At 30.9% G+C, this 72,089-nt stretch overlaps 1 protein-coding gene across 1 annotated transcript; it reads right to left on the bottom strand.

Annotated features, from left to right (window-relative positions):
- Positions 1-39,435: 39,435 nt before the first annotated feature.
- Positions 39,436-47,176, bottom strand: LOC121114370 (uncharacterized). The gene is made up of 14 exons (XM_040708319.2): positions 47,016-47,176; positions 46,792-46,965; positions 46,704-46,724; positions 46,467-46,634; positions 46,378-46,401; positions 46,144-46,311; positions 45,827-46,075; positions 45,740-45,760; positions 45,503-45,670; positions 45,413-45,436; positions 44,520-44,687; positions 43,672-44,445; positions 43,479-43,562; positions 39,436-39,642 (listed from the first exon to the last, which is right to left on the bottom strand). Exons 1-14 carry the CDS (start codon positions 47,077-47,079, stop codon positions 39,569-39,571), a joined length of 2,181 nt encoding a protein of 726 aa, XP_040564253.1. The 5' UTR covers positions 47,080-47,176; the 3' UTR covers positions 39,436-39,568.
- Positions 47,177-72,089: the final 24,913 nt, after the last annotated feature.

The following is a 72,089-nucleotide window of genomic DNA, read 5'->3' as shown; positions in this document are numbered from 1 at the left end:
AAATGTAAATGTATTTGTATTTCCTGAACTTTTTGTCCTATTTAAAAAAATCAAATTCAATAAATGCGTTGACTAAAAAAAATAATTTGAATATCATAACAAGACTAAATAAGGCAAGTACTACTACAAATAAAATGTCATCTAGAATCTCGTACCTTGACAATTTTCCCTTTTCATTTACAGGTTGAGTGAGTTCATCAAGGACCAAACTTTATAAGTTTTTAAGACGGATATGCTGATTCGTCGAGGTTCCAAGATTTAAAATGGTTCTTGTATGGAAAGATAAAATATCCTGAAAAATTAAACTTTGGATGCGCGAATACTTCTAACGTTTTATTTTCTCTACCCAAACAAGTAATGTTCTAAACCACTAAACCTCTACATTTTGAAAGGAAGAATTTGAGATTGTAGATGGCATTTAATTTGTAGTAGGACTTGCCTTATTTAGTTTTGTTATGATATTAAATTTAATCATACATGTTGCAATTGTATTTACACACATGATAGATGTGCCTACCTACCTTATTGCACCGAGGTACACAGTTTGATAATGACTGACTCAGTAATGTTATCGTCCCTGGGAGGGCCTTGGGCTCATAAGTTTCATTTTTAGATATATATTGTATATTTTACGAAGCTAATCTAGTATTATCTTATGTATTTAGAGTAGAATGCAGGCTCTATATGATTTAAACAAAAGGATAAAGACCAATGTTAAATTGCTCCCTGTTTTCAATAAAATAAGGTTATAAAAATATTCAATGACCTGATCGTTTCTAGTTAATTTTGCTGTGAACATTTTTATCTCCTGTAATTTTGCCGCAATACATATTTGTCCCCTTTTTATGGTTTTATTTAATAAATTCGAATTTTACTTTTAGTCTGTACTGTTGAAACACTCCTTTTTCTCTGGATGGAGTTTCTTACATTTTTTAAGACTTGACTAAGATGATGACTATGAATAACGTGCCACTAGTCAATGAGTCCTTTACAAATCGAGAAATGATCCCATATCTGTTACTCCTTAGTTATTCGTCCTTATATTCCTATTCCTTTATTATTTCCCTACTATTTTTCTTTTCTCATCTTAACATCGTTTCCTTAATTGTATCACCCAACTTTTCAAACGAAAAAATAAAAAAAAGGCCCAAAATCAGCTGGCAGTTAGCCAGTTCTTCCCAACCATGGAATTATCATTTTTACATTTTTTGATAATCGTTCACAGCTGAACAAGAGCTCATTTGAACTCAACGAAACAACGTTTAAAACACTGGTCGTTCAAAGGAAGCAAAAACATTTACAGCTGGCAACAAAATACAGTATATATTTTTGTGTTGGTGAGGTAACACAATGTCTTCTTCGGATCTAGGTTAAGGTAAAGTTCGAACCTATAATAAATTAGGCGTAGTAAAAAATTATTTCCATTATTTTTAGTGTTTAAAAAACCCCTTGATGTTTATCATTGGCAATCAAAATAGTGGTTCCATGACAATCTGACACGCCCATTTTCTTTATTTTATCCATATTTTCGATTATAGGACTTCCAGACCATGGTGTATCCCTGAATTCAAAATTAACAGAAGGGAATCGACGAAACTAAAATTTTGTGTTATTGGTTGCTACAAACACTCTTTCTATTTTCAACCGTCTGACTAGTGTTTTTGCATTTATTAAAAAAAAACTATAAATATGGCGTATTTTCTCTTTATGGTTGTTCATCTTTGACGTGCACTCAAATAATGCCGAGGCAAATAATCATAAACTCTATTTCAAGTTTTTTAGTCAAAAACCTAATCTTTCTAACACCATCTAGCATAAACTGTGTGCACTAGTTAAACACGAAATACACATTACTTAAGCCATCTATTGGAACAAAAAATTGAGTTTTTTTATTACACCTATTATAAATATAAAAAAGCGGCAAATTTGCCATGAGGCAAAAAACCAAGTGGTGAAATTAATTCAGGCAAAAATGTTCGCGTCAAAATTACTGATCATGGGCCTGAGCCCTATTTGGTATATTATATTAAATCTTACACAAGATGACTAGCCATACTCTTTGTTCTTGACATTTTATATTTATATATAATTTTCATTTTTTTATAATTAATACCTACATATCTAACTTTATTTAAAACAAATCAAATTTTTTAAAAGGACGATTGAGTCTTTAAAAAATATATTGAATGATTGTCAAAATCAATTACTCAGACTGTTCATTCTTTTGTAGTACTCTTTTACAAGGAAACAAAATCACTTTGATTGCCATCTTTTAATAATTGTCCATACATTAGCATATTCAGAGTAATTTATTACTCTGACACAGGTGTGGCAAGCAGATCATTTCTAAATCTTTAAGGTGTGGTCAAATATTACTAATAAATAATAATATGTATGTTTATAAATATGATTAAAGATCTTGAAATCGTTCCTTGAACTATTAATTAATGATGAAGGAAATGGATTTTGTTTCATAGTCAGAAATCAAACGGTCTTTTGAGAGAAAATATGAACACTTGTTTTGTCCATATGATAGATGAGTAGAAATTCTATAAAAAGTATTTATCAAAATATCACATTTTTATAGATTAATTATTACTCGCAGTAGAATACGGCATTCCTAGGAGTAATTCGGCGTTGGCTACAATACAAATTTTGCTTTTTTTTAAATGATTCCCCCAAGGAATTCTTAGTTTTACTTTCTTTTTTAATGAACACACGTAACTACTCAATAGTTATATCAATTTATATGATGTGTTCTCCTCTCAAAATACAAGAATAATAATCATAGTGGGATCTCAATGTTAGGTTACTTATCTCCGGAAATTTCGTCAATTTTACTTACGTTTTTATAACTTAAACTTATTTTATGATTTATATAGACTGAAAAAAGAAAACTGAAGTAGATTCATTAAAATTATTAATCCGAAGTTAACAAATTAAAAAAAATTATGAGTAGTTTATAGTATATCATTTGAAAAAAAAGTTGAACATAACTTTCAAATAGATTATTCTTTCTTTTTTGATACTTGGAACTGTCCTACATTTGCTCTTGATGCTATTGTTATCACATTGGCGTCGATAACCCCTTTTTAGGGGCTTAAAGCATCCAAGTGTATTTAAATAACCTCCTCCGCCCTCTCTCCCCCTAAAAAAATAATATACAATCTATTTATTAATAAACTTTTTTTATATACGTAATTATATTACTGTGCTCATAATTTTTCGAGTTAAGCCTTAAAAGATGGAAGCTAGCATCACTCCTGATCATGCATATAATATGGATATTGGGACCCCAACAAACATCATATCTAGGATGTGAAATAAGAATGAGATGGAATTTAATGATGAAAAAACTTAATACTTATGTTTTTGCTTTCGTCATCTTCGTCTGTAACCCCGACATCCATACCATATTAACGTAAGTCTAATCAGCAAATTGGGATATTTTTACATAGTGTCTTGCTAGCACATATTGCCTGAAAATGTTTAAAGTTCCTTGTACCTAGAATAATTGTTGAATCTTCATACTGCTTCTGCATGTTTTTTCAAAATTGTTCCTTATCACTTTTATCAAAATAATCGACATGATACATGCTGTAACATCTCGATAGAAGTTAAAGAAATAAATTGGGACAAGTATTCGATTTTCTAATAGTCGCTGCAGAATAGCTCATGCTACCAATCTTTTCATATTTCTAATAATGACAAGGTGATTTAGAGTGACTTATCGGAAATATTCACCAGGAACATCTAACACCGAAGTCATCAAAATGGTGGCAATGGTTCAAAAAAGAGTTTTCAGTTTTTATACTTAACTGCGCCACCATCAGAAATATAATGTACTTACAATAGGGGTTTCAAAGATAAAGAACCATTTGGGGTCTTTAAACCCCCTAAAAAGGGACTATCTACGCCATTGTAATAACAGCAGCAGCAAGTGCGAAAAGACAACAGTTCCAAGTCTAAAAAAAGAATAAACAAACTAATTTAACGATATGACCAATTTTATAAATAAGTGATAACCTATAAAATTCTCATAGATTAAAAAAAAATTGTCAACCTCTAATTAATAATATGAATTACTGTAGTTCACTTTTCTTTTTTTATAGTCTATATAACTCATAAAATAAGTTTAAAATATAAAAACGTAATTCAATTTGATCAAATTTCCGGAGAAAAGCAATCTACACTTTGAGATCCAAATCTAGAAGCTATGAGAAAAAAAAACAACACGATTTTTGGCGCAGTGATACCCCTATTTATGTAAAAGATATTGCCAAAGTTTCATATTTATATGAGTTGGGCATTTTATTTTATTGTTGATCAAGTACTTGCTACTTTATTACAGTTTAAAAAAAAATCAAAATTGATGTCATAAAAAATTAAATATTCTAATTTTGACTTCATTTTTGGAATCTTCACACTTCAAAATAGTTAAGTACCAAATTTCAAGAGATTAGCTCCTGCGAATAAAAAAAAATATACAAGAAAAAGTAGCGTCCTGTAAAAAGACATTAAAGCGACGTTGAAAATTTCGATCTGAGACGAGTATCTATATCTTAGAAACGACTCAGAACTATGTACCGAAATTTGGTACACTTCATCTACTTATGAATTTTGTGTGCTAAAAATGATCAAAATCTGAGGGAGTTGGCTGTCATTTTTTTACTTTCGTTGATTCGACATGGAAAGACCCTACCAGCGTTTATACTTTAATCAAATCTTAACATATAAAGAATATATATTTAGATTCTGATACACATAAGAAAACAATCACAAAAACAAACAAAAAAAATACTACATATTCAATTCTACATTCACACACCTGCACTATTTCATTAAAACGACTAGAGTGTTATTTGTTAAACCAAAAATATGTATATGATAACCCTAAGGGAACACTGTATACAGTACACATTTTCCATATAGACAGACGGACAAACTCTGTTTTATTAATATAACATATTTCATTAAAAGTTGTTTTTTTATGAAACATGTGCTATAAATAGTGTTGTATAATGATTTGTCATCATTGGGAGTGCTATAAATAGTGTTGTAAATCGTGTATATTTTTTTGCCAGCCCGTTTTTTAGAATTGGTAATCTGATGAATTAACTTTCTTTTCCTTATCATTGTTATTTGATTCCTGAGTAGTAAACTTACTTTCCTCATCATTGTTATTTGATTCCTGAGTAGTAAACTTCTTTTCCTACTAGATTCAATTATATTCAAAACCTGATTGAACATTCGGGTCTGCTCATACAAGACGGGGAGAGTAATCCTGAGGATTTGTTGCAGAGTTGTAATGGTAAGTCCTTGTTGGACTCCGAGTAGAATTGAATATCGACATGGGAGTAATTCTTGCCAATGTCCTTGATCCTTTCCTTCTCTTCCTCGTCCCTTGTCACATCTGATTGAAACTGCTATCCTCTAAAATATTCTTTAAATTGTCAGCGTTTCTATTTTGAATTTCGTTTTCTTTCTTTTTTTTAACATGTCCAAAATACAATCGATTTTCATTGCTAGCAATAGACAAATTAGAAAGTATATTTCAAATAATGATTTCAAAATTTTTTTTTGGAAGGGGGTTGCTATGATGGGACTTTGTGGATTACCTTACTTAACCAGATTGATATAGTTTGAAGAATCAAAATGAATTAGAATTATCAGGATCTTTTTTGACAACAACGAAACATTCGAATTAGTACTAGGATGCACTCTAGGGTAATGCAGTTACCCCAACATTATAAGAATCAGCAAAACCTAATTTTGGTACTGCAACTAGTTAAATATAACAAAAGTAAAAATTATAGCAAATTGAGTTATTGTTTATCAATAGCACAATTGTAATTTCTAAACGCGTATGAAGCAAGAATTTTTTTTTGTGTTTTATTTTAAAAAGACGTATTTTAATAAAATATTTCTATGAACAATAAATTAATATTGGTTTTTAAAGTTTTTTTTGTGACTCTAGTTTCCTTGATTGAAGAGAGTAATAAGTTGTCGCGCATGGGCCGTTTATTTAATAAAAGACATTATTAAATTTCAGTTGAGAAAAGAAGAAAAAAAAAGTATTTCCTTTTATGTCATTTTTTTCTAACTATTTATCATTTTAAAATGATAATATAAATTTATCATTAAATTAGTAACTACTTTACAAATATAAATACATAATTCGTCAATTTTTAAATACCAACTACTTGTTTCTTTCTTTCTATCTGTTTCTTTGATTTGGAAGATAATATCTATCTTTCTCAACCCCTTGAACAATGTTTTGTAAGTTTTTCTTTTTCCTAACTTGGTAAATAAGTCTGGGACTATCTTCCCCCCTCTTTCTGCTCTATCGTTAACCACAGACAAGTTATCGATTTTCTCTTTGCTTATACAAAAGTCAAGAGATCATTCCCATTTTTTAACTGTTTTCTGCAAGAAGCTTTTGTCTAGCCTCATGATGTAAAAAAAAGATCATTCCAGCTCCATCTTTTAGAACCTGTGGGAACGTCGGTTTTCCATATTTTGAGTCATGGTTTTTGATACAGAGTCTTTGTTCTAAAGTCAGTAATTTTGAAACCATATTTGTTTTGATATCGTTTTCAACTTGATCAGAAAACAATGCTAATGATACTAGTTCTTCTGTTAGGTATCACGATTTTTAGGCAGTTAATTTTCCTATTGATGTTTAATTTTCTTATATGAACATATTCTTGGTACAGAGCTTCAACCTTTAAGCCATTTTCATCTTGGTGATTGTAATAATTGAATCCCTTTCAGTAATGTAACATCACTTCTTCGACAACAAGGTTTGCAGCCATTCGTGATATTTTGGGAGATTTTCTTAAATCCTCCATCCTTAATTTCTCCAAGTTTCTAATATAAGATAGCAGAACTTGATTCCACATGTTCGAGTCCTGGCGTCTCAAGTAAAATATACAAACGAGAATCAGAACCTATAGTGCACATATTAAGTAACTAATACAATACACAACCAAATAATGAGGAAAGCTAAAGACTAGTTTAACTCAATACTCAAATATATAAATATAGAATAATGCTATTAATGAACAATCCATGCACTCGGTATACAAATTTGTCACTCAGTAATACCTATTTGGAACAAAGGAATACATTTTTATGAACTACGCAAAGGAATTGGACGGATTTACTTTCAACTGTGTCAGCTTATGTGTATGATAGAATATAAATAAAATATATAGATTATAAATTTATAATAATATTGTTTTAATAGGATAATTAGTACGAAAAAAAGGATGACAGGTTGTCCTTTTTTTTATTTTCTATACTAAAGTTTTTTATTTAATAAATCGTCTAAGCGCGATTACTTATTACTCTCTACAATCAAGGAAACTAGAATCACAAAAAAAAAAAAATTTATATATATAAAAACTAATAATCTTTTATTGTTCATAGAAATATTTTATTAGAATACATCTCTTCAAAATTAAGCAAAACAAAAAGTTTTAGTTTCATATATGTTTAGAAATTGGAATTGTGCTAGAGGTAAACAGTAACCAAATTTGCTAAAATTTTGTATTGTGTTCTACTTACCTAGCCACAGGATTTCTAATTTCAGGTGTAACTGCATCACTCTAATGTACCCATATTATATATTTTATTATGCACATCATACAAACAATACTAACAGAAACTCGCTAATCCACGTATATATAAATATACATACACGTACTATAACATTCTATTATAGTAGACTAGGATCTACCCGTACTATATATTTTATTACGAATTATTTTATTATACATATACTAAGAATACTAAGACAAACTTGTTAATCTACGGACAGACTGATGCTTACTATAATATTATATTATACAAGGACACTCTTAATTCATGTGGACTGCTCACTTAGAATAAGAAACGCACGCCTGTATCAGAAGGTGGCCTAGATATTGAGCTCGTTTCCTTAAGTATTGATAAAAAGTGCTTACTTCAAAGCTTTGTATCTTGATTTGGTTATCGAATAATCGTTACTTCGAAGAAGATGGGGTGCTGACCCCGTGGATGCCAGCTGGGATATGTCGGCCCTCCCAAAACCCTGGCATTAATTTTGACAGATTCCCAGGCTTCAATGCCCCCCCTAATCAAGAGCTTAATCTTGCTGGTACTTGCTGGATGGAGCTGATGAAGACTTCGTCTACAAAAGGTTTGTTATGTTCCAGTGCGACAACATTGAAAAAAGATTCAATTGGTAAAGACAACTCAGCAGAGGCAAGATCATCATCAGTATCAGGCAAATCCTGGAAGCAGAAAAGAAGATCAGAATAAAGTCCTTTGTGACATTCCGTGACATGAACATCTCAGAGATTGGAGATGTTAAGATTGAAAATGTTGAAAACATCTTCACTGATTGGCAGCCTTTGGATCTGGAGACAATGACCACTATACGTGAAAGCAATACTCTGTATTTTGTTGCGGTATACATTGCCTTTTCTCTCAAGAATAGACTAAAATGCGCATCTTGCAAATCATTTCTGTCTTTTGGTGACTCTCCACTTGACACTAGGATTAGGCTTGTGGCAGTCTCGAAAGAGGAACAAGTTGACATGAGCAAGTTCACTAACATAATGAGCAGAGGAGGGTTGTCAACTCCATCAGACATGCTGTTCCTCACGTGTCTCTGCTCTTATTCTTCATTTACTAACATTACCAGCATACAAGAAGAAAAGGACTGCCTAATCAGTACACCAAATCCAAGACTTCCTTTGTCGTTACCTTCTGTGAAAAAATACAGGAGAGCTCTGAAATAGCAATTGAAGTCATTGTTGGCAAAGAGTGTGTGAATAGGGTCACAAATGGTACAGCATTCTTGTCAAAATTTCGCAAATCCTTTTCAATATTGTGGGCAAGAACTTGGTTACTGAACTCCATAATGGAATAGGACAAGAGAACGAAAGAGAGTATCTATTAAGCAAATAGCAACTGAAATCAAGGCAGGAAAGATTGTGAAGCTGCAATCAAATTCAATATAAAGTGACTTATATTTACTATTCAGTTTCATATGATTTTTATTTTTGAATTTTTACTTATTGTCTACTTGAAGTATTCTTTTTTTTATAGTTCCTATTTAATAAATTTATCTTTTTTATTAAGAAAAATGTTTATAATAGCTTATTTAATAAATTAAATCAGGTAAAAGTAGAACTAGAGTTTATATTCTTGAATGCACTGTAGGCCACACTCTGAGCTGTGCATTTTGAAGTCCACTATCCATATAGTAGAGACATCCTTGATATTATAGTAGATGTGTAGTATACTGGGTGTGGCGAAAAACTTTTACACTTTCAGTCTAGAACTTCCTTAAAATGTATTTCAGTACCCAGTTGTAATAGGGTTTGTCAATAAACTCAAAATAACTAATATGATTTCATGGCTAGCCTTATCATCGATGTAGCCCCGTTGGCAGCAATTATGGATTCCAAGTGGCCACAGAAGGGCTTGTACCCATTTCTGATATAGTCCTTAGATATGGCATCCCAGTGCTTGTTGATGGCTTTGGGTGACGGACAGTGCAGACCTTGGACTCAACATGCACCCAAAATTGAAGTCCAATGGTTGGAATCTGGTGAGTATGGAGCCACATTTTCTTTGGCCAGATAATGAAATTGTTCTCCAACCACTTCTGCTCCTTATTGGACGTATGTGCTGGCGCACCATCCTAATGGAACACCACGTTCATGTCCGGGTTCATGTTGGATAACTGTTTTGCAGTCTTGGTTGGTTTCATGTCAGCGTCCATAATTGTGCAGACCAAAATTCGTTGGTCGCGTTCAGATGGCATTTTCTTAGCTTTTAATACACTTAGAAAGATCGGAATGACTCTAGGCAAAGAGTGAATACTCAAGGCAAGGAAGGTATGATTTAGTAGTTCTCAATTCTGATTAGGGTAAAATTAGAAGCTGCTAAATATTCCTACGGGGACATAGCCAGTTTGAACAGGCCGTCTCCGCCCTTAGTGAAAAGCAAAGAACAAGGGCGACTACATCACAACAATAACACGATATTACAGCCTATAATATTGTGTTTGTGTTTTTAACTTATAGGTCGGTGTTAGGAAAATAGTCTTCCTTGTTTTTAAATTAAATTGTTTATTTTTCCCTTAACCGCTCTTTCGCTAGAGTCCTTTACGAAGATCAAAGGTTTATAGAAATACAAGGTTATACCATAACGCATGTACGACTGATATTTGACTTCCACCACACTTTTAATATTGACGTCATAGGAGATGAGTGGTTGTGTGTTTTGTCAAATTCTGTTTTTCTTGTCCAGCTGTCGGTACGATACATTAAATTGAAAATTATATCAAAAGTGACGACGTAGACTATGAGTAGTTACTTTTTTTGTCACAATCTACCTGTCTTGCTGTTATGTATTTAATATGTCCTTTCTGGTTTTTATCTTCTTGTATATTCGTCTATGTATTATAAGTACTGAGTTTTACGTATTATAAATAGTGTGGTCTTTTTTAAATATATCAGAGTATATTTAGAAGACACATAAACAGTGTAGTTTTATTCCTCCACGCCATTTCTTCCTCTCATCTCTCCCGGTCATCCTGGATTTCTCCCACTATAAAGAAGTTTGACTCTCTCGTTCGTCAAGACGCAACATTGGCGACGAGGATGGGATCAGGATCACGTGACCTCCCTGCTGTGGGATCGTCGGCGAAGCTAGCCCTGTTGGAGTTGGGTAGCCCTTTTTCGTCGATGGGGAGAACGCTCGTTCGTCTACGGAAGGCGGAGCAATATGGACTGTGCCTATGTTTGGGCCTCGTGGAGGAAGGAAGAGAACCTTGGTCACTTTCAAGAAGTGAAGTGTGTGTCCGGGTCAGGGACCACATAATTAACAATGGATTTATTCCTACGCACTTTTGGTTCTCTACTGTTCCTACTCTCCCGTTCACATCATTGGTTGATGGATGTGGAACGGTCTCTCTTGTGGATCATCCCGAGTTGGATGAGGGTACATCGAGCAAGATGTCTCCCAGGGACGAGCAGGGTGCTCGGGTCCTTAAAACCTCAACAAGGGTGAGTGTTGTTTCTCCCAGGGACGAGCAGGGTGCTCGGGTCCTTAAAACCTCAACAAGGGTGAAGGTTATTTCTCCCAGGGACGAGCAAGGTGCTCGGGTCCTTAAAACCTTTATGAGGAGTATTGTCCTCCTTTCTCCGGTGCGCGTGCTGAGAGCACGGCACGTCTATGGAGATAAACTTTTGCGGTTCAAGGAAGAATGTTTTGTCCTCGCCTGGACATGGATGGAGCGGATCTATAGGCTGCTGTTCATGGAGAGGAACCTGTTTAAGCACCGCCATGGATTTGGTGCTTGGGGGGTGATGTTATGTATTTAATATGTCCTTTCTGGATTTTATCTTCTTGTATATTCCCCGTAGAAGCGGATTTCATATAACGTGGATATTCATTGTGTATGTAAATATACTTATATATATAAATGTTTATTTATATATTAATACTTTTTATAATTATAGTGATTCATGAGATGTTTAAAAATACTTAATTATATCATTTAGAATCAATATTTATGAGAGATTGTAGATACTTCAGAAAAATTATAATTATAATTTAAATAAAATTTATTGATTTTTTTAATAGTTAAATAAATTTTAAAAAGCAAAACTAAATCATCCATAATAAAGATGATTTTTTCCAAATAACTGATGGGAGATGGTCAATGCCTTTTATACTAAGTGATCAGACAGTCATTACAAAAATTTAACCATTGAAATCTCTAGAAACAGCAGATAGTTGTGACTAGGGTTGCAAAAGAGTAAAAAGTGTCCAGAAAAATTCCATAGAAACCTTAGGATTTTTCATATAATTAGGGTTTGCCATTTTTCAAATGAATAGGTTACGTGATTTTGAAAGGTTCCGTATACATTTAAAGCACAAAAGTTAATAATTTTTCCTTTTCATATAACTAACCATGCTACTAACTACACTAATCATTAGAAATTGAGCTTCTAAAGTACAATACAACTCCCTCCCCCCATTTCTCTCATCACAAATATATTTTAATAGTGATAATTCTAGAAAGAGATTAGTTTTCTTACTATAGTTACTTATTTTAGTTATAACTTCAGCCCATAAATCTTTGTTTTTTTACTCTTCCTCTGATTAAAGACGTTAGAGCCCACGGAAGAGCGGAGAATGGGTCTTATTTTTTCCAATTAATTACCTGAATAATATCGAACCAACAGGGACCAGTACTTTTAAATGAATTACATATATATTTTATAATATTAAAATCCTACATAATATTTAATATAATATATATAACTGTATTTCATAACCAAAATTTCTAAATATATATAATAAGATGGCCAATATATATATGATGAGTACCAGATACAATCTTTGGTCAATTTGCAACTTGTATAAGCAATTGTACAAGTAACAATATTTTGTTTTAAAATGCATTATTTAATTAGTTACAACATTTGTCATTCCAATTACCGACTATAAAGTGATACTATCATTCCATTTTGATCTATTAAAATTGCATGGTTAATGAGTAATATATTAGTGGGCATTTAAACTTTATAGTTTGCTAAAGAATATAGACATATTAGTAATTTTTATTCAAATAGTCAAAAATTATACCATTAATCAGGCTTGTAAGCGTTCCACTATATTGGCCTCCCGTTCATTTTTTTTCTTTGTTCAGCGTTCATCGTTCAGCCATTATTTCCGTTCTGTTCAGCTTTCCAATCATAAAGAAGAACCATATACCCTGTATGACAGCAAATCGCAACTCCCACTGTAATAGTATCGGGGAGGCTGCATTTGAGAACCACGTTTTAGGATTTTTTAACACAATAACGTAGTAAATATTAGCGTTCAAATAAACTACAACTCACTAAAATTGGTTGATATTGCTTGATATGAGGTTGTTTAGAATATTGAGATAAGGCGTAAGCTAGTTCTATTTCAATTATAAATATATAGAAAATGTCAACTAAATTTTCTTTTAACAATACATAATATCCTAATTAACCCCATAGTTAATTAATTTTTGTTAAATTTATTATTTTAAATAACAAATATGCAAAGGAAAATAATATTAACTAATGAATATCGAAGAATATAAATATATATTTTATATTATGAATTATTTATTTACTTAAATCCGTTGTGAGGTTAATATATTCAGGAAATCGTAGTAATTCGGGACATGATTTTTTAGGTGAAGGAGTTAAACTGTGTTAGACGAATTCTACAATTATTTCTTCCAATGTTATTTTTGTTGTGATGCAACCATACAAAACTTTTAGTACATATTTGTATTTTATCATATTAAATATTATATTTAGTTGTAATTAATAATAAACCAAACATTAATTTATTTTTGTTTTGTTTTTAATTTTATTAGTATTTTTTTAATAATCCAAGAATTTACCTATAAAGAAATGTGAATAAGTAATGTGCATGGAGTAATTCACATAGGTAAATTGATTTTTATACCTAAAGGGTGGTTAAACTTCAATTATATTGTCATACTAAAAAATATATATATGTTAATTAAGGTAATCATTTCATACATATGTTTTCTAGTAGTTCATAATATATAATTTGTAAATCTAAAACTAATATACCAACTATTTAATTAACATCATGACTCATGTTATAGTTGGGTCTAATGGTGTAAAATTAATTGCTAACTTATGAATCATTATCAGTAATAACCACCATCTTTTACTAGAAAACATTAAGATGAATTATAACTGAATTAAAGTATAACATCACTAAAAGTTGATCAGAATAAATTATATTAATATTTTTATTATGAAGTATAAAACGATTTATTCCAGATATTCCAAAAGTTTTAAATAAAATATGTTTTGATTTCATAATGCATGTTTAAGTAACAATGTAACTTCAGCAGGTCAGTATTTTTTTTTTTAAACTAAAGCAATATAACATGAAATATACGCAACTCATGCCCATCTTTACGATATAAGATGAGGGATAATTCATATTCTGCAATAGGCAGCATTCATACCTGTTTGTTAATTATATAACTAAATGTTTTTTTAATGAACGGATAACATTAATGTCAATTCATTGAACTCGGAAAGCTAAGTTTATATTTCACTTGTCACATAAAATGATATAATTTAAAAAATCTAAACATTTTAAATTGAATAGGAGTAGTTACAACTGTTAGCTCATATCCATTTGATACATTATAGGAATTCAAAAATTTCTTCAAAAATTATCTAAAGGTAAAAATAAAAATAATATATCATAATTTTGGGAGACGACGATATACATAAGATCTTAGCAGTTCGGAGTACGGATTATTTTTAGTCACAAGCATACAATCCTGGAAGGAACGGTAATAACTAATACTGATAAGCAAAATCCATTAGCCATATCAAATATCTCTAAACAACTTGGAAACAAATTTTGGACAAGATAAAAGATACTCCCTGAGAAAGGCATATCCATATTCCATTAATTATAAACAAAATGACTAGGCTCAAATTTAATTGACAAATTTTGAAATTTTGGAGAAGTTTGAGATTTTTTGCAATTCAATTCAACTCAGATCTAACAAAACTTGTTGACGTTGTTATTCCTCGCATTATTAATAAAGACACTTCCAGTGTTGGATCGGTCTAACAAAAACTAAAAAGACTGCAGTCCAGTCCTAATAAATTTGTCGGTACTAGGGCCTGTCCTTTTCAGTCTTTTGCAGAAACTACTACATCTATATTTACGTAGTTACTACTAACTACGTCATTTGAGTCGTTGAAGTTGCATCATAGTTCATAACCTCTTTCAAGGAGACAAGATCACCGACCTATATGCAATATACCTGATTGAAATGTGTTACTAGAACGTTCTAGCTATGATTAATTATTTTCTTAGTTCGTATATTCTTCAATCCTAGCTATGTGTGAAGAAAATAAAAAGATAGATGGGACCGTAGGACTGAAAGACCGATGAATCAGTCCTTAGGACCTTTGAATGTTAAAAAGATCGGGCTGTTTAAAAGAAAAAAGACTGATAAGGCTATCACTGATAGGACTAATCCAACACTTGACACCTCCCATTATGTTCAGTTGTACCAACTATTATAGCTACATTATTTTTTAGTAGGATAATTTGATGAAAATTAGCTCTAATTTGCGCACTCAATATAATGCCTCCCTTTTTTTTTTCCTACATATAAAGGGGTGAAAAAGGAGAGAAAAGAAAAAGTTTTGCTTTTCTTCCGTTGAAAGGCGCAACATTTTCACATTTTACACCCATCTCAATTCGTTACATTTATAATGAAACAATAAGTATATTTGTATTTTGAACCTCTTAAGAAATTTTACCTATTTCTAATTAATATTATGGGTGAAATTTATATTTGAAGAATATAATTAAATGTGTGAGGTTTAGATGTTTTATGATAAATTTGATGACAATACTAATATCTTTTTATATTTTTATAAACAAAATTCCTTTTTTTTGCCTATTTTTAATTTATTCATTCATTCCATAATTGTAATATAAGTTAGATCTATGTGTATTAATTTAACATAAGGTCTACAGGTTCCTTAAAATATTTATATAACGGAAATCAGGAACATTGTAGTAAGATTAGTAAACGAGCACCGACTTAAAATAAGTATAAATAATCATATGCTATTTACTTGAAATATGCCTCTCATATGTTCCTTAATTTTTGAGTTATCGTCAACTTTTTGCTGTTCAAAATCATTATGTTACCTATGTGTTACATTCTACAGATGTACACGTCATATATGTGGTGTGACCAATCATTAATAATTATTATTTTTTGGAATGTTCTTGTTGTATGTGTAAGTCTTTTCCCTGCTCTTCTTTATTATTAATTTATCTGTGTACTATTGAAAATTAAGGAGTTGTATTTTTGTCTTAAAAGAGTAAAGAAGTTATTTATTTTATATTACGTTCAAAAGTGAAATATTGGTAGAGTCTCGAAGTAACTCATAATATGATCGTCAAGGAAAAGAAAAGAGTTATTTAAAAACGTTTGAATCTATATATGGGTTGGGAAATATTTTTGAGTATGTGAGTACATCTTCGGACGTTTTAAAATCTAAAACAAGGAATTTCTTCCTTACCAAATATGCCAGGGAACCCATAATTTTGGTTTAAGTATAGTTTTCTTGCAGATACTTGAAAGAGGTATGGCTTTTAACGTTATGTAGCAAGGGGTTAAAGACAATAAATCTTTGTATTATGCAGCTCAATCCGTTTTTTATTTATTTTTGATAAGTAAGAAGGTTGTTGGTGTGGCATCTGCGATCTCGCTCCACAATTGTCTAATTTATGAAAGTCATGGTGTCAAAGAATTTATCTCTACTGTTTAATCCATGGCTGAAGTTCAGTGGCTCGTCTACACCAAGCAAATGAAACACAGAAGCCACAGTTGATTTGCATGATTTTTTTCATTTGCTTCCAGAATACAAAACCAATATCTGAAGACTTAAACAGTTCTGCAGGATCCAGGAAAATTCTTTCGTTGAATGGAAACCTCTTATTCCATTTAAAATTATTTTTCAAGCATTTTTTTTGCACAGTTTTTATATTTTTTAGACCTATGCCCCACAACATTAGTGAATAACGAGTCTCGATCCATTTTGTTGCTCCTTATTTTTGACCTTCCAATCATTTATTCTTACTGACTTGTAGGACAAAACTGCAGTTTTTGCCAAAAAATCTAATGCCATTGATTTCGAAACCAATGCATCCGTTTTCCATCTTTTAGAGTTGAATCCTTTGGTTTTAAAAAATCATCTCTGAGATTATCGTCTGCCACACCTCTAACCAATTACAGTAAAATAATTTCTTCTTCAATTATTTTATTTAGTTTACATTCTCTGGCCTTTAATAACTCTACGGTCCAACACCAATCTTTTTTTCGTCCAAAGTCCTGTGTATAGCGTTGAAAATGATAACGACGATAAAAAAAGAGGGTTATCTTGGAAAGATATTTCTCGAAGCTTCTCTGAGCATCCAACATTTCCAAAAATTGATGATTCATCAGTGATATCATCTCTTGTTTAAAGATCACTAATCAAATAAGGCTCCATCTAATTGGTAAAAAGCTGTCGCTTCACTAAAGTGTTTGTCCAGAAAAATGATTCTCATTATGATTATAATAAGCAACAAATTTATCTGTCCACGAATTAAATTCTTCCAGAGTGAACTAACTACCTCTGAAGAATCTCCTTTGGCTTTAATGATGTCCGTAGAAGATACATTAACAGATTTGTGAATACTTTTATCTAGTGTTGCTTCTTCGTCAGGTATTGAATAACCTTTTTTAGGTGTGTTAAAAAGACTACAATCCCCTCCCATTTAATCTCAGTCGGAGAAGATGAAAAAAGAATGACTTTTTGAAAATAATTTTAAGATTGAAAATACTAATAGGCATTAAACTCTCTTTTTTTTAATGTATTTTATATTGAATTATTCTTAAAGGTTTCATCTATTACCTGAAGAAAATTACATAAAGCTGGGATAATTCATATTTGCGGTATTTTAGAGGTAAACCAAATATCTGGTAAAAACATCAAATTACCACGTTTCCATTGAATAAATATTGGAAAAATTTGGATCACTGAAGTTAAGAGAAGAAGTTGCATCAAATACAGTTAATCAGCGCCTTCAAATCTAAATTTTTTTGAATCCTTTAACTTACCAACCTCTTTTAATGTGAAATCCGTCTATTTTGAGTAATGCATTGCGGAACTCTATTTCTGCATTTTGGTAAAGCAAATCCAACTTATCGATGACCTTTTTTATAATATCCTCCATCAATAATCTGTCCCTTTATATAGTATTCAACCACTTCCACTGAACCCTGAATTTTTTTTGTCTTCTTCTTGAATTGTATTTCTTCTTTTAGAGACATTGCAATTAGTGTGATAGAATCCATAAACTTGACAACATCCCCAACCTTGTCATCGATGTAAGACCTGAACATATTCATCGATTTGCTTGGATCAGAAGACATTAGGTTCAGTTTCAGAGTATGAGTAAAAAAGCCAAGATATGTATGATAATTATTAACAATAGTTTGCAAGAAAGCTATTTCAAAAAGTTGCATTGAAAAATATAGCAGAGTGCTCCATAATTAAATCTTTTTACTCCAGGGATCCTTGTGACGTCAACTAGCGACATCAAATCCGTCACAGATCTAACCAACCCACTTGATTGTTGACTACACCATAAACTATTCCGTGGTTAATGAAATGGACTGAATGAGCAGTCAATTTGAAGTTTTATTATATAAGACAAATGTGTACGTGTGAGTCTCTGGAACAGTGTTTCGCAAAGTGGTCTGTACAGCCCCTAAGGGGCCTTGAGGAGACAAATGGGGTCGGTTAGAAAATTTTCCCTTAAAAAGGGGGGTGTTGAGGAGATAAATGGGGGTAGTAAGAAATTTCCCCTTGAATGGGGGCGTTGAACACAAAGTACTATCGATATCTTTAAAATTATGTAATTTCATATTTAATACCTGGTCATTGAGACAGCTCTTTAATTGTAACAAATATGTTTTCCACCTCTATTAATCACGTATCGTTTGAGCTAGTCAGTTGAACATTGTTGCCGGACGCCGAATGTGTTCCCGTGTTATGACTTATGGGGTTAAAAAAAATGCGTATTTTTTGCTTCTTTTTCTTTTCAAAGACATTTTCTACTCCAATGCATGGAAGAAAATTTAAAGTAAATTTAAATCGCCTACAAATTGTAAAAATGGGAGATTTGAGACTACTTCTCAGCAGCATCGATCTTAAAGTAAGTGAACTAACCAGAAAATACTTGCCCCATCCATTGCATTATAAATTTTAAATAAAAGCTGATTTTCTTAAGCACTTTTTTATTACACCATTAAAATTCATTTATATGTATATATCTTGTAATTTATAAAATACAGTTGTATAATGTTTAGGGGGTTTGAAAAATCCTTCAATTATTCTGCCTTTTTTTTGGCTACAAAAAGAATCTTTGACGTCTATCCAGTATTATCAAATGAGGTGAAAATATATTTTATTCCAATTCCAACATCATGTTTGGTAAAACGGGCCATTAATGCAGTTGTCTTGATTCTCTTCAAAGCAAAGGAACAAATTTAGAATTATCGAACGTAGCTATATACGTCTTCTTTTTAGTGAGTTTCAACCTGCTGTGGACAAACTAATATCCCTTTACCAAATATACCAATCACCAAAGCAGGAATTGTGAAGACCTAAGGTTAATTTATTTTTCAAAAATATATTTTTAAATGTGTTGATTTCATTTTGGAAGAAATGTTGTTTATGGGGGGGTCATTAGAAGTTTATATGGAAGCCAGGGGACGCTACCCTGAAAAAGTTTAAGAACCCCTGCTTTAGAAGACAACTAATTCATAAGAACTTAGCGTGTAAATAAAACAATAATAAAATAGGGAGATCCCATCATAAAGTAACTAAAATCCAATTTTTCTCTATTTCGTAACAGCCTAGAAAAAGAAGAAATTTTCAAAAAAAAAAAAGGCAAAATGAGCAATTTTTTTGATGAATGAATGATAAAAAATATGTGGGATATCTATTATAATGGGAGGCTCATAATTATAGCCGTTTTATTAAGTTTAAATTACGAGTTATTGGTACCACTGAATGTCTAAGCCTCTCAGCTTTCAAATGATGTGAAGATGTCGATGCACATATATCCAGGGCAACAGATAGTTGATTTGATCTTAGCACAACAGTCAAATTAGAAGATAAACGATATCGTAACATGAATTTTTCCAGGCCGTCACGCTGATCAAAAAACCCATCACATGTTGAGAGGAAACTGAAAAGATTGTCCGTTATTCAAGGTAAATTTAAGTAAAATTGGTATTGATGTCCGGACCAGTGTCAACTTTATCGAGCCTGGAGGGACGAAATCATTTCGTTAACGAAACTTTTTTTCATGATGAAGACTAGACGAAGACGAAAATCTGACAAAAATCCTGACGAAGACCAGACGAATACGAAACTGACAAAGGCAAAATTCTGACGAAGACGAGATGAAGATGAAATAAAAGATAACTACGACCAAACAATGACAATATCTGACGAAGATTATATTATGGCACTGACGAAACTCTGACAAAAACTTAGGACTTACAATTACGAACCCCAAAAAAATATTAATGCATTTACTGATGCTGATGGTTCTTGCAAAATGCAACAAACTCATAACTCAAAACTTTTCTTAAAGCGTATTAAATTTAATTAATAATTAAGTATCTTTGTAATGTGTATGTATGTGTTACCGGCTATATGCAAAATGCACGTCAGAGTGGACAATGGGCAAAATTCCCATCAAGCATGCATTGTGCAAAATGCCCGATCAAATTATAAAATTTCCAATAGAGTGGTCAATGGTCATTTTAACTTCATTTACATTGTCAGGTGAAATGATTGTGGGTAATTTGATTATTAAGCAATTCAATGCTAAACAATTTGGTGGTTTAGTGTTTGATTATGTTACAATTAAATTGCTATCAATTTGATACTCTGGTATATTTTCATTGAAATATATATATTGTTCACATAATCAAACTATTGTATGATAAGAAATTGTCACAAGAGACTCAACTCCCTTTTGCAAAATATACTTAGGTTAACATTTTGTGCAGATGGACAGCAGGTCCCTAGAGGGATCAAAAAATATCTCCATCACCATCTTTAGTATCAAGAACCCCTTCTAATATATTATAAAACAACCTAGTTGTACAAGTGAACCACTGGTCCAAAAAGTGGATAATTACCCACCACTTCCCTGAGCATGAAGGACCTCTTTTGATATTGCGACATTTTACTAAAAAAAATACAACTTGTGGTGAGAATGACTAGTGGGCCACAACTTAACATTAGGCGGGCTGCAATCCAGATGTTGGACATCCCTGTGCTGGATTATCAAATTGGTTGCAATGAAATTGTACCTTAATAAAATCCTTAATGATGAAATAGCTTTCAATGAATTGTTTAACAATCAAATTACCCACAATCATTTTATCTGACAATGACGATGAACGTAAAATGACCGCACTATTCGAAATTTTATAGATTGTTCGGGCATTTTGTAAAATGCCCAATTTTCCACATTACCCGTAGCTTATGTACTTCATTAGCCCAAAAATTGTGCAATATATCAGTATGGCCCGGAGTAGATTCACGTAGTGGGCTCATAACACAACGCTTATTCACTGTTTTTTTAAATGACTTCTATAATGTAACTAAATTTTTTACTTATATGATTCATTTACTTTCTACTGTGTTTGTAAAGACGCTCAACATCAAGAATGGGGGGCTCAGATAACTATAAATTGCAAAATAGCATTGTTGTATTTGTAAATTAAAATATACAAAATCTGATAATCTTGTGAATCATTCATAAATCTGTGAGAATTTTTTTAATATTAACTTCCCAAAAACTCTCTATAACGTTGTCAATTTGAAATAAGACCGCAGCTAGAAGAGATAGAAACAAAAAGAGAGAAAAAGAAAAAGGATTTACTCCGAGGATTCCCTTGAATGTACGTCTTTCGGAATTCCTTACTCAATAGGGGTATGCAACGAGTCATTTTGTATGCATGGAGCTTGAAATAATTTATTTATACAGGTTGAGACATATGTTGTAACAAATTTAAAAATATATACTTTCTTTTTCCCCTTTTTCTTCTTCTCTATCTTTGTTTCTATTTAAAGACTTCTTCTCTGTCTTCTTCTACCTGGGGCATACCAATAAATATGGACTTTTATTATAAGATCAATTCAAAAATGAGGTTTATCCTTGAAATATTGTTGTGGCCTTATCTCAAATTGACAACAATATAGAGCATTTTTGGGGAGGTTCTTTTTTTCATTGTTTATATTTTCAGCTATCCAATGAGATACTTTTTGAATATATTCGTCTTGAAGCTATGAACTTCTGAATAAAAAGTATCTATTTTCCACTTTAAACAATGATAACTTGAGTTCTAAGTATGATGCAGATAATTTAAAAATGGTTTTATAATTTTTTAACATTCGGTTTTAAAATATATTATACAACTTATACTTATCTTACACGCCGAGGTATTAAAACAGCTTTGAACCTTAAAAATAAAAAAATAAATTGCCTTTTTCCGAAGGCTACGAGGCATGGAGAGAAAAAATAAGACCATATTTGGAAGCAGAGTTATTTCTTCAGGCGTTGCCCTACCATCAAATCAACTATCAGATGTCATAGCATTGGTATCATTACTCCAATCGGAATTTGTGATGCATAATTTCTAAACTGAAAGCAAAGAAAATTTTATTTGTCTCAACAACTTCTATAAATTTTTAAAATATGCGAGGAATTTAATCTTAAAAAAAAAAAATTTCAAAAAATTTGTGTCCCTCTTTATACCTATGTAATATTCTTTTTTATTCACAAAATTTTTCTATCCTTTTACTAGGTCCGATTTTTTAATTTTTTTTTAGATTGTACTTTAAACTTCGGAAGTAAAAGTTTATTTATTATTTTCCTTTGTCATGGAGAAGTCAAGTAAAGTTGTCACTCGCATATTTTAAAGTGAGTGATAAAGTTCAAGGAATATAATCGGATACAGATGACAATACAATATCTTCTCTGCTCAATTGATAGAATAATAAATTTGTCAATATGGAGTGGCTTATCTTTCTGCTATTTATAATTTTAAACATTCTCGTAGATAAAATAATGTCGCTATGAGAAGATAAATTTTATCTTTCGAATAGTATCATTAACTTGTACAATTTACAGATGATCCAATAAAATGAAAATTTAGCTCAAAATAAAATTGCGCCCTTGGTGCGCCTGCGGGCTCAAACCCCTTTAAAAAAAAAATTAAGATGTGGCATGCGAAAATGAGCATTTAAACCCTCAACCAACATTGGTTTGTCCTAAAGAGTAGTTAAAATCACGTTTTTAGAGTATAATTTGGATTTTGAGCCATATTTCGGCATAAAGAACAGAATCTAAAATCAACTAAATGAAGGATCTTATGAGGAAGCTAATATTTTTTTTCAATTGATTGATATAATAGCTAAAGTTAAAGAAAAAATCTTACATTACAATTCAAAATGTATTTTTTTTTTTTTTGATTTAATTTGTTTTTTCCCAAGGTATGCGACTCACTCTCTCGTTCTCCCATTGATGATCCTGTTAAAGGAGATAACTCAACCGACTCCATCACTCTATATAGATCCAATGAGGTGAAACTTCTTCAAACTAGTAAAGAGGATGATTTAATTTGCAAAGTCACTGATGCCTCGAGGTTTGGAGATTAGTCAAACGTAGAAGAAAGAGCGTAGGTAAGAAAGAAAAAATCATTTATCGATTCATGATGGTGTTCTGTATGGGGAATCCGAGTTGTTGTACTTTCGTCATTACATAATTTTTTTTTAGACGAACTTCATCGTTCTCATTAGGGGGTTGTCAAAATCAAAATGAGAGCCAGAGGCATAATGTGGTGGCATAACATTCACAAGGATATAGAAAATGTCGTATCATCATTTAGGGTTTCTCAAGAAAGTACAGTGTCTCCTCCATCCCAGTTTAATTCTTTTATTCCCTGTACTGAGTATGAAAGAGTACATATCGATTATGCAAAGGTTAACGGCCGAGATCTCCTCATACTCCTTCATTCGCGTCCAAAATGGATTGAAGCTTCGTACATGTCAAATACATCAACAAATTCTACTCTAAATCATATTTTCAAATGGTTTTCCTATTTTGGGTTCCCTAATATTTTACATTCTGATAATGGGCCCCAATTTACAAGTGATGCTTTCCGTAGTAAATTAATGGAGTGGGGGGCACATACTCTATCTTCCACTTATCACCCGCAGTCGAATGGACAGGCTTTGTATATAGAAAGAATTGATTTAAAAGAATCGAGGCCATACACTTTTTCTATTGTCATATCGTTCTAGACCTTTAATTGGAGGAAAGTTACCTGGTGAGCTCTTGTTTGCTCGACCTCTCCCGACAACACTATATTGTCGTCTTTTACCTTAATCCCACAGACCTAATTTTTATAAGCCCAGTTTGTCAAAGTTTACTTGTGACATGGATGTGTGGTGCCGAAATTTTAATAAACGGTATCCTAAATGGATCCCAGGAAAAACTGTGGGGAAAATTGGGAATTCCTTATGGTCAGTGAAAATTGTCAATCATTGTTATATATTAGTTATTTTTGTGTGCCTTTTAATATTTAATGTATTCAAGTTTATACATTTTTATATTCTTAAATCCTTTTTACCCGTGGGTAGGGTCACTTCCCTGGATTTTACCTTTTATGTATTTTAGGCGCGTATTTAAGTGCATCCGTATAATAAACTCTTTTTTATCTTTACCTCATCTGGAGTCACCTCTTTTATATTCCTTTTACCCGTCGGGTTGGCGCCGAGACTGAATATTAATATATTGATTGTATCTTTAGGTAAGAACACAACATTTACAATACTTTTTTTATTTGATAATAACTTGCTTACGATTGATTATTCCTATATTTAGCAATTTTTAAGCGAGTCTTAGTAAGTTTAATTAACTGGGTTGCTTACAAATCTTTCGTTTGTTTTTCATTTCAGATTACACTCCAAATATTCTATAATATCTTAAAATACCCTGTAACTAAGCTGAAAGTCTTGGTCTGTTCTTATTCTATTAAAATATATTGTGTTTATAGGATATATCTTATTATTTACAAAATTTTAGAACAACACAATGACTTAAATAGAAACTTGAAAGGAGAATCTCTTTTTATTATTCTATATTCTTCATGTAGAAAAAAGTGTTGTTGAAGGGATTATGGAAAAAAATAATATGCTCTTTTAATTAGCCAATTACCGTGACAAAGAGATTCCATTTTCTAAGGCAAGCAGATGGAAGAGAGTTGAGAAGAAGTATGTGAACCTAACTCTTACTTTTATCATTTCTAAATATAAAAAAAGCGTACGAGAAGTTGATCCCTCGGATACGAGAAAAACTGTCAAGGGAGGGAGAGTTAGATGGAATAAAGGGGACGCAGCTTATATTTAACCGATCATTAGTGTTTCTAGGGTTCAATCCTGGCAAATCATGGAATCTAAACCAATTTATCTCTCCCATATTTATTATTCCTTCATCACATTGTACAATATGTTCTAATCAACCATGGAGTACCGAAACATAAACCTTGTCTCCAGCTATTTTGGAGGAGAACAGCTAGTAAATATTTGACAAGTGACAAGGGTCTTCCTTCCAGTTAAAACGTCGCAAAGTCCTGTTGTATAAGGAAAATGCAAAATTTGAGTTTTCCAGTTACAATACTGGTCTACTTCTGCATTTTTTTTTTGACAAATGACAAATAAAAACAATTATAGTAGTAATTATTATATTTTTTCTGGAAATTTTGTTCTAGTAAATACAAAAATAAGGCAATTCAATTACGTTTATTTCTTTTTTCGAATTTGAATCTAATTATAAATAACAAGTATGTCTCAAAAAAAAGATCTCATCCTACTTCTAAATGCTACTGATAGTCGCCATAAGTTAATTAGTTAACTGGCTCCAATTGGGGTCCCATGGGTCTTTTTATGATTAAAAAAAGTAATAATTCTCATATTTGAGTCATAAATAGATAAACTACGGTTACCCCCTAATTTTGCTAACTGCCCTACATAATTAACAAATTTATGGTCTTCATAGCAGTTATCTTGATATTGAAAATCTTAGGGTTTAAAAATAATCTACCATATTTGGCTAAATCTTACCGAAAATTAACTTAGTTGGCAACACTTGTATGAGGTTCAAGAGTAGTGGCGAATCCAAAACAAAACAGAGACCAAACATGTTCTAATTGGCTCAGACGTTGTGTTGAGTGACTTAGGGAACAATTAAATTTAGTGTCATAGTATGAATTAATATAACTGGCTAATATAAATGTTTCGCTCCCTGTTTTATATAATATAAACATCATTTAAAGACCCAAGGTTGGGAACCACTGATCAAAAAGAATAAAATAAAATTTGGAGAAAAATAATGATTTTTTTTTATGTATGCGTTTTTATTGCCTTACAATTATGACGGCGCGTATAATAAATATATAGAGACTACACGAATATTCACAATATATGTGAACAATTTTTCTGTTAAATAAATATATGGTAATAAATAAAATATATATATACCAATCTGCTATGATATAATATTATACTACATGTCCGTCAATCCGTCCACAAATTAGCGAGTTTGTCTTACTATATGCATAATATAATAATTTTGTAATAAAGGGAAAGATGAGCATTGGCGAGTTTATCGTAGTATTCTTAGTATGTGCATAATAAAATAATTCGTTAAAAATATTTAATATGGGTACATCGTATTATTATTACAATATTAATATAGAGCCTTCTTTATATTTCTCACCTTCCTTCCACGTAAGAAAACCGAAGGATAAAACAAAACAAGAGAGAATGTTGAAGAGCGAGCCCATATCCCAGCCAAAGAAATTAAGAATTTGTTCAAATCAATGCAAACGATAGAAAACTCTTCCAGAATATTTCAGCAGTACAAGAGTCTGGGGAATTAATGTGCCCAAAAATCATTACCGAAATAGAAATACCTCAAAATTAATATTTTTGGAAATGCTGATGTTTATGTGTCTGTTGACAAACAAAACAAAACAAATGCTTTCAGGGAAACGGTTCATTTTATCATTTTTAAAAGATTGGATCATTTAAACTCGGGACTTATGGAGTCAATACACTTAAGTTTGGCTGACATTTTACGTTATTCAAGATAGCACAACCAAGCCTTCGAGTGCTGCTAATCTGGTGTTATAATTTAATTTTAGAACTACAATTTTATAACGCTCACAATATATGTAATTACATACATAACATCTAAATATATGCATGCAATTAACATACTTAGTATAGAATTAAATATTATAATATATAGGTTTGAATTATATCGCAAAGTATTTCATGTGATCCTCACATGAGAATAAATTATATTTCTTTGACAACGTTTGCCACCCGAACTTCTTCCATCAACTTTCGCTCCATCCAAAAAAGTCGATACTAGATAAGGGGATAAGTTATAAATGAGTGAAAGTTGTTTCAAAGAACAACAAATTGAATACGGACGCTTTCTAAATTTATTCAAATTCAAAAGATTATAACAAAAAAACAAAAAAAAATTGGTGAAAATGGCACTTTCGTTCTTTTTTATTAATGTACAAAAATATAGATTTTCAATGGAATATGGGATTTGAAAGATAATTTTCCATAACTTATATGTTTTTGTAAGTAAGAAAAAAATATTGTTAGATTTTGTTTCCTAACTATAACACTAATTACTGCTACTAAATACATTTTGCCAAATTAGTGCCAGACAGTTTTTGTAATTTTCTTTGCAAAATTCGATTTAGCAAATTTTTGAAAGAATAAAAGGTGGACTTCTCATCGACAATTTTTTTGTATTGATATGTATCCACATTTTTCCTCATGCTTTAAGATGTGAGATGCTCGAAAATCCTTCTAACGGATCTAAATATGCCCTATACCTTAACCTCATTGCCCTTAAAGTTTTTCAGAAATGCTTTTTTGTTTATTTTGCGTAGTTTTTGGACGACAAAAAGTATAGATAAAACACGCCACGGAATGCCAAAAAAGACAATAAAGTAAAACATATCCATTTTTGAATAATACTTTTTATATATTTTAATATTATCATATTTAAGTATCATGATTGCCCAGTTAAGGTAATGAAAACATTATTTAGTGCGCGGACCGTAGTACTAAAATTGTAAATTCTCATCTGTTTATGTTATTTTCCCTAATATTTAGCCACTTGTTGCGGAAAAATGTAAACATATTTTTGAAAGATTTTTTATCTACTTAATATCTTATTTGATAATAATTTTTCTAATGCTAATTAGAAAATGAGAATGATATACCTTTTACATTTTCTTAGACTTGTATTACTAAAGATATAAAATTACGATACAAAGTTATTGAATAAAATTATGAATAAATCAGTTCAGCCACTTGTTTGTTTTTAGTTATGAATTAATATTAATTAAACGACTTGGCAAAATTACTTATTAGGAAATGTGAAATAATGTACCATATTGCTTATCATTTAGAACTATCTTACAATCTATTAACTGTTGTTGATTTTACCATGTGCAAGTTCCGGTAGGGCTTACTTAGATATTTTCATTCTATTTAGATCAACTACTCGTCGAAACAGGAGATTTCAATGGAGATTCTCTTTCATATGCTGCACAATGGTTTTCTTGAGGATATCCAGGTTTGATATATCAAAATGTTGAGAGATTTTCATGGATCAAACCTCGATATTTTGAAGAAAATCTGTTGGGAGTTCTAATCATTTGCAGCTCAATAAGATAATGCCAAGCCAATGCACCCAAAGATCCATTAGAGACTTAAAATTTCACGGATAGGATTAGTGGCCTGGATTTTCACACAACCTCCAGGAATAGTGGAGTTAACAAGGGAGCCGTTAAGCTTATATAAAACCAATGAGACATCATGATTTTTTATCAAGCATTAGACAGCGTATACTGAAGGTAGTAGTAAGCTCAGTTTGGGAAAAGTTGTTGAAGAAAGTTGAGTGTTTAGGAAATTCCTGGTTTAAACACTGCAAGGACAAATCGGATAACTTGAATATAGACTATTAAAGATTATGCCTGAAAGGCAAAAGACAAATTGTTTAAAGACGATAGATAAATTTTTTGAAATCAGACACATTTCCATGAGTTGATTATCAAAAAATGGCAGAACTAACAATAATTTCACTTCTTCTCTAGGTAATCACTGGAAGAAGCCAGGAGCACGAATTATGCACGATGGATGTCAAATTGAACAAATTCTTAACGTTGTTTTACACGCAAATCTGGATGACTTCAGCATTTTCAGCAAGTGTTCCTGTAAATGATTTGAAATTTCCCAAGACATGCTATTGTTCAGAAGAATTGACAGCAATTTAGCAGAGTCGTCATAAAGAAGCATCATAATCACATGTTGTATTAGACACTGGAGTTGATTCCGTTCACTCTTTTCAGCAATGTTTTAGATGCTGATCAAAAGAGGAATATATACCTGAAATTATATTCTACTCAAAAACCTGACAGTTTTAGAAAAATAAATCTTTATTTTAGCCTATAACTGAAAAAATTAAATTATATAATCTGATTGCTCCATAATTGCATTTTTTAGTCATACTGAATATAGGGTCATATTGGCTTCACGCGCATGTTGCATCATAGTCAAGAAATGAAAACTATATGAATTCAAACAATTATATACATAATATTCGGGTATTGCAAAGAGAGGAATACAAATGATGACTGACTATGCGAACATAATATCTAAAAATCTCAAGCAGAGACAGTATTTCCTTAAAGCCGTAGAAGATAATAGGCAATGATTTGATTGTTTAAAAAATAATGTTTTCAATAAATAAATCAATAATAAAAATAATCACTTTTTTATTTATAAATGTCTAAGAAAATAAGATTAAAGGTAGGATTACTACCTGCAATCTGATTGGTTCAATACCTCTCTTCTGATGTAAAAAGATGACCATTAAAGATTTTTTTATTAGTCAAGATGCATCATCTAAGAAAAGCTGGAGAAAGTCTTCATCGTGCTGGCAAATCATCCTTTCAAATTATCAGATTTTGAGATCTTCAATCAGTCTCAGCTCTGTTAAATATAACGTTAAAAAGATTCGAGAGACTAGAAAGGTTGATGATTTGGAATCCAAATAGCGTCTGGAATATTAAATTAAAAATATATAAAAACTCCAACAGATAAATTGTAAAATGGATAAGGAGATCAACATGTCAAGGACTTTGATGAATCAAATCATCAATAATTGTTTCTCTGAAGTTTTGTTATAGTCACAATCTAACGGAAGATGCATGGATGAAACGAATTCAATATGTAACATTAGATTATTAGAACTTAGCACGTGGATAGGAAATATTGTATTTTTGGATGAGAAGAAATGGGACCTGGATCAAAAATTCATACGTCAAAACTACCAAATCTTGGCATCATCGTCCAAAGATGTATCCTTCGACGAAAGAACAATTCTGAGACGGATTAACACTCGATTCCTTTTGGTATGGGTAGGGATTTCAAGTCCTGGAGGTAAGCTTCCTTTGGTTTTTATTCCCGAGGGTCTCCATATGAAGATGGATGACTATATTTCATTTGTTTTAGAGCCTGTGGTCCTACCACAGTTCAAAGCTAATATATTTAAAACGATTTAGGTAACCTTTCAGAAAGATGGAGCTCCAATACAAAACAGCGTTCAATGCCAAGAGTGGCTTAAAGTAAATATTCCTTTTTGGGAAAAATCTATATGGCCCCTTCAAGTCCAGATCTTAATCCCCTCGATTACTTTGTGTATGATTATCTCGAGTCGAAGGTAAAAACATGTAAATACTTAAATTTGGATGATCTTTGTCCGTCAATTCAGATGAAATGGGAGAAACTACCCAAATCTATCAGCATGTGAAGAATTTCAATCACGTCTATGAGGGGGGAGGTAGTCAATAAAGGGGGCAGTTATATTCAATAATTTATAATATATGGAATATAATTAATTAAATTTTATAAAATATTTAGTTAGGGTGTTTTTCTCTATGATCAATAGGTCACTCAATCCATAAAATTTAAAAAGGTTTAAAACATATTTTTTGTATTAACTTCTTAGTTGAAAAGAATATAAAATGGGTATTATTTTGGTATCGTAATGTGTACAAAAATATTGTTATGTTGCATTGTAACACTGATTATAAGTACACCAATACAATTAGATAAAAAATTGATCTGCATTCAACTTACTTTTGGCCAGAACTGTGCTATGTCCTAAACAATAAATTTATATGATTTTTAAGTCATTTCAAGTATATTTTAAAAGTAGATTCTTATTTTTTGGACATTTACACTTGCAATTTCTGTAGACATGAACAGCTCCATTCGTATAATTTTCATTACCATTATCAACATTAGTATATTCCTCAAAGAAAATTCCATTATTTTTGAAAGGAAAATAACCGAAATTTTTATTTACTGCCGCAATACCTGTAAAAATTTAACCATTGATGGACAATAATTTTAGGTATAATTTGTGTTTAAATGTTAATTTGTTTACTAGATAACGAATTCAGGTTGTGTCAACTAATAAAAATGGGTAAAAAAATCAAATAAATTATATATATTTCCTTTTATTTCAATATTTTCTTAAGCGAACAAGATGCTAAATTACAAATAACATAGTCTTGGATTGTTTTACGTCGAACACAAGTATTCCTCAGAAAAGTCCAGAGTTGTACATTTATCAAATTTAACACCGTGCTATACAAATGTATAGACACATACTTTTTCTGCCGTTTATATTGGACAACCTAAAAATAATGGTGTATTAGAAAAAAACCTGATATATATTGTAAAAAGTTTGACTATATAAAATCAAAAGTTAAGGCATACATGTCACCCGGAGTATTAATGAACTGAAGCATTCAAACACAATTCAATAAGTAGAAGTTTCTCATAAAAGATCTCGTGGAAGATTACATGTCTTAGAGGAGATATTGGAATTATTGGAGTTCAAGTCTAAAACAAAGAAGCACCCAGAGGATTTCTTGATGTTTATGAAAGAAAGAGATCAAATGGATTACGAAATTAAGGAGGGATTCACGAAAAAAATGGAGAAATTAGATAGCAAGGGAGGATCAAAATCTGCCTTCAAATGATGGAGCGCGTAAAGTATATGGCAAAATTTCATATAAGGAGCTGGAACTATTGAGAGGAAGCTTGGTTTTGAATGAGTTTATAGAATGGAAACTATAGGCAATGAGCAGGAGTTGATAGCTACTCTCATGCTAAACAACTAGCGAGTTTAAGATCCTTCATGGATATAGCAATGATATTAAATTAAGATTACCAATTGGGATTAAAGAAGACACCAAGTTATCCGTTCCTGAAATTTTAGAAGAATTAAGGAAATATCTTCGATCTCAATATAACATCATTCTTGACAAAGTTAAATTCCGTATAGATGTATCAATAAGAAGGTCAATCATTTGTAGACTTTAATATAGAGATAACTCGAACTGCAAATCGTGCCGAATTAAATGAACAATGCAGTAATCAGGACTGTTTAGAAGAAAATATCAAAGTTAAATTAATTGTGGGTCTTCCGGATGAAGAAACGAGGAAAAAGCTTATGGCCATAGTCGAGACAAAAATAGTTTTAGGAAAAAATCTGCTGAAAGAAAAATAATGAATTGCATATTCTACTCAAGAGACCAAATTATAAATAAATGTCCTGCTTGGAAACAGGAATGTAGAAAATGTAAAGCAATTGGTGATTTTAAAGATTCAATGCCTGTGAAAATGGAATTGCAAGAAACAAAAGAGTTAAGGTAAGAAACGTGACCACATTTAGTCCCTCACCTGCAATAAAAGTTCGATTAAACTCTTAGATGGAACATAATTATGTATTTATAGTTATGCAATCCTGGATTCTGGTATTGAGGTATCTTTGAGTAAATTGTCTTGCTGTCTTGTGGGTTTATATCTTATGCATATTTCTGATTCTATGTGCCATTTAGGTTTTGGTCTTTAGTTTAGTTGGACACACTTCTCTCTATGTAAAGAAACTTAGTGAGACGGCTGGAAAGATTGAGGTGTCGGATAATATTGTGCGACACAAGTTTATAAATTATGGCCCATCAGAGATATCTCTGGTTTTAGCATCCCGCAGAGAAGATTCTCTTGATGTCTTAAGAAGATTAACCAACCAATTGCTCGATTTGCTTAAGTTCTTTATAATTTCATAGTCGCTGATGTCCAATGTTCCATCGTAGGCATGAACTCTCTGAGTATTTATGACTTTAATATTGACTGTAAAATAATAATCATAGTTAGTATAATATTATATTCCATTTTTAAATCTCAGACTGTGAAGATCTCCTTATCCTATTCAATCCTCAAAGCTCGACAACTCTACAAACCCATGGGGCTCTTTTATTTTCTATTTATCAACGACTATATAAGGATCCAAAATCCTCACAGTAATAGGAAATAGTTAATTGACATATAGTATCACAAAATATGCATAAAACATGAACACACAAGACTGCAAGATAATTTACTCCCAAGGCAGAGGGAGGGAAGCACAAGTGAAGGGTCGAAGCGAGCACAGCAAAATCTATTACTGTGATAATTGAAAAGTTAATGAAGTATGTTGATATATAATATAAATATATCATATTCACAATTACATATAGATTTTCATGGACGAGGTCCCCATCTTGATCTATAACTCCAGTACTGCATATGATTGCTAATGATTCTTCACAACAGACCAAAGAAGTAGTATTCTTTGATTCCTTCCCAATGCTTTGAAGCTTGCGTATTACTAATATATCATTAATTAAGAGTTGAAGAATTGTTAGTGTCTAGCTTGTTTACATTTTTGTTTCTAATTTCTCAAAGCTGGAGTACAATGGTAAAAATTTAAAATAATTATATAACTAAGAAGAATTAGTATTCCTTCTATTATTATCCAAGGGAAAAAAGTTTCAAGGCAAAACAGAACAAGGCAAAAATACCTCAAGGGGGAAATTTGACAAGGCGAATACGTACAAGGAAAAAACGTAAAGGAAAAAATGTTCAAGGCGAACCATAAACATGTGAGTGATCTTGGATTTTCCTCCTATAAAATAAAGTGTATATATAAAGTCCATATCCTCAAATAACTCATTATCCTCATATATAATAATATTGTAATATTAAAGATCCAAATTGTTAACTTTTCCCATGCCTTTATTGAGAGCAATGTCATTTCTGGACACTAATAACCCAGAACTAGATCATTTTTTTAAAAATTTGAGCATTGATTCAACCTTGATCAAAACTGAGTAAAATAATGGATAAATACAGTAACCATTCTTCGCTATAAAATATTAGCAGTTATAACTAAATCATGATTATGGTTATCATAAAAAATCTTTGTTGGACTAATACTAGAGTTTAGGATCGACTTCGAAGTAATTCCTGCAAATTTTTTTACTATAAACGAAGTAGGATTTGTGGTTACCTCCTTTCAATTAAAATCACACTTTTTTTTATAGTTAATACTTTTAAACTGTTAAATAATGTTTGCTCTTCAGTTTTAGCTATACTATAATACAACTGAAAAAAATATGCAAAAAAATATTAGCTTTCATATAAATGTATTGTATGATTAGGTCCATTTTGTAAAAACCCTATTTAAGTTAATTTAGCAAAAACCCTATTTAAGTTAATTTAGCAAAAACTATATCTTTTGATTGATGCAATGCGTTTATCAATTATTATTTCGTTTAATTTTTATTTACATACTATATATATTTTGAAATGCTTTAAATGTCAAATTTACTATAATTAAAATTTTAAAGACTATTTTCGCTTCTATAGTGTAAATAACAATAATAAGTACGATTTTTAGCCGGTGTGGGAAGACAATAATGCATAGTGTAATTAATTCAATAATTTGTTAATAACTCAGAAATATATTACATTTAACATAAAATAAATTAGGAATATACATAGAAAGCGAATCTAAAATATGAAAGATACAAGATTTAACAATGATACTTCTATCATTGGGGTGAATAAACAAACCTTGAAAGTAACAGAAGAGTTAAAAAAGTAATTTTTTTAATCAATTTTATCCATTTGCCGTCCTTAAAGATATAACAACCTATGAAATATTCTTTGCAAGCTGAACCAAGGTCACATCCAGCCCTCAACGGCTTGTGCTTAAAAAAAATTATTGACTACAGTTGGTTCAATCAAAAAGAGTCAATGCATAGAAAATACATCATATATTTGTGTATCTCAAATTGTGAGTCGTGTGTGAATGTTAGGAAAATTATATGTACATATATACAATCAATGTCAATGGGACACAGGTGTTATGCCCCTAAGTAACAAAGGCAGCTAGTCATTTGAAAAATTCATACCAAAGCTTATCTGAAGGATACTACTCTTGAAAAAAAAAAAACAACAACACATGATGACAAATGCCTCTAAAATAGCTTTAATATTGAAAGATGTAATTAGAAGGAATTATAATTTTATCTCGAAAAGGATGTATTTATTTTGGCCTGATAAAACCTGTTATTACATTTTATTAATGTAATAACATACTAATCATACTATGAAGTTGTTATTCCCAAGAATTGTTCATAGCTGATGTTTTATTTGTTCCTCCTCTCTGATCTAAAGTCAATTGCTTACAGTTGTAATCAATTGTAAAGAGTCATTCTAAGCCTTGAGATAATATTTTTTCTTTTTCTTCAGCATGGACTTTTTTTATTCAGCCTAAATTGTCACAGCTCAAGAATGGTGCTACTTGTCACCCTCAAAAAGTTGTATCTAATACAACACTAATAGTTGGTTATTTCGTGAAAGTGCTGAATCAAAAATCGTACCAAACTTCTACAAATTAAAAAAAAAAGCCTTCTTGCCCACTGCTCTAAGTAGCTTCCTTTCCCGCTTTCCTTGGTATGTGTGTATTTTATGAGCTACCATTGAATCTAAAACAGTTACTTATGAATACGAAGCTTAATTGCTATGTAAGTGCAAGAGATAAATGAGTAGACTTAGGAAGGTTGCTTCGTTTTTTTGGGCAAAATGAGCAAAAAAAGCCTCAAATTAAAAAAATAACCAAATAAAATAACAAAATTGATCAATTTGTATTTATTGTAAAATATGATTTTATAGCGAGAGTTTAAAGTAATTGTTGTTGTTTTTAGTTCATCAATATGCAACTTTATATCAATAAATTAAGTTTTTACAAATATTTTTTTCCGTTAATTTTTCCTTTTGATGAGTATTTGTAGTTTTAAATATAGTAAAAGACCTTTCAACGTCCACATTGGTAGTTGAAACAAAGTAAAAGTTGGTGAGATATTTAGAAGTCTTGATAGACGGAGGCACCTCATCATCACCACCATTAATAATAAGTTGAACCTTTTGGATACATGAAGATCTGGATTTCTATGAATGGTAGAAATTAGTTTTCTCTAAAGTATTTTTGCTATTATTCCAGGAATTGTTTTGATATTTTTTTTTTTTTTTTTGGCTTCAGAAAGTATATTCTGAAAATTATAGACTGAGCATTCCTTCTATTTCAATATTTGTAATAGCTTTTGGTTAATTAACAGATTAGCTTGATGAAATACAAATTCCTTCCAATTTTTAATAGCAAGGGATCAGTTTTATTCAAATAAAATACAATTTTCTTTATATCTTCAAAATATATAGTGTTGTGTATGACAGCCTTGACAATCGCCCCATAATGGATTACAACATTTCCGATAGAATAGGTATATTAGGGTACCATTCCTTGAAAAGGGCAGTTAACATGGATGATTAAATCTTCTTGGTGTCAGCAATTATCCCATTGAATTTGGAAAAAAATTCAACATTTATGCATACATTTTATGATGTGCACGATTTAGTAGGTGACATGATATATATGTTAAGATTTAAATATCTTTATTTTAACTGTATAAAAATGATCATTCCTTTATGGGAAAATAAAAATGAAAGACAAGAAAAAGAATTCAAGGTACTATGATGAATAATTAGTATCATCTAAACAACTAGAACTCCATCACTACTCCCTCTAAACGACAGATTAAGTAAAGATATCGTCTAGTTAGTAATACATAATAAAATACATCATAAGAACATTGGTAAATAAACAAATAGATCATTCTCCAGTTGCAGATCTTGTGCATCTTATAGTCAGAGACGCTGGAAGTATACTTAGAACACCAAATGCAGGTCGAAGTCTACCTATCGTGACATTGTCAGGGCCTCCCTTAGTAAATGATGACGCAAGTCATGGATGTATTCCTCCTCAAGGAGACGCTCAACTTCCTCTATAACTATCTCATGGGAAAATCTCGATGAATTGCACAGCGTATCAAAATTTTTTGAAATTCTATTTGAAGGAGAGATACCATATTTCTGTAAAATTGCCTTTTTTTGCACAATCATACATGAGACCTTCCTTTTTAATAGGAATAGACCTAAAAACTTCTCCAGGTAATGTTGAAGACATTAAACAATATTTGGTCTGATCTTCATTTATCTTACTCATGAAAAAATCCATCTCAACTCTTGGAAACCAATTTTCCGGATCCATCGCCGGGGAATTTTGGAAGACGTAGTTCTGGTATGGCAAGAGTTAAGTTGCTGACCTCTTCTACTACGTAGTTTTGTACTTACGTTCGGTTTGAGGGGGCATGGTCCGCATGTTTTTTACCTTCAGAATAAATTTTTTTAGGAGGAATTATATCATGGCGGGATTACCAATACTAAGTTTTAAATATCTTTATTTTAACTGAGTAAAAATGATCATTCTTTTATACAAAAATAAAAAGGAAAAGACATTAAAAATAATACAAGGTACTATGATGAATAATTAATATCATCTAAACAAGTCGAACTCCAACATATATGAGATTTAAAAAAAATCCTGAAGTGGTTTCCAGCCTTCAGTATGTACATGACTCCTTTAGTGAGAAGAATAGTAATAAATATGGAAGTTTTAAGGACATCCATTTCCCAACAGTTCAAGGAGCTTGGCTAGGGCCACAATATGAAAGTTAATTTAATTTCATTGTTAACTTTTATAAAGGATATGGACAAAAATAACAATACAATTGACAAAGTCTGCTACAGTTGAAGTAACAAATATTTGACATTATCCGTTGGTAATGTTGTTAGTCAATATTCGACAATCTAATACGCTTAACTTATGGTTTTTAGAGTTACTTCTTCAGGCATAGAAAAGAATGGTTGTTGCCCTACCATCAAGTCAACTATCCGTTGTCACAGCATAGGTTTCGTTACTCCAATTGGAGCATGTGATAGATAACTTCAAAAGAAAAACGTAATAAAATTTAATAGTACCAACTACTTCTATAAATTTTCATAAATAAGCAAGTAATTTAAACTTAAAAAAAGTCAATAAACGTGTTTCACTCTGTAGATAGGCCTTTCACATCAACGTGATATTTTTCTTTATTTACAATATTTTCCTAACCTTTGAATACGTGCGAATTTATTTATAGACTAAACAGTGAACTTCAAAAGTAAAAGTTTATTTATTATTTTACTTTATCAAGTCAAGTAACGTTGTCACTGACATATTTTAAAGCGATATGATATAATTTAAGAAATATAATCGGATACGGATGACAACACGTTTGTTTTTTCCTCAACATATAGTATAAAGTATTTTTTGTCATTAAGAAGTGGCTCATTTTCGTGTTTTATATAAGTTAAAGTCATCTCGTTCATAAAAACGTCGTTATGATAACAAAACTTTATCTTTTGAATAGATATCATTAACTTGTACATATTAGGTAGGATTCGACTAGAAATGAGTGACTTAGATCATAGGAAATGCCGAATAAATATACTATTCAATATAATTACTGCTTTAGTGCACCCGCGGGTTCCTACCCCCATTTTTGGTTATTTAAACTGTACAATGCGAACATGAGCATTAAAACCCTCAACAGACGTAGATTTGTCCTTAGGAGTAGTTAAAATCACATTTCAGAGTATAACTTCGATTCTGAGTCATATTTTGTTATAAAAGAACATAAGCTAAAATCAATTGATAAAAATCTTGCAACATATATAAGATTTATGATTTATTATTCTATTTTGATTAAAATTCCAAAAAAATGTATCTAATCATACAAAAATCTACTAAATCAAGGATCTTATTGGGAAGCTAATATTTTTTTCAATTGATCAATATAAAACTAAAACTAAAGGAAAAATATTATATGACAACTCTAAACAATTTCTTGTTAATTTTTTTAAATTATTTTTATTATTTTTTTCCGTTTAACTCTCAATATTCTTATGGAATATTGAAAGAAATAAGTACTTTAAGGTTGCATAAAGTAAGCCAATTAGATGATTTAATAATTCGATAAACACTTCCGGAATATTTTAGTATAACAAGATTTAGGAGCATTAATGTATCCAAAAATAGTCAATTTCATTTCCGAAATAGAAATACCACAAAATTAAAAATTTTGGAAATCTATAATACCTCATACTTATACGTCTGTTGACTAACAAAACAAACCAAATGCTTTCAGGAATACGGTTCATTTTATCATTTTTTAAAGATCAGATCATTTAAATTCGCGACTTATGGCGTCAATACAGTTAAGTTCGACCGACATTTTAGTTAAAATAGTGCCACCAAGCCTTCGAGTCCTGCTAATTTGGTGTTATAATTTAAATTTAGACCTTTAGTTTTATAATGCTCTCAATATATTATCAACATACATAATATCTAAATATATGCATGCAATTAACATACTTAATATACAATAATACATTAAAATATTTACATTTATATTTCAATTGTATCGCAAAGTAATTCATATGTTTCTCACATGAGAATAAAGTACATTTCTTCGACGACGTTTGCCACTTCCTACAGCTTTAGCTCCATCTAAAAAAAATAAAAGGATAAATTTATTAGCTAGCACTTATGTATTCATCAAAATAAATTTTCAAATTTATGCATATCAAAAAAAATAGAAATGCATTTTCGTATTTAATTCTAAGATTTGCCGTAAAAGTATATGTTGTACAATTGTACATTTGCACGTCTAAAAATGCACTTATTTTCTCCTCACTAATTATTAGGAGGCTTGTAAGCGTTCTGCTATTTTTGCATTCCGTTGATTTTTTTTTTTTCCGTTCAGCTTCCGTGTTCAACCTTTAGTACCGTTCAGTTTTGCGTTCCAATGATAAGGAAGTACAGCAAATAGCGGATTCCACTTTGATAATGTCAGATAGGCCTTATTTGAGTACTAGGTGTCAAGATTTTTTAACTCAATAATCTGTTGAAAGAAGCGTTCAAATGATCTACAACTCTCTCTAATTGGTTCATTCATTGTCGAGATTGAAGCTAAACGGCAAAAAATTGCCGATTTGATACGCACCCCGCTCAGCAACAAGTCTAGAAAAACTGGACTGTGGACTAGTCAAAAAACTCCAGGAACGACTTCTACCTCGCCTATGGCGTCGATGAGGCTACACCAGTAAACCAGACTAAGTTCCAAGCTTCTACTATGATGCTGGGAATCGTGGCATCACACGTGAAGAGGATGCCCCTGTATTGGTTCCTGAATTGTTGAAAATAGGACTAAGAAGTACCAGAACGTTCTCAAGGAAGTGGTCTTGCCCTGGGTGAAGTACAACTACTCAGAGGGAAACTATGTATTCGAGCAGAACTTTATACAGCAAACAAGGCCAGAACCATGAAGCAATGGATCAAGGATAATTTTTCCGATTCTGGCTTTTTTTGCCACCCGTTATGAATCGTCTCGACTTTGGTAGCTGGACATTTATCGAAATGTTGCCCCCATCCCAGGATGGAATCGCTAAAGACCTCATGCCCAGAGGCAGTTCCCATCCATTTCCAAGAGCCTCGTTGTCAAGATATGTGTAGCCTTCAAGGCTAGGCTTGATGCCATGGTGGTAGCAGAGGACAGCACTTTCGATAAATCCTACGCGAAAACGTTGCGTGTTGCTGTTGCACATTTTATTTTTAAGAGAACCAATACAAGAAATACTATGTAAATATCGAGAGATATCTAATCATCTTAGTCACCTCACCCCTCGGAAGAGCCACAACTCTCTTTCATATGACAGAAAAATCATATTTCTCAATTATAGCATTTATTCAGAAAATAACTTCCTACAACATTGACATTATAAACACTATTCAGTGGGAAACTATACTTTGGCCCCTGCAAAACATAAGAGTGGAATTTATTATTTTGATTAGCCCATTGGCTTACATTCACGGCCAAATGATGAGCCGGGTCCATGATTTAGAATTATATTCCGTTCAGCGTTCTGTTCATTGAACGCAGATTCCATGGAAACCCATACAATTTTGTGTTACATTCACTAACCCACTTTTTAATATCTTATAAACTTATAACTAAGTCGTTATACATATATTAACATCCAAATCCAAAGGCATAATTTTTACGAATTTGAAGGAAGGAAATCAGGTTTTTATGATAATCAATGTTACTTTTCTAAAAGAGGAAAAGTAGATGAAATATTAGAAACAAATGAGCCGTTTGCGTTTTTCTAAAATTATCTTGTCAATTTCATGTTATGTGTCTAACATGGAAAGATCCAAGTACGTTACAATATACTTCAGTCAATTTCAAGTAATTCATTGAAATTTTGAGTACAGGTACAATTATTAGACTTATTTTTTGAGGTACATATTGAAGTAACTTACTTGTACTTGCAAGGTATTAAAGTACAAGTTTAAGTTATATGAAAAATATATTTACTAAGTGATGTGTCACAAGTAAAAGTCATCGAGTCTCGAGTTGTATGAAGTAAATAAAAAATGACACACAAAAAACTCGACTCGTTGGCATATAAAGCCGATTTTTACTCGGAAGTCGTCAAAAGCTCAGAACTTGTAAAAAGCTTGGAACTCGTCAAAAACTTTGAAATCAAAAATTGGACTTCTCTGTTTTTCTTTTTGGAGCCCATTATAAAATGTAAATCTTCCTTGACTGACTTCCTTTCTCTGTTAAATTATAATTTATTTTTCCCAGAGGCAACACTATGTTGACTTTAGTGAAATATGTACCCCTAGTTCGTTTTAAAAGTAATCTTTGTTTGAATGTTTTAAGCTAGCGGAAGTACAGAACATCGATTGGAATTACGCAATTTGTTAAGCACACACTCAAAAGCCCTCCACAAACAAATATACATACGACAAAATTATAAATTAGAATATTTCTCAATGCATAAGGGAGTAGCTGCAAAACATAAGTCCGAATGTTCAAAGCTGATTTCACCCTTCTAGCTACAAATCCATTTGACGCATACCTTGAAACTAAAATTTATTCCCCATTCCTCTTCCAGCATTTTAGGAATAGGGTACTAATTAACTTTATAAATATCTTTTTTTTTCCATAGTAGTTACATCTTGAAATGAGTTTATTTATAAAAAATTTAATATGTTTTTGTATTCGGTAAATAATAATAATAAATTGACGTTCATAATTTTAATGATAAGAAAAGTAATGGGGAAGTTGAATGGCGAAGCATGTGAATCTAACAGCCCTGTTTATCTTTTCGAATCTCTAGTTTAAACACTTGATTGGGAATATGTCAACCTTGCATATCCAATACAAGTTGTACGAGGTTATAATTCAAATTATGGAAATAACTCCTCTCTATCTACCCATACTTTATCCAATTAGAAAATGGGAAAATATAAAAATAGTATAGTTTAGAATTTTTTTACAAAATCTAAGAAATATATAAATATAAGGATTTACAGTCTATGCAGAAAAAATATCAATGTTTCTAGTGTCAACTTACATCAAACGCCACATATATAACATTCATAAAGTCACTTTAAATTATTTTATCAATATTAATACTTTACAATTATTAGTTTTCTGGACCTCGAAAATAAATGCTTGATCCAAATGCAGCTATGATTCCAATAAAGTATAAACAAATATTCATTGGTTCAATAATTCTTTAAAATATTTGATTTTTTTTAGTGACGAGTTTTTAGCGTACAAAAAATCTAAGAGTGAGTAATGAGTATTCAAGCAAGTAATGAGTATTCAAACGAGTAACGAGTATAGCTCGTGATTCCTCGAGTTTTGTTTTAGAAACTCGAAAATACTAATAGAGCAAAATTCATTTCACGGAACATCAATATATTTACTTATTACTTTGTCTCGATCCCTTTTTTTGTGAGAAACTACTTTTATAGAAAATAAAATAGAGGAAGCTCCATTTGAAATTATTTCCAAAGGAGACAATTTATAATAAAAATAGAGAGGAAAGATCCAATGAGTTCTACTAATATCTGGGGTGGACCAAGGTGAATCACTTAACTTCATGTTGGGAACCTGTATTTCTTATGGTTAAAAATTAAATGGCAAAACGTAATTGACTTTGTACATATAATATTATTCCCTTCAGCTTCAGAGTAACTATGTGAAGTCACGTGCAAAAATAAAGTTTATATCGAACATTTTTTTCTGTTAAAGTTAGGAAACCTATTTTTGGCAATTAATGTACAATATGTATAACATAAATTTTAAACATATATGTAAATAAGAAAGAGTTAGGATCAAAGGCATGATCGAATTAATTATTAACTTCCACCAATTAATCTAAAACTGCCTAAAATATACCTAAGATAAACCTAGAGTTTGAACCATTTATGGAGACATCATTGTGTAAAAACAACAAATCATAAAATGTAATAAATATATTTACCAGTTACTGTTGATGCTGTTGATACTGTTGATAAAGTTGACCCACTGTTATTTTTTATTCCATTTTCAAGTGCTTTAGTAGTTACTAATTAAAGACATAATCATTATTTATCTGGATTGGTTTACATTTGTATAAATGATATTCTCATACAACATAGATAACTACAAGAATTATTAAGAAGATGAATACTTACTGATTGTTGTAGTAGTAGTTGTTGTGGTTGTAGTAGTAGTAGTGGTCGTAGTTGTTGTGGTAGTCGTAGTTGTAGATGTGGTCGTCGTAGTTGTGGTCGTAGTTGTAGTAGTAGTTGTCGTGGTTGTTGTCGTTGTAGTAGTAGTTGTCGTGGTTGTTGTGGTTGTAGTAGTAGTAGTGGTCGTCGTTGTTGTGGTGGTTGTTGTAGTAGTAGTGGTCGTAGTTGTTGTGGTTGTTGTAGTTGTAGATGTGGTCGTCGTGGTTGTGGTCGTAGTTGTAGTAGTAGTTGTCGTGGTTGTTGTCGTTGTAGTAGTAGTAGTACTGGTCGTCGTTGTTGTGGTGGTTGTTGTAGTAGTAGTGGTCGTAGTTGTTGTGGTTGTCGTAGTTGTAGATGTGGTCGTAGTTGTAGTAGTAGTTGTCGTGGTTGTTGTCGTTGTAGTAGTAGTTGTCGTGGTTGTTGTCGTTGTAGTAGTAGTAGTACTGGTCGTCGTTGTTGTGGTGGTTGTTGTAGTAGTAGTGGTTGTTGTTGTAGTAGTAGTGGTCGTGGTTGTTGTCGTTGTAGTAGTAGTAGTACTGGTCGTCGTTGTTGTGGTGGTTGTTGTAGTAGTAGTGGTCGTCGTTGTTGTGGTTGTCGTAGTTGTCGAAGTGGTCGTCGTAGTGGTCGTAGTTGTAGTAGTAGTAGTAGTTGTCGTGGTTGTTGTCGTTGTTGTTGGCGTCGTTGTTGTCGTAGTGGTAGAGGTCGTAGATGTTGTGGTGGTTGTTGTGGATATGGGACCTGGTGTTAAAGAATAATTCAGTAATTATCCAAGATACATTTTTGATAAGGTTTTCATTTTGTGATTCTCTTACTTGTACAAAACTGATTACAATTGCCATATTCTATCATTTTTTCCGTATCATCCACTTTTGTTGCACACCAATAAACTCCAGAATTTTCAATAGTTGTGCAATTGTTGTATGTGATTCCATTGTAAACGAAGGGGAAAACACAAGGATTTCCATTTGTTGATCCACAAGCTGAATATATAGATACATATTTACTCAAAATTTACTAAATAGTAGTATTGTACTCGTATGGTAAACAAAAAGACTGAGTCGTTCATCTCAGTTATAAATATTGTCAGTATGTAATCATCAATATACAAAATATAATAAAGTTTGTGTTTGTGTGTGTCCTTTTTTGAGTGGCCTTACTGTAATACTCTATAGGCCAAAACTTTGCAGAACTACATCATTTGAGCCTAGTAAGGCTATGAGAGAGGTGCCAAAAATTTTTGTGGGGGTTATATATATATATATTCTTTAATCAAAACACTAAAATTGTTTTGTGGAGCTCAAGGAGACTAAATAAGGAGCTGAATTATAAATGGAAAAGTGATTGGTGTCTAAAAAAATCAACTAAACGAATTTTGACCCTTTTCTAGTTTAAAATAAATTGTTTAGAATGTAGGTTGCTTTTTATTAAGAAAGTTATTACCAATATTTTTTCAGGATTTTCAGTGTTTACAAACGAGTCCTTTTTTAATTTACAAATACCATAGTTAAATACTTTAGTAAATCTTATTTATTTTTCCAAAAAGTCAGTAAAAAGATATTGTGTTATCATTTTAAAAGAAAAGTATAGTAAAATGGTTATTATTTTAATATCGTAATAGATACAAAAATAATTTTATGTGAATGGTAATACTACATAGAAGTAAATCAGTAAAATAAAATAAATTATTGATCTGCTTTAAACTTACTATTGGCCGGAACTGTGCTACGTCCTAAAAAATAAATTTATATTATGTTTAAGTCATTTCAAATATATGTTACAAGTATATTCTTATTACTTGGACATTCAGACTTGCAATTTCCATAGAGATGAACTGCTCCATTCTGATAATTTTTTGTTGAACACCAATATTCATCTCCATTGTCAACATTAGTACATCCCTCATAAGAAATTCCATTATATTTAAATGGGAAATAACAGTTATTTCCATCTACTGTCGTACAATCTATTAAAATTTAACCAATGATTGACAATAAATTAAGTAAAATTTGTGTTAAAACGTTAATATACTTACTAGAACCAGGGGTTACCTCAACTAATAACATTGGGTAAAACAATGTAATAAATTATACATATTTTTTTAATATCATTATTTTCTTACGCGGACAAATGCTTAAATCACAAGTTCCATAGTCTACTACTTCCAAAGTAGTTTGATTGTTATTCGTGGAACACCAGTATTTCCCAGAAAAATCCAGAGTTGTACATGTATCAAATGTCATACCGTTATATACAAATGGAAAGACACAACTACTATTACCAACTGTAGGACAGGTTTTTACACTGGTAGTCGTTGTTGTAGAAGTAGTTGTAGAAGTAGTTGTAGTTGTTGTGGTTGTCGGTGCTAGTGCTAAAAAATAATTTAATAATTATTGAAGAAGTATTTTTAATCAGGTTTTCATTTTGTGATTCTCTTACTTGTACAAAACTGATTACAATTGCCATATTCTATCATTTTTTCCGTATCATCCACTTTTGTTGCACACCAATAAACTCCAGAATTTTCAATAGTTGTGCAATTGTTGTATGTGATTCCATTGTAAACGAAGGGGAAAACACAAGGATTTCCATTTGTTGATCCACAAGCTGAATATATAGATACATATAAACATTAGCTAAAAATAATACGATAATTATCTAAACTAAACTTACAATTGGCCGGAACTGTGCTATGTCCTAAAAAAAGAAATTAATAAGTTTTTAGTCATTTCAAATATATGTTACAAGTATATTCTTATTACTTGGACATTCAGACTTGCAATTTCCATAGAGATGAACTGCTCCATTAGGATAATTTCTTGTAGAACACCAATATTCATCTCCATTGTCAACATTAGTACATCCCTCATAAGAAACTCCATTATATTTAAATGGGAAATCACAGTAATTTCCATCTACTGTCGTACAATCTATTAAAATTTAACCAATGATTGACAATAAATTAAGTATAATTTGTGTTTAATTGATAATGTACTTACTAGAACCAGGGGTTACCTCAACTAATAACAGTGGGGTAAAACAATGAAATAAATTAAATATATTTCTTTAATATCAATATTTACTTACGGGTACAATTGCTTAAATCACAAATTCCATAGTCTAATACTTCCAAAGTAGTTTGACTGTTATTCGTGGAACACCAGAATGTCCCAGAAAAATCCAGAGTTGTACAATTATCAAATGTTATACCGCTATATACAAATGGAAAGACGCATGTTTCTCCGCTGGTTGTTGGACACGCTAAAAAAATAATTGGGTATTAGAAGAAAATATTGTATATTTTGTCTTACTAGCTGATGTTGAAAGAACTAGTGATATAAATGTTAGAAACAAGCCAAGTTGTTTGTTGTTCATTTTTGATGTATGACGATCAAAGTTTGATTTACAAATGATGTGTCTGAAATTACATTCAAAACGATACTTTTGAGTTTAATACATAATTATTATCTTTTCTCCATAAGGTTTGAACGACATTTTGCAAATTTGAACACTAACCCATAATTTTCTAATAAACCTGCTATAAAAAAAGTATCAACTGTTTGCCTTTCTATGTAGAACAGTTGTAGAAATGGATCCAACATTTCTTTTTCATTGTTTGTAGAAATATACATGAAATAAATAATACTTGAAATATCTTCATATTTGAAATTTATCATTCGAATCCAGTTTTTCAAATAATATTTCTGGCGAGTTCGACTAATTTGCAAAAAGTTGTTGACCTTAGTTAAGTCAAGTTTTTAGTAATACTCCAATCCAATATTTCAATCAACCAACCAAGAAAGCAGCAAGAATATAGACAAAGTTGTTTTTTTTCATAGTGAAGATACTATCTTGAACTCATCACAACTAAAAACAGTCTGTCAAAAAAAGTGACATACAGGGCAGGAATTTTATATCCAGAAAAAGTTTAGATCTCAATATCCTAGTGTCACTGAAATCTATGTTTATAAAAGTGTACTCATCAGATTCAGCTGACAAAACTTTTAAAAAATTCAAAACTTTGAAATGTTTCCTGGTTAGAAATACTGTGTTACCATTATTATGTGCCTCCGTACTGGGTGCATGCCTAAAGATATATTGTATTTACGGAGCTACCCAAATCAACAGCTTACAATAATGTCAAGGCTTTCAACGGATCTGATGGCTCAGAAACACGTACAAGGAAGACTCAAGATTATTTTAGGACAATAATTGTTTATAAAATAATGGAATACACGGTTGAATTCTTTTTTGGAAACGTGGGCTCATAAAAAGATGGATCTGAACCCATTGGACAATTATGTGTAGTACTTCATGTAGAAATAGTCCATTAAACTTGCATAAATCATTGTTAACTCGTTGCAGTCTTCCATTCTTGAGATAGTGGCCAACATAGACAAGGAGTTCCTCATAAAAATCAGTTGCAGGGTCAAGTTGGAGAAGGCAATTGAAGCTAGATATGGTTGGTTGTAGTAGTTTGAGGGAAGGGATATGGACCCATCAATATAAGAGTATAAGATTGGTGAACTGCTGAATGAATGAAAAAAAAAAAAAAATCTACGTATAACTTGTATATATAACTATTTTTTACTACCCTTAATATAAGTTTGAATGTTTCATTTAAAATATTACTATTTTCATTTTGAATTGAATTCAAAATTTTAGATTTTTTTTTTGGCTTGTATAATAAATGATAAACTTGAAATATAATCTGTGTAAGTTAACTCGATAATTTTGTTGTCAAATCACTAAAAGCACTATCTGCAAGTTTATAGAACATCAGCAAATATTTCAAATATCTACTAGGGATAGCTAAATTTATTTCAATATACGTACGTAAAATATCAGATATATTTTTATGAGTTCCATTAAAACTTGACATGCAGAGAGGCAGATCCTGACTATAGTCCGGGAGGCTCTTAGCAGTAAAAAAGATGGAAATTTGTTCCCGTAATGTAATTTAATGACCTTTGGAAAATACATTTTTTCTCGACTTCTTGTTGAAATTTTTGGATGAGCAATGACAGATATAGTTAATGCTATAAAATATTTCGAAGAGTAATTCAATTTTTTGTCAATGAACTCTTTGAACAATAAAATTAGTCTTGTTAATCTACAAAAGAAAAGAAAAATAACAGTTCAATATTTACATCGAGTTCATTCCAGGTTAAATTATATATTTGTGATTACTATCTAAATGAAGAAAAAATTAGATTATAACTTTCTTGGATATCTTGATATATCCTTGTCTCCATTTTGACGCCTTGCTTCTTCTTGGAAATTTGTAGCTTATGTCAGGACGAGTTTTTTTGTCAAATCGAAACTTCGATTTTCAAAAAGAAAAGAAAACACGTTTGATAGCTTTTTTTGAAGTTTTGGGATGCTAAAATATCTTTGAATTAGTCAAATTGTATTAATTAGTACCCTTTTGAACTCATAAATATTTAGAGTCATTTAACTCCAATCAGAAGGAGTCATTTTTTCAAAAACAGCTGACCAAAGAATAAAAATGCGTTTATACATCTTAAATGGCGAATCGTATTTACTAGTTAGTCATTTTTTCCCATTCACCTTAAACAGTTGGACAATTATATCTACATATATATAATTAAAGTTAATGAAACACAAGTGACATTACTCTGAGTATCAAAGCAAAGACGAAACATAAATTGCTATTTTTAATTTGTATTAAATATTCTAAAATTTTTATAGCTTTATATTACATTATCAAAACATTTTACTCAATATGTAGTCATTAAATCAGTTTAAACACTCATGTAATATCAACTCATAATAAGTTAGTGATGATAAACGCAACCCTTTCCGTTTATTTTTCTTCATTTTCCCCATTTTAACACGGTGTTACCTCATCACATAAAAATACCATTTGTTTTTTGATGTTGGTTGTTGATTCCCTCGTTTCACTGTATACTTCATGGACTATTTTATAATTTAATATTTTTGATAATTAAATGAAGTTGTTCTATAAAAATACCCCGTGTTCAAAAGGAAAGAACTATATTTTTCTTGAGTATCCCTTGTCGTATATATATTGGGCATTGGCTATCATATAGAAAAACAAACGTACGATAACGTTTTTAATAAGATATTATTATGTAATATTTAAATGCAGTGTAGAACAAAATACATGTAGGATTATAATAATAAGTATTTATGTAATTCATTATTAAAGTTGTGAATAAAAAATATGACAATGGTAATCCGAATGAATTTACTAAGAGATAAATAGAAGTTGATATAAATCCCTTATTTTGGCTAAATCCTATTTGATTTCAAATCTTTTATCTTTTTCTTTCAGCAAGAAAGGTTGCGTGATATAATAAAGCTAACGACGAGTGAAAGGAAAATGTCTCTTGAATAAGGGAAGTCACGAAAAACAATCTATTTGTGAAGGAAATATTTCTGTTTTTCCTTAAAAATAAGCTCAAATATAATTTAGTTAATCCAAAAGTTAAATAGTTAAAAGTATTTTTTCCATGTTTTTACTAATTTTCTTGATTTTGAAATAAGATAAAGACTAGAGGTGAGCAGATCAATCTAGAAAAATATTAAATATCTGCTTCATATCTTTATTGGAAAAAAATCATAAAAATTGATAAATTGGCTATATGATGCAATCAGAAAAATAAACAGATTAGATTACGTTTAAAATTTTATTTTTAACCATTTGTATATAAAAAAACATATATACATACTTGTCTTATCAAAAATATAGTCTGCCCCCTTAAAAAAAGTTCTTATTAAAGGTTGTGAGTATTTTCGTGATCAAAGAACGAAAATAGAACCAAACAGATACTTCTGATTTTGTAGACAAACAATCCAGCAAAAGGGACGACAGAGTTGCAATTAAGTCTCAAAAATTGCAAAACTATATTCTAGGCTAGATAAAGATTGGAGACATTTGAGGGTATTTCATCAAAAGATACTGTATTTGAAAATAAATTTTTTTTAATTATTGAAACTGGTGAAAATAAGCCTGTTAAAAGTCCAAGTGCAGCGTAAAACCTCTTATAGATCCCTGGGTATGTGATGGAGCCGATAAGGACAGATGGATACATTTTGCTTCATTAATATATATTATAAATTATAACATAATTTATTACATTTGAATAAAACATACATTAAATTATTTATGTCCCTGGTTTTCTTTGTTAGAGTATCATGGATGGATTGACCGTAAAATAAACTTTATACGACTAAAAAAAAAAGTAGAATGGAGACAAAAAGAACAATAATAAAACTTTGGACGCAGAACATAAAATTGTTTATGGATTCATATTAAACGCTGAAGAAACGTCTTATTATCTTTCGAATATAACGAATATTGGTTTATCATATCCCTTGTGTGCTTCCACGTTTAATTAGAAGAATCCGAAGTTTTTATCACGAAGATGGAGTATCTTGCAGTGTTCGAAATCAGAATAGCTGTAAATTTTTCAATTCAGATTTTTGTCAGTTCTAACCTACTAATACAGCTTGAGACAGCCTACCCTATGGCGCTAGTTTTGTAAGAGCGCTCGAAATATTTGAAGTGAGCCCAAATAAAAGGGTAGCAGTCACGAATTTATTACTTATTCCTGCTATGTTAAGAACTATGATTCTTTTTCAATGTACGCAGTGAATGGCAGTCTGCAAAAGAATGAAAAACTGCATTAAACAATTTTCGACGGTCCTTACAAAGAGTATTGAAGGATATACATTTTTGAAACTGCAAAGTAGATGGTTTTCCATCTTTGACTTAAGAAATGTAACTCCTTATTATTTTTCCATGATATGGTTAAGTTCAATATTTTTAAGAACTTATCGCAGATTTTGTCAGCTTCCTCGTTCCAATTTATTGTAAAGTACATTCTCTAATACCATGGGATGGGCATCATTTAATTGTTTGCAGCTCTCCTTAGAGGATAACAAAAGATCCCAGAGTTGAACATTCATTTGTTGCTCAAATTGTGAAAGGAAATAAGGCTAACCATTCCAAAAAATTTGGTTTCTCAAGGCTTTTAATGTAATTCTTTTTACATTCCACAATAAATTTTGGTGGTTTGATTAAATGTAAATAGATCCTATGAAATAACTGATGAATCCAGGATTTTTCTTCGTCAAATACCTTTTTAGTAAGCGAGTGAATAGATTTTGCATTATAGAGTAAATAAGAAAAACCTTCGCTTTGTATAAGATATATATTTGAGGAATTAACAAAGAATAACTTTAAAGTCTCGAGGTTAACAAGAAATATAAAAATTTTTGCAGATAAATAAATTGATCCAACACAATAAAGGTATATTTCCAAAAGTATCGCTGAAGTTTTTTGCAGTTTGGAAAAGAGAAGAAGCAAACACCGGAGAGCAATCCACAAAAATAAAACTATTGCAGATACCGTTTAGTTATTAAACAAAATAAGGTAAACACATTAAATTGAACAACGTGCTAACTGGAACACATTCCAATATTTCTTATGTGCTGAGGATGGAAATGGATAGGGTTGTCCATACTGGAAAAACTATTAATAAAAAGTAATTAAAAAAGGGTTATTAAATTCCATTTACATTATTAAGTATCCCGATAGTCCTGTGTAGTAACCTAAGGTTGCAAATCAATATCAACTATCTGTCAACTATCCGTCAACTATCTATGTGTGCTAGGTGTAATTCATAAATCACGATGTTCTTTTTTTTACATAATTCTTGCCTTCCATTCCCCCCAAAAAAAATACAAAAACAAAAAAAAAACATGTATTTTTCTTCTTATCCCCCTCTAAAAAGACAAATTAAATTAAAATTTAATAAAATGTGGGCCCCTTTTGAACTTTTCTTTGACAGTCTAATATTTATTTAAATTACGTCAAACCATAGAAAAATTAGTCCTTCATAAAAACAAGGTCAATCCTATTTTGATTACTTAGAACTTTTGTACCATGTTCTCTGTGACGTCATCTTGTATGCTGGACCTACTCCCCCTGATTGCTAACGCAATTTATGAATGCCTCCATGAAATTTGTAATATCTTAGTTGTAATTAAAATGAGATTTGAAAAGTAAAAATTAAAAGAATTTATCTCTTACCTATTTTATGATATAAGTAATATCTAAATATTATGTGATATTTCAAAAATACTTCTCTAAATTTTACCAACAAATGATTGTGTTAAAATTAGATCATATCCATTCGTTTTGTTGTTTATTCGTTTATTAATAATAATAATTATTATTTTTTATATTAAGTAGTTTACACACTTACAATAATTAATAATAAAAATACTTCTATAAAAACTTTAAAATCAAATTAAAGTTTGCTTACAACATTTCATAAAATAAAACTTATAAAAAAAGAAGTCATAAAGAAATGCAACGAGGTGAGGCATATCTATATTATAAATTCCTTCCTTTCGGAACAATTATATACATTTAGCTCACGCAGCCTGTGTCTATTATTATAGTTTGTGTATGTCTTTACATATATTTCTTGACTACTGGATAACCAGACTCAATAAACAATCACGCAGCCTGTATTTTTGACACCAATTGATTTTTCTTATTGGTGTAAGAATCAATGAATATATATTTTTTCGCACCATATCATTTTAAAAGATACAAAATTCTTCATGACATTAAATAAATGCCCTATTTTGGGAATAAAGGAAGAAAAAAAAAATGACCAGATTTACAATTATTTGAAAATGTTTCACTATACAGAGAACAAGATATTACAATTTCCTCTAAAGATATTTTAAATTTTTTTTAGGGGATGGACTCTATAGTTTGTTGGTCATATCTGACTAATCTTGTGTATACAAGTTCGTGAAGTGATTTGATATGGATTAATTGAGAAGATAATGCCGAGTCATCAAAATTGGGACGTACAAATGTTCAGTATCTGTTTTCGAACAAATGAACCGTATCAAATAATAATAAAAATAGAGGAAGGGTCGAAATGATTTTTTATATATTCTTTAAATGAACCATCACAGTTCATTAGAAAAAAAAATTGACAATAGCAACGTGACCATCTGAAATTGTTGCCTCCATGTTAAATCCTAATCGTTGTACTAGTTCTAAAACTTTGAGATACCATTCTTTCATTGTTCTAGATGATGTATTCAGTATCTGTATATGTCAACTACATCATAATATTAAACAGTAATCGAATTTACTATAAAGCAGAGAAGAGTTGAAGTTAGTCCATCTTCGTTGAATCCATAAATTTTTCCATTCATATATTCTACCTTTTGAGCAGAATAAACTTCGTCTAAAAGGATCGACACTACTTTTTCATTATTGTTCAAATCCTTGAATCTTTGCTTTAGGTAATTTTCTGTTAAAAACGAAATTCCTGTTGTAACTAGCATGGAGGAGGATCAAATTGTATAAACTACGAAGGAATAATGTTTTGGATAATTCTTGATATAGAAGAGAAGATTATTTTTACCAAAGTAAAGAAATCACAAGTATCTTCCATTTTCAGCTATGTACTAGCGGTTGTCAAGGGCTTTTTATGTCCCCTCCTTGGAAATGTAGCAATTATATAGTTTTTGTCTATAAAATTCTTCTTTTTAATGTGATATTACTCTAATACGGCTGAGTTTCAAAGTCAAATGATAATAGTGAATAGAACATACCACTCGCTTGGATAAGTATGGTGATTTTCCTTCTGCAAATATTAAGTTGATATGAGACATAAAAATATAATAAGAAATATACATATTAGTATAATCTGTTAAATTAATATATATTATTAATTAATATCATGATTTTACAATCAAAAAAATTACACAAATATTATTCTACAAAACTGTAAGTCTCAATAAAATTAAAAATAATATGAATATATTACCAGATATCTCTACCTTCGGAAGAGTAGCCTTCAATAATACTTGAAGGTTAGGATTTTTTGGAAACTTATATTGATAACAATTAGTTGAAACATTCAATGAACATGAAACCAATCGTCCACACAGTTCAGTAATGCAGGAAAAGTGTCTCAAATCACCATTTCTGAAATAATATTTCATCTTCCTTCGAGGTTATAAAGTCCTTCTCATCCATACCATTCAACCACAAATGTCACACTTTATTAGGACTGAATAGTAGCTTACCATTTATTATGTTTCTTCTAACTATCTAACATTATTATAAAATATAAATCACTCAAGTCAAATAAATATTGGAAAGTAGGGTTGAGAAAGATATTGTTAACACTACATAAAGAGATTCTTAAGGTGTTGATAAACTTATAAAATGAATTTTGCATTAAGAGTAGAGACCAGTACTCTAGTAAAGTCCATCTTTTCCTAGTCCTCCTGCATTCGATTCCAAATGCTTCTGAGTCAGAGACAAATCTATGAAATTGAAAACATTCAAATCAGGGTTATTATGACCTCAGACGCAAAAATAGGGACAGCAGCCTTCTTATTCCAAGGTAACCGATGCAGAGGAGAGAAATTCCTGAAATTCCTATTCAAAATTATCTGAATATTGAACGATTCAATAACAAATAACTTCACTACCAGAAATGACCGAAAATTTCTTGAGTTGATTTATCTCCTTTGTACAAAGGGAAGGCTCCATAAGGTGAATATTTGAGGGGTCTGTTTGTTTGTAGTATTTCATCTATGTTTTAGAGTAGCTAAAAGAAATCGTTTGTCAAAGAAGGCATTATTAATCACTGGAATTAAATCCTCTTGATGCTGTAGCTTATTCAAAGCCATGATGCTTAAGTTTTTTTCCAGAATCTCAAAGAAAGGTTGCGTGGTAGGTGAACATACAGGTGTTGAGAAATCCATGGTCTACACTGGGATATAATGAAGATGGATAAAGAACAGAGATTGAAATCACACAGCCTCGTTTTAGCTGAGGGGAAACCTTTAATAAATAAATCTTTCATTTTTGGCATGATTTGGAGACAAGCCAAGGATCAAAGTAAAATATCTTGATATAAATGGAGATTATGGAACAAGTATAAAACTTCCAAAAGAAGAAAATCTATATTGCAGAAAAAAATTCATTAGCATTATATAAAGCAATGAAAACCAATAATAATACATTCAAGACTCCAGTTTAAATAAAAATATACATATGATTTTTTTAATGCACTTCCTGAAAAAAAAGATAGTGCAGTATAAATAATATTTCACCCTGAAATACAGAAATGAAATCCACTTTTACTCGCTACAATATGATAGATACAATTAAAATGTTGAGTACAATAATTTTTGGATTTAGACATTCAATGAATTTAAGATACATTTGACATTATAATCTTCCTACCCAAGAATAACTTTCAAATAAGCTATTACTTTATGAATTGCATCAACAATCTTAACTTTATTCCTCGTTTCAGGACACTGCAGATGAGAAATATTTAGCTTTTAAAAGGACTTAAGATTTTGAGTCGGAGATAAGAATCTCACCATTATTGTAGAGTGATTTGAAATAAATGTAGAAAGTTTTTGGAATTTGGAGAAATGGTCCATGTTATATCTGAAGGTTAATATGTAGTCCAATCTACTTTCGAACGGTTGACGTTATTTGGTTATTCCTTTGTATGTCATTGATGGTTTTTCTTGTTATAGAACTAGATCGGCGTCTTCAAGAAAATAAGTAGAAATTTCTTTTTTCAAGTCTGTTTTATTTTTCCTATTTATAGAGTGTGAATATCTCATCGAGTCACTCAAAGGATTCCTGGTAATATTTAAGTCTCCCGCTATTATAGTTTGATAGTTTGAGTCGTCGTGATTGATGATGTTTGAGAAGTAGTCGTCCATGTCCTTATTTGGGCCGTAAACTATATAAAATCTGGTTGTAGGCCAAAGAGTTCAATATTTACTATCACATAGTTTTCTTGTCCGTCTGATTGTACAAAAGATAGGCTAAATGATTCTCTGAGTATCAAAATCACTCCTCTTGAAGGGTGAGAGCGAATTGAGCAAGCATTTGATATAAGGGGAGCTTGTGTTGACGGGATAAGTTTGGAAAGTGAATCTGAGCTAACCAGATGTGTGTCTATTAGGACAAGGATGTCTGGGAAACCAATCAGCCTTAAATAGTCCAATATTTTACGAGCCCTCGGAGGATATGCCATCGAATTTATATTATATTATATCATAGATATCTTTTTTATTTATTTATTTTATTTTATCTTTTTTTATTTGACTTATGTTTATTACTTACACCCTTCCTCGAAGGAAACCTTTTTTTAAGATGCTGTCATGAGAACATCATTGATATTTCTCTCGTTAGCTCTCAATGGATCAATATTAGAATTGATCGAGGATAATTCATAAACAGGTCTTTTCGAATTTTGTGTTGTCAGTTCTTCATGTTGTTGGTGGTGTTTGTGATAATTAGTTAATTCATATGTGTACCAGGCCGTGCAAAAATTATTTACCAAAGATGTAAATATACTTTTTAAGAGGTTTTGTGGCAACCAATCTGATTGTTTCGTATTTTTTCAGTTAAAATAAACAAAAATCCTTCCTGTGAGAGCGTAACAACTTCCACACGTGAGACCATGTCCAATAAGGAAGCAAAGAGGATCAAAATTGCAGCCCTCCTCCGAGCTGGAGTGCCTCATAACAACATTAAGGAACAGGTTGGGGCCTCGTTGAAGACAATTTACAACGTTTCCAAGCGCTTGGAGGCTGGAGGTGATCTCAAGCATTCCCCTGGGGCTGACAGGAAGCCCGCTGTCTCAACCAGGTAAGTAAAGGCAGTGTTCAAGAGGACTCCCAACAGGTCCTTTGCCGACATAGCCAGAAAGATGGGAACGTCGAGATCAACTGTTTCAAGGGCATTGAAAAGGGCTGGAGGAAAGTCCCTGAGGCGTACTGAACGCCCTCTGCTAACTGAACGTCAGCGAGAAGTCAGACTTGAGCGTGCCCAGACAATCCTGAATGATATCAAGAGTTCATCTGGACGCATCATCATTTTTTCAGATGAGAAAACTTTTACGGTCGATCCTGTTTTCAACAGGCAAAATGACCGTGTTGTGAGCTTTGGAGATTCGCAAGATAATCACCGCTATGTGGCAACAACAAAGCATCCTGCTTCGGTGATGATGTTGGGTCTCGTGGCCTCCAACGGGAAAGCCATGAAGCCGGTATGGTTCCTCACTGGCTACAGATTAACAGCGGAGGATTATGTGAAGATTCTGGCGTCCAAGGTCCTTCCGTGGATGAAATCCATAGTCAGCAACTCTCCTTGGGGTTTTCAACAAGCTGGAGCACCCGCCCACGCTTCCAAGAAAGCTCAGGAGTTGCTCAAGGAAAACATGAACTTTTGGCCCAAGGACTACTGGGCCCCCTGAGATCCCAGATCTGAACCCACTAGACTTCTCTATCTAGGCCCACGTGGAGACCAAGGCCTGTAAAAAAGAAAGAGGAACATAAATGCCTTAAAGGCTGCTGTCAACAAGGCTTGGGCCTCCATGGAGGCCGATTACATCCAGCAAATCGGTGGCAGCTTCAGACGTCGCCTGACCAGTGACATTGAGTCAATTGGTGGCTACATTGATTAAATTTGATCACAAACTATTTTATTATTCTAAAAATGTATTAATAAATTGTTTCTCAAGTCATTCGAAATGTCATTATTGTCTGCGATATGTTCTGAACAAAAATTGGTAAATAATTCTGCACGGCCCGGTATTTGTGTATTTTAAAGTAATTTTGTATTTATGAAAGAATTTATTATTAACGAAAATAAATAAATTAATTAATAATAAATAAATTGTTAAAAAAAAAAAATATTATATTGATAAGTTCAAATTTTAAGAAATTCGAGGAAAACTACATCTCAACTTCTAAATGATTGGGAAATTTACGTAAAATTGGATATTGTTCATAAGAAACTTCAACTCCTTACTCACTCCAAAAATACGAGTGCCAAATTTATATATTCCAGGAAAACTCCGTATCAACTCATATATTCCTTATACAATTATTGGAATGGTTTGAAAATAATGAAGGGTCCTCAGCTGAAAATACAAATCAAGGATGCACCAGTCATACCTTCAAATGTTTAACTACCCGCAATATTTTGATACACTACAAGGACCGTCGAAACAAGCTATGGGATAGAGGAGGAATCGGGACTCTTAAGCCACTTCAGTGAACGCACAGGAACTTACTTAAGAAATGATAAATTTCTTAAATTAATAACTACTGCGCAACTAAGGACATAATGTATATTATTTTTGCAATTATTGTGGTTTATATATATAAATGTTATTAATATATATTTAGGGCATGTTACTATATTTGCTATAACAAAAAACTATTGTTTATATTTCTTTTTCGTGTACCTTCTCATACTAAAATATAATCAGTTACACCTACACCATTCAAAAATTTACACAACATATATAAATTAAACATTTAAGAAAGTGAGATAATCTTTTTCTGTAGAAATTTAGCAACTGCATTATGGTTTTTTCCATCGAAAGACATAAAGAAAACGCTATCTAAAAAATTAAAGTATTGCATACAAATTTTACCATAGTATGAAAAAATAGGAATATTTACTTCAAAACTTACTCCTTTCAGACATATTGTACTATCTTCAATTTAAATCTATGGGCTACATTTTTTGATTTATTGGTGCATAGGTATTGGTATATATAAAAAGTGCACATTCACTTTAAAAATTTAAGATGCCTGTGAATTATATCAAGTGAAAAAATAGTTAGAGATTAAATATTTAATCCTTGAGTATGTTTTTTTTTTTAAATTTTTGTATACACCCCTTGCCTTACGGGTCAAAATGATCTGATCTAAATATTTACTATGAAACACTGAATTGATTTTAAATTTAAGATAAATGATATTTTATCAGATGAATTAACAGTATTATAGATAATTTTTAAATTAAATATTAATTAATTATATATGTAAAATTGCAATATAGAAACAAGATATAATTTTAAGTCGCATCAAATGTTATCTTTATACCTTTTTAATTTATTAATAAACAACACGAAAAATAATATATATACAACTAAGTTATAAAGAGTTTGAACAAATTGAAAAATATATATCGATAAAATATTGTTCTGTACTTACATTCTGAAGTAAAAAAAAATAAATATGGATTTTTAATTATTGTCCCAGACTGTTGTTATGTTTTATTTTCAACATCCACATATCATAGATGGAAATAATCAATTTGGTTGGATAAAAAGGTAAGGTATTCATAGAGAATGAATGTAAAAAATAGCATGGACTCTAACAAAAGATTTAAGAGTCTTCAAGCACAATAATAATAATGTACATTTTAAAGTCCCATCCTTATAAATTACTTTTTATTTTATATTTAAAAAATAAAATTTTTTTAGCCTCAAGTAAAGCAATATTGATAAAATAGAACAATGTACTAGACTCACTGGTTTTTTTTTGTCACTATGATTATATTTTTTCGTGTTTTGTAGCATCTCTCTGATGAGGAGATCCTTTATTTTTAATTAATTTTTTACATATGAGCAAAAATTCTATTTTTGAATCATACAACAACTGTATAACTATGCACAAAATCTCATTTTGAATACCTGAAGTGAAAAACAAAACGTTTTTTCTTTGAAGTAATCCAATATATGCAGAAATGTAAAAAAATATGACATAAAACGTGTGAGATATTTATTCTAATTGACAATTTGAGTAGTTCTTTTTATACTTTCATTCTTAAGCTGAGAAAATCTAAGTTTTCATGAATGAAAGAGAGTAAAAAGAATAATTTATTACAGATTTAAACGTGTCAGTCCTTGTAGTACTCAAAGAAGAGAGGATCGATAAAAGAGTCTATCCTAGGTAATTCCATATTATATCAACAAGGTTATGTCACCCAAACCTCTCAAATTTGGAGGATTTTTGGCACAGTAGCTTGAATTCATAAGTAAATTAAGTGTGCTAAATTTCAGGAAATAATTCTGAAAAGTTTCTGAGATATAGTTTGTTCATTATTTTTTAAGACTTATAACTGTCATCCTTTCGCTCTTGCTGCTGCTGTTATCACAATGGTGTCGATAACCCCTAACTATTTTAACCTTAAAATACTGGCTTTTTGGTAATTGGTGTTATTTTCTACTAAATAAATTTAATTCAACTGATTATATTTAAAAACTGTCAGCACAGCATAGAATATTACGCCGTAAAAAAAGCTATGATATTCTAGTTGATATTGACAAAAAAAACTTACAGAATGACACGAGTCCCCCAAAGAATTCTAACATGAAACATAGATGTTTTAATTGTTTCAATATACAAATATCTAACATATACTTGACTTTTGTGTCCCTCTCGGCCTTTTCTCGGCATTCATATATTTTCAGATTTTAGACAAATATATAAATGATTGACAATTCATTTGTACATAAATAAAAAAGTTAAAAGGGTTTTAAGTTGATTTTTTCAATTGTGGACAAATGATGATTTTCAGTAACCTACAAAATATTCAAAGCTCACGTTTCATGAATTATTAAAAATGTGAAATATAGTTTGATATATTAGCTACAAAAATAAAATAAAAGTTTGTTGAAAAACAAGTGGATTAACTAACATTAAATTTATGCCACACTGGTGTCGTCTTAGTCCGAAAGGAGTCATACCTTACTCTAGTATTGTTCGGATTTCCTGGAAATATAATAATACTATAGTGACATATTTTATGAATTTCTCAAATACATGATCCTTTCGTTGTCTGGTAATTTTGCCTACAACCATTTCCCCTGTGGACATTTTGCATTATAACCATTTTGATTTACGGATGTTTTGTCTTAATTTATTTATATAAATTAAGTTTACACGTCTATATTGTTTATTTTTAGTTGAACTTGATGTTTCTTTTGAATTTTTTTAAATCAAAATATAAAAATTTATTACTATATAATACATTTAATGTTTGTTTTCTATTGGTATAATGATGAATTATGTATCTTGCTTTGTGTTGTGCTTGTTCAGGAATTCATGACTCTTTTCTAGTATGAGTAATCAATCATGAATAATGATAATTACTAATCGAGAAGTGATGAACAATTCATCAATTCGAATTGTTACCGTGTTTATTTATTTATGTTTTTCTAACTATTTTGTTTTTGGTTCGAATTCATTACATAGTTAAATTTTGTTAATGTATCTTTATAAATTTTGAGATATGATTCCATCATTTTTCCTACAAAAAACAATTATTTCAATTGCGTTTTATAGTAGTACACTTTACATATTTTGATGAAAACAATTCAAAGGGAATATCAATTTTAACCAAAAATAACAAAAATCACGTAAAAATCTCATTTATTTGTATATTAAGGCAAAATATCCCTGAAAAAAAAATGGTTTTGTACAAATTATCATAAGGAATATAGTTTAAAATAAAATTACCTAGCACCGATACTTTTTATTCTCACTAGAATTCAAGTATTTTTCAAATCTTTGTAAGTATTAACTAGTTAAGCATGAGGTAGTTTGACCGAACCATAGTGAACACTTGTCCCTAGTTCAGGCTACTAACTAGTTTCTTGCTCAAGACATTATTTTGAAAGATTTAAAAATCAGCATTTCCTAAAAAATACCCAAAAAAGTAAAATAATTCACCTTTTCTAAAAAAAAAGAAGATATAAATATGATTTCTAAAAGTAACTGTCATTAATATTTTTAAATTCATGTATATATGTAGTAATTTAAGTAAAGATCTTTAAATGATTACACCCTCTGATCAAGAATATTTTTTATATATCTAAAAAGAAAAGGCAACTCGAAAAAAAAAAGAAGGTAGCCTTAATTTAAAAAAAGTGGAGGCACTTTTAAAAAAGTTATAATTTTAAAAAAGGAAATAGAAAGCAAGGCTCTCCGCACGCTAAAACTGGCATTGAGTTATACGTACATAATATTAGTCTCATGTGAGGGATTTTTGTTTAAAATGAACTTGTGCATGTATTTTCATGGCAATTAAAATGTCTTAAAAGTTTTCATATTCATAGATTTGTAGTTGGTCTTGATATTTACATAACATATTATATATACGCATTTGTAGTTTTTTTTATTGTTTATTTTGTTTTATTAATTAAATATTAGAAGTCTTTAAATTAGCGATAAATAATAAATATATTTTTATAATTTATAATAAATAAACATTGATGATAAATAATAGTAATTTATATAACTTGATATTTTATTGCCTTACTAAAATTGTGCCAGTGTATATTATCTTTGAGGGAAAACTGGATATTCTAAATCTGGAGTTTAAATTTGGTAACTAGTGGAGCTAAATAACTAAACTTTGAACAGATTTTTGCACATGTGTTTCTATTTTTAATCTTCAATTTTAGTGTTTGTCGACTTTTATAATGGTCTTGATGCGCGACTGAAAGCTCTGACAGGTGTTAATAATGTAATTTGGGATCATGAAGTTCAATGCTCATCTACAGAAGCCTTGAGTGTTTGGAGATTCGGTGACTTTTTCCTGCAGGCCCTGGAGTCAGAATACAAATATAAAGAAAAGTTGAACAGTCTGTCATCTGGTGAGTATGTTGGCTACATTGTTTTCGGACAGAAAAAGGGTTGGCCACTAAAATGTACTGTGTAACCGATTGCTCGTCTCAGTATCAACACCAATATGAGTTGCCTTCTTGACGTTGTAAATAGTCGCCCTTGTCTTCCTTTTTACCTAAGTCAAGTTTCGGATCTCTTTGGGTATGAGTTCCTTGCGAAATAAAGCAGCAATCCCGATTTTTTTGCATCTTGTCCACCTTGGTGGTGAGACTTGTTAGTGTTTAACTTTTTAAACTGAATAAATAAAAACAGTCATTCCCTTATAGTATTTAATTCTACATTTTGAAAACTGGATAGTTTGTTAAATCAAATCAAATACACAAGACTTGAATTTAACTCGAAAACTATAACTAGAGACTTAACTGGAGTTGAACAAATTTTCTCAAAATTATATCAACTTTTTCATGAGATTTAAGATAGGTTATTACACTTACAAAATATTTAATTAAGACTATATTTCCCAAAGTTTCTTTGATTCAGACAAATTAAGCGTATCATGTTTCAGAGTTAAGAATATATTTCGATAGTTGAATATCTATATTAAAGATAAGTTCGACTGTCTGTATACTTCTTTGTTTGAATGATGTTAATTCTTTTTGTTAAACAAGCTTGTGTAGCTAAAGCTTACTTATTAAGAAATAAAATAAAATTGGAGGAACTTGATTTGAGTAGGTTTAAACATTAAATAGTATCATTGAGAGTTTTAGAATATCACCAAACTAGAACATGTACTATCCAGTTACGACAACTCAATCACTAGATCCCACAATACTCGACCTAGAATGTAAGTCGAAGGAAAAACAATAAAATAGTTTAACATGACATTAGATAATGTGAATAAGTCATAAAAATATTATTTGTACAAATATGAGATAAATGAAGAAAAATTCAGAATTATATAAATAGTAAAGAATAAAGTAAAAGTCTTCAATGGAGATTGTAACCAATATTGTACAAATTTGGAAGGAATTACATAAATTAGTTTCAATTAAAATTGAGCCACGGCTATGTTCCAAATTTAATTTGCAAATCCGAACTTTGACGGAGGTAGGCTTAATTGGCTGGTTATTAATAAATAGGTAAGAAGCTTGCCTCAGAGACTTGATTGCCGATTCTGAGAGGATTCTAGGAGCTGCATATTAAATTTTCATTCGTTAAAATTACTTTAAAGTTCTGCCAGCGACAAAAGAAGCCTTGGAACCGATTTGAGCACGTGATGCATGTGGAGAAATATGTTCCTGGGATTGTATGTGCTCAAGTTATAAGACCAAAAATCAGAAATGTTATGTCCTTAATCTGATTAAATAATACTTCCCGTATTTCATGAACACACGCTCTAATGAATACTTCATACTTAGATGTTCTCTCTTAAAACTATAAAACCAGTGGCAAAATATGCCTGTTAACTGGATTATATTTCTTGGCTACGTGGAATGGTTCCACATCAATATTAATGATACCATAGATGACGTACCTTTGTCATTTCCTTCATGACGTACAAACAATTTGTTCTTCCCATATAAGAATTTATCTAATTAGTTCAAATCAAAAGCCTAAATTCATTGAAGTTGAGCAGTTTGATAAAGAGTAATATACAATGCTGAAAGAAGGGGGGGGGCGGGCAGGAAGTACTGTATAGATCACTACTCAGAAATATAGTAATCAAGTCGTAATTCTTTCTCCAATTTGTTTCTTTACAGTTTCGGAAAATAAAAAAAACACTGCTCTTATTGCCTGTTACATTGATGTTAGAAGCTAACGATCAATTAACTAAACGAATTGAAGTGATTTTAAATTACATCAAGAAGTATGAAATGAGGTCCAGTTTGAAAATCAAGTGTACAAAAAACGTTGTTCTTCCTATTGGTAAATGGAGCCCAAGTAAGGATATTCAAACTGCCAGCTGTTCAATTAAGGACACAGACACAGTGTAAATTTTGGGAACTATAAAGGATAGAATAGGTGCCTATTATTCAAAGAGAATCATGGATTCAACTTCGAATGTAAAAGGTATAGAAAGCGATTTACTTCGCAATTTCAAATATATTCAGTATGTTTATTTTTCAATGCTCCTGTTTAACACATTCATTCATGCTTTTGCGGACTGCCCTCAACTACATAGACTCAAAAATGCATATTGATTATCATAGCAGGAATAAATCATAAATTCGTGACTGCTATTCTTTTATTCGGGCTCACTTAAAATATTTCGAGTGCTCCTACAAAAACTAGCGCTATAAAGTTAGCCTTCTCGAGCTGTAGAAGTAAGATAGCAGAGAAACTGACAGAAGGCAACCCTATCCAAAATGAAGAATTTAGGCTATTCTTATTGCGACATCAGCGAGGTACTCGAGCTTTTGCCATAAAAATTCAAGATTATTTTAATCTAACGTGGAAGTACACTGGGGATTTAATACCTAGGGAAAGTGAGGTAAGTTGATACACGTTTTGGTTTTTCAATCCTCAAAAAGTTCAGAACCATCTATTTTGATTAATATTTTGCAACTAGGTAGGCAAAAAGGTTACCTAACAAAATTTAAATATGCATATATATGATATTCTTTCTATTTTTTCAATAATATAAAAATTGGCAAATGTATCAACTTACCTCGGGGTAGGGTAAGTTGATACATGCCATTGGGAAAGTTGATACATGTCATTGAATGACTGTTTAAGATTAGACACAATTATGCAAAATCGACATATTGATAATATGAAAATTATCATCTCTATTCAAACTTATTCCGTAATTAGGTATACATCACACCCTGGTCAATAAATACACTGTCATGGTTTATGAAGAAAATAATAATTTTATTCATATTATTTTCCAAATAGACAAATATTTTACCTAGCTCATAGATAATAATCATAATTTAAATAATAAGTCATTCTTTTTATTCACATTTTGGTGGTGTTTTTTTGAGAATGGAACATGATACATTGCAACGTCTATTTTTGGATGGTCTTCGTTGGGTTATAGGTAGTGGGCATAATACTTTAGGAGATACTTCACTTATTCTTGACGATTTACCATTTTGTATTGAGCTACGTGAATTTTCTGAAGAGATGGACTGCTTTTTTTCTCAAAAAAGAAAAGAAAAAGATTTCATCCAACCAGGTTGTAGATGATTATTTAGACTTACAAATTTACATCTCTTGTAATCTGAGATTTAAGAAGCATATGCACTATATTCTAAAGAAGGGCAATCAAAACTTTAGAAGTATTAAAAGAGATCTCATGACTCGTATCCCTTCGTGCATGGTAAAACTTAATAAACTTTATGTCCTCTCGATCTCAATGTACGGATCTTAGATTTGGACTCTTTCCAGAATCTACGTGATTAAGTTGTTAGAAAAGGTGCAAGCTAGGTTTGGGTTGTATTTTCCTTTATGGGGAGATAACGCCAACTATACTAGATAATGCCTACCTCTTCCACGAAGCGAGATTCTCTGCTCACAATACCATATACCTCCCAAAACCAAAAATTGACATTTTACTATAGATCGGCTAGTCTTTAGAATTCTACAGTACAGTATAATTTCCCATCACTCATGATGACACACACTCCTGGCTAAACTTTATACTTAGTGTTATTTCCTCAAGAATTAAAGCATATGATGGTCCTTATTTAGAGTCGAAATCCAGACTAGTCAAACCCCACTTTGTAATACTTAAAAAGAAGGAAAAGTAGTTCCCTTGTAAGGTTTCTTTCTTCAGTTGTATTTCAGGACTGGTCTTAGACTGAACTGGATTGCATAAATTAGGAACAACACAAACCTAATGCAACAAGTATAGAAAATACAAAACACTCTTCATGTTCCCATCGACTAAGAAACTTGCACACTAAAAAGTACTTAGTATTTACAACCCTAAATGTAGATTATGCATCTATCAATAGATGAGTAAATCCAGCGGGCTCAGCTAGTTGTTTATATATGTTTTTGGATAAAGAAAGGTTATTAATATTCGTCGATATAAAGTGACATGAAGAAAAATAATAAGCTTTTTGTTTATTTTACATATTAGATGTTATATTTAATAAAATTCCTAAGCTTGTGGATAAAGCTAAGAAAAAGTGAGTAGGATGAGAGATGAACCTTGGTTTAGAATATGTCACTGTGTCTTTTTACATGTACATTTTTGTTTGATGACATCTTATTAGGAAGGAGTTCCTTTACCCTATACTTAATACCAGCAGACATAAATATATATAGATAAAAATGTTTATTCTCTTAAAAAACAGACAGGAAAAAAAGGAGACTAGCATCATAAATCTTATAATATGTATTTTGTGAGTACATTATTTGCATATTTTTTCATAATGTATGAATTTTTGAGTGAGACAGTCCCTCCCCACTCTCTACATAGGGGGGTTTCTCATTATATCATCTACATACGACCCTCACATTATACCCCAATGGATTAATCACATAATATATATATCAATCATATTTTCTCATCATCATGTTCAACCCTGATTATATAATTCTTCAACTCACATTGCTTGTAAAAGGAGATGAATAAGGAACCATCATTCATCTCTTAGTTTTTTCCATTGCAATTTCCATCTTATATATACAGTAAATAAAAAAAGTATTTGATCCTTTGCAGATTTCGTTAGTTTGCCCACGGTTTATAATTTTTTATGATAGATTTATTTTAACAGTTAGTGAAGTGGCGTATAAACCCCCTAAAAGTTTTTTGGCCCTTTCCAAATTTTCAACTAAGAAAACAGGTTAAAAATTGGATTTTTTTAAATTATTAATATTTTTTTTATTCTCTTTATGAAAAAGAGTCCTCTTAACACTCTTCAAGGCATTGCTTAGCTTAAACAGTATTTTTCCCCTATCAAGAAGCATTGTAAAATTAAAACATGATATTTTTTCTAATCCATTGTTTTGAAAAAAACTTAGCACAACTAAAGAACAGATTGTCATCAAATAAAAAGTAGGTAAAAAATAAATAACAAATAGCAGTATCTATGTGTGAGACCCGGAACTTTTCAGCCAATATGTTATATATAATAAACCTATTTACATAAGTGACTGTATAAAAGTGTTGATAATTTTTTGGAACTAAGACACCCTAAATGATGAAGGATAGCAACGCCCCTGATTATATGAAGAAAAAAAATATTTGAAGGAAGAAAATTGCTGATTATAACCTCAAAAACACCATTGACCACATCCAAGGGTGGAGGGGGGTGGAGGTGAAACATTATGTATTTGAGGTGGCTCTCTTCTAAGGTGAAGGGCAACTTGAAGAGAGGATGGACGTTGTGGAATTCTTCGACGACAAACTTCCTCTCTCTAGGCAGGGCACTGAAAATGGGTCATGTATTGAGTTTTCTAGTACGACAATAATTCAAAACATACGAAATGCACAGTGAAGTAGTGATTGTAGAATAGACACTTAGAAGTCGTGGAGTGGTATACCCAGTCTCCGGACTTCAGTTCCATAGATGATATTTATCAATGGTCCTAAAGCTTTGAAACTTTACATATTTTGAGAAAAAAACGTGATCTTGTTTTTATATCATTCGTATACTGCACATTCCACATTGTTAGTAAGATTAGCAAATTTAGTTAAGTTAAACTTCTATCAAAAGTTTTATAAATATTGATGATAAATAATTTTTAAAAATATTGTGAAATCAAATCAAATCAAATAGATTTTTTCAAATAGATTTTTTTAATTAACTTTACAAAAAAATGCCAGTTTTTTAGTCATTTTTTCGTATGACTTTGACCTCTCAAAATGTAATGGACATTTACTGATCGATCTGTAACTTTTATTATTAAATTTTATTTTATTATAAAAATCAATGATACTAAAATTTTGCATCATTTATAGGGCCTTTACAAGCCTTCAAATTTGAGTAAAAATTTACGTTTTTCCATAATCAAACTGATTGTATAAGATAATACAAAAATGAATGTTGAAAGGAATTTTATAATACAAATCAATGATCCACAATATAGAAAAACATTATAAGTAAATTAGAGATTATAATCCACAACAAAACTCAGAATTTTAACTTATTTTTATGTCCAAGTTTGGTATTTGTGCTCGAGATTTCAATTTATTTCTTATAAAACCCTCTCTAAAACTAGCGTAAGTTACACTTTGTGAAGCATCTGTTACTAGTATAACAAATCTTTCCACTGATTGAGTGTGAAAAAGGAAATACTTCGAAGAACCAATGGTGCTGTAACTTAAAATTCGTACTACACAATAATCTTGGTTATAGTCTCTTGCATAAAAGTTAACTTTTGGTATTTTAAATATTCTGCTTTTAGTGCTAATTTTGGTAACTCCAGCTTTTATTATTCTTCCCATTACAAAATCCCGAATGTGGTGTCCGCTCCTCCAACAACATACAGGCAAGTAAGATTTCTGGGTGGGCAAAAAAAATCATTCAGTATTACATTAGTAGTAATGGTTTTTGTTCATAATAATTCATTAATAAGTACCATTCTTTATCCCGTATAACATTTAACAAATTTAATTTAGCTTATAATAGTTTAAGTATTGAAATTACAAATCATTAAAATCACAAACTAGACTTGTTTTTTTACTAATTTACTCAAAGTATATGTAGATACTAAAAAAAAAGACTTAAAAAATGATAAAGGTTAATTTTTCATAAAATAAATAAATTGAAAGGGTCAAAATTAAGTCATTCATTCCCCTTTCACCACACACACTTAATTATAACTGAATCAAATCAAAGACTGAATGTCGTAAATCTAAATATAAGAAAGTAAATATGTTTACTTAGGATTATCATAACATGAATATAATGTATAGGTTATTATCATAAAATATTAGACATACCACAGAAAAAACATTCGTGTGAATAGAAAGCCAAGTTTGAAATTTAGATGTGCTCTTCATTTGACAATTACTAAGGTCTAAGTAACATTTTTTTCATTCATTAAGACCCGAATACATGTATATAAATGTTCCTCAACAGTTATAACTAAAGCAAGTAGGAGGAATATATACTTTTCAATTTATCATCTATGTGTAATAAGAGATGCTCTAGTTTCGGAATAAAATATTCCAAGTTGGATAGAGGGACGAAAATTCATCTGCGGAATACCTCTTGGCCTCATAAGATATGAGTGGCTGAGAAAGATATTCCAAGATCATGGCAATGTAGATTTCCATTCATGGAGAGTAGAGAATTTAAATATTTCTAAAAAATAATTTAAATTCTTTAAAAATTTGTACAAACCACAGTATTTTATGAATGATTATTTATGACAATGTGTGACGTCATATAAGAATTTGAAATCGTAAGCAATATTTAGATAATGTTATCTGTTTACAAATACACCCCTATAAAAAATAAGATCTCTACAAAAAATACAAAATTGAACTAAAATACTTTTAGATATTTATTTTTTAAAATAGTACTTTTTTATATTAAATATAGTATTATTTTTATAATATAACCTTTGATATTTTTTGTCATTTGAAAAATTTTGCTTTCATCATTTTTTAGTCTAAATAATTTAATATCTTGAGTTTTGAACTAGATAAAAAATCATTGAAAAAATTGTATTGTCGTCAAAAAACTTTTATAAAGTTTCATTAATTGGTTTTTCATTTAAAAATTGTTTTAATGGTAAAAACCGACACTGAACTATAAAAGTCCAAAGTTACTATAATCCCAGACATCTCAGAATCAAAAGATACTTTTTAATCATGCACTTATAGATAAATTATATTAAATAAGGAAGACAGAAACATGAAACTTGCAGAAATACGGCCCTCTATTCCACCACCATTTTTTTTATCGAAGCCGTGGTCGATATGAAGCAAGAAGTCTATCATAGATGTCTATGCCTCCCATTCCTTCATTATACATTTTTATCAGATACAGTTGATCAACTGTTTTCTTTTGCTCATGTGAAACTCTTCTTTAACTTTTTGTTAAAGTAGACAACATGTTGATTTTTGTTTGAAACCAGAGGCAACATATTTTTCAGAACATGCGATCCTAAAGGAGTTTTTCGGCTAGAATCTTTGCCACAGTAAATATCAAAGTTGTAAGGAAAGCCATCAGAAATTCAGAGCATCCACAGTTTGTATCCAAACCTGGCAGGTTTACTTTTTATAGATTGCTTAGCACTGTGAAGACCGTGGTACGGAACTATAGATTCATCAATGCTCAATTGTTCATGAATTAATCCAAATTACTGACAATTATTGCTGAACATTTCAAATAGAGGAAGCATTTTTTCTTCTTGCGAATGGGCCAGATTCTCATTGTCAGAAATATGTAGATATTTTTTTTATAATATGGAAACGATCTCTGCTCATTATTTTCAAGAAAGTAGGTGCTTCCATGTCATCTGCTGTGCTCCAATAGTATTTTTCTGACGGAAGACCGTGATAGGTGCTAATAATCAATAAACCTAAAAACCCTCATTTCGCTAGCATCTACTGAAAATGTCGGTACATTCTTGTTTCTATATGCATAAAAATTTGTGTGTTCCATAATTAGTGATATCATATCATCTGGGAAAAATAATGAAAATATGTCATACATACTCTCTTCTGCATGTTCACTAATAACATCATTCTTTAAAATTGGGTAAAGTTCAATAAAAAATGTTTTTTTTTTTTTCTCTATCTTTTACCAATTGTATTCGTAACATCATCATCTCCATGTTCTACATTGATTTCCTCTTCTGAATCTTCTCCATGTATCTCAACTCAATCTCACCAGCAATTTCATCAGGCATGTAATCGTTATCAAGAATGTTATTCTCACCCTCTTCATCACTGTCGTTACCTGAATGTTAGTATACACATT

This window comes from Lepeophtheirus salmonis, chromosome 3, assembly GCF_016086655.4.
Source record: "Lepeophtheirus salmonis chromosome 3, UVic_Lsal_1.4, whole genome shotgun sequence".
NCBI classification, from domain to species: Eukaryota; Metazoa; Arthropoda; class Copepoda; order Siphonostomatoida; family Caligidae; genus Lepeophtheirus; species Lepeophtheirus salmonis.
Note: the sequence above shows the minus strand (reverse complement) of the source record. Positions and strands in the feature narration are given on the sequence as shown.

Coding starts and splice junctions, on each gene's coding strand:
- LOC121114370 (XM_040708319.2), bottom strand. CDS start 47,079: ATGAACAACAAACAACTTGGCTTGTTTCTAACATTTATATCACTAGTT. Junction 43,563..43,671: donor AACTACTACTACAACAATCA/GTAAGTATTCAT, acceptor GTCTTTAATTAG/TAACTACTAAAGCACTTGAA. Junction 39,643..43,478: donor AACAGCATCAACAGTAACTG/GTAAATATATTT, acceptor TATTTTTTTTAG/ATGGAGCTAAAGCTGTAGGA.